Consider the following 71,314-nt stretch of genomic DNA (forward strand, 5'->3'; position numbering starts at 1 on the left):
TTTTATAAAAGATAGAAGTAAAAAATATTAAATAAATAATTAGAATGTGAGAGTGAAAAATATATTAAATAAAAAAATTTATTTAAATTGGTATTTAACAGGCTTATTGAATTAATTTTATTGAGATCTTTAGTTAATTTTCCTTAATTGTATATCAAATCTAACAAGTTAAATATTGAGTAAACATTTCTAAATATTATTTTATCATTCGTAGTTGTCAAATTTAATTTTATTATTTTAGGCAATTTAATTAAGAATAAATTTTTTTATTTGAACAAATCTAAAAATACTTTCTATATTTATATTTTAAAATTATCCAAAAGATAAAATAAATTTTTTGGGATTTTACTTTTTGAATAATGCAAAACTGATCCTTTCCATACCCTACTCTTAGTCTTTTGTTTCCAAAGCAATTTCAAATCCCTGAGTATGAGTAAAAGAAAGTAGAAGTGAAAGAAATTTATAATTCTTTTTATAAAAAATATAATTTATTATAATTAATAATTATAATAAAAATATTATCTAAATATTAAATACTAATTATTAAATTTGTCACTATATATTTTTGTGTAATATATAAATTATTTAATTTATTTTAAGCGTATATTTTACCTTCTAATATATATTTTATATGAATAATTAATTTTTATGTACGGATAACACATTTGTATTATAATTTATATATTCTTAATCCTAATATTTTTAAATTTAATTTTTATTTTAAATTCTAAATTTTCGTCAAAGTCTTCGAGGTTATCATTATTTTGATTTAGAAAAAAAGATTTTAAAGGCTAATGGCTCGTTCTAAAAATTTTAAAAGTAATTTTTTTTAAAATTTTAACTTATTTTTTTATCACATTTTTTAAAAATAAGCATTTAGAACTAAAAATTTAAATATAAAATAATTTATTTATAAACTATTTTTAATATAATTATTTATTATTTAAATTATTTTAAAAAAATTTAATTAAATTGTTTACTAAACTTAACTTGAATTTTACCAGTAGCACATATTTCTAGAAAACTTTTTTTTTTCAAATTTAATTATAAAATTTTATTTTCTTATTATTTGTGAGTAATTATGAACTTTACTCTAATTCCAAAACTTCTTATTCTTTTGTTTACTTTGTAACTGTAACAAGATATTTTCAGTCATGTATAATGTAAAAAGAATATGGTATTTTTGTAAAATTATGAATATAGTTTAAAAGCTTTTCAAAAATTAAAATGATATAAACTGTAATTTTCAACCTATCGTTTTTGTAATTAAATTTATAAAGCATTTTCTTTTCTCCAACTAAATAAAACTAAATATTTTTAATATTTAAGAATTTTTTCTTGTAAAGTTTATTCATGAAATAACTTTTTTTTATTTATTTATTTAAAAAAAAAGATAAAATAATGAACTATTTTCCCTTTTTTTTTTTCCGAATCGCCAATCCAAAACTGACCCTTCCCTTCCAAAGTCTTCTGGTTTCAAGGAAATTTTCAAGTCCCGGGTTTCGTGAATTACTATTATGAATTGCGAAAAGCACAACCTTCCAAGCACGGATAATAAGATTATAAGAAGAAGTGGCAGAAGCACACACTGAACAAACCAAGAGAGCAATCCAGCATGGAGAAGAAGAAGAACATTCATGACATCCTCCCTCTTGAGTTGATTCGCAGAATCTTACTGAGAGTGCCGGCCAGCCATCTCTTTCGCCTCAAGTGCGTTTCGAAGTGCTGGTACTCTCTCATTTCCGATCCACACTTTGCTGAATTGCATTTTCACCACTCTCCCGCTTCCACCAATGCATTCTTCTGCATAAAAAATGGCACTGTGGCTTACTTCCTTTATTTAGACGCCCTAGTATTTAGTGATGACAATGATGCATCACACCTAAAAGAGGTGAGTATCCCTTTCAATACGAAACCACCTTCTTATTTTTGGGTCCTGGGATCCTGCTGAGGCTTTGTTCTCTTACATCGTCACCCTCAATGTTTAGTGGTATGGAACCCACTGACTGGATCCAGCAGAAGAATATCTTACTCTGGTATTGATTCTCCTATCTACAATGGCTTTAGGCTTCCCGACAGTGCCCGTCTGTATGGATTTGGATATGATGCATCCCGGGATGATTACTTAGTTGTTGTAGCTTGGAGCGAGCGGCAAAGACAAGATCACTTGGATTGCTTGTCCTTGAGAACCAATTCCTGGATTCATCTTGATGCTGCACTCCCCAAACCCTTGCATGTTTTTCAGCGCACGTCCGCTGGGTTGTTCTTGAATGGTGCTATTCATTGGGTGCCTTTGCCTATTAAAGATCACAGGGATGCTATTCTTATCTTTGATCTGAAGGAAAGGTCTTTTTCAACCATGTCTGAGCCTGAACTGGCATGCTCCTATGACTATGAGTCCTATCCAGGTCTCGCCCTACTAGGGGGATGCCTAGCCTTGTATTATCACAGTCGTGATAGCTGTAGCACTGACATATGGGTGATGAAAGAATATAAAGTGCACTCATCTTGGAATCTCTATCAGATTCCTTTTCTTTTCTTTCAGCCTCTGTGCTTATTCAATAATGGTGGTATTATTGGAGAAATAATTCTTTCGGATAAAATAAAAAAGATAAAGTTTCTCATGTATAATGTGGGAGAAGAGCTGCTCCCACGTGTTAAATATCTTTGTTGTGGGCTTAACATCGGTGCAACCGAAGTTATGTATACAGAGAGTCTCCTGCCACTCCCTAGTGATATTAAGGATAAGGATAATAAGAACATGATGAAAAACAGGAAGAGGAAGGAAAACGGTATGTATATTCTCCTATCAGTCCTATGCTTTGCACCAAGCTATTCATTTTAGTTTTGATTGCATTGTGTTTAATGAAAAACTAACGAGTAATATACATTATGCATCAGGTTCTAATCAACTGTGACTTTTGTCTATGGATGGTGAGATTTGAATTTATCACTGTTTAGTGAATCACTAATCACTGTCTTGCTTCCTATAGTCCGATCTTGTGGAGCTGTTTTCTGCAGGCCATGAAGTTCACCGTGAATGTTTTGAACAACTTGATGTTGCCAAAGATTAGAATCACAAAGGGGTCAAGTAGAGAAAGGGAATCGGGAGCCAACATACAAGTGAACAACTTAGACATGTGATTTTGTTGTAAATGAAGAGCAGGGTTCTCAAAGTTGAGCGGGAAGAAGCTTCAAGAAACTTTAGTTTTATTTTCTTTGGATTAGAATTTTCTTTCTAAATATGAACAGGATAAAACTCGTATGTCTGAAAAGTGAAAAGGGAGCTTAACATGTTGTTAATCCAATATATCTTTTGGTTTAGTCTGATAGTAACATTCTTAGATGATCTGTTTTGTTCTTCATCTCCTATTCCTATATATGTTGAAAAATTTCTTTTTGCTTTTTGTGTGTTTTATCTAATGTACATTTCTTTTCCTTTTGCTGCATTATCTTTGAGTGATCTATCATTAAGTTGTTGGTTTTTGTTTTCTCAGCATTAACCCCGCTGTTTAGATGATTATAAAGGGAAACATAATTAATTGCCTTTTGTTCTATGCTGTGGTTGGTAGAAATAATGTAATACTTGGTGTATTGTCTAAACAGAAAATCACATTTCAATGAGATTTGACATGTGAACACTTCGAAAATTTATCAATTTGTATGTATTCTCGACAAACTACAGTATTCTTTCATTGATATTCACTCCGTTTTCTTATTGATTTACAAGATTCTTTAGCTAATCTTTAGCTATTAAACAACCAATATTTTACTATTGTTAAACCAATATTAAAAATAAAAAGTGTAGTAAATTACTATAGATAAATAATCATTTTATAAATAATTTTTAGCGGATGGCTTATCCTTACAAGATTAGGTACATCCAATGAAATTAGAGTTAGAGGCTTTAACTTAATGTCATACTAGTAATTAGTAGTAACCAAGAATATCAGTAAATTATCGGGTTTCACAACCCTTAATTCCCTGACACTGTTCATCAATTCCATAAGAACCAAGCAGAACAAAACAGAGCTTGCTTCATGCATGGATAACAACCATAAGAGCATCAGTATTCACCATCTCTTCATACTTCTTCACCAAGAAATTTGAACTGGTTGGCTCCGTTGACCTACGCGCACTTGGCGCCTCAATAGAAGAATTCTCTCTCCCTTTCCCAAGGAAGAAGAAGAATGAGCATTCCCGTTTTCTTGTTCTTGGATCATGCAGAGGGTTTGTATTGCTACACCACTATGAACCATATTATATTATTCTATGGAATCCATTGACCCAATGCCACAAAAAAAATCTTACTATAATGTTGTTAAAGAAAAGAATTATTGGTATAATCAAAATGCGGTTCTTCAAGGCATCGGTCATGATGCATCAAATGATGATTACTTAATAGTTATAGCCGTTAAGAAAAATCAGCTTCATTGTTTTTCGTTGAGGACTAATTCATGGACCAAGCTTGATGTTGCACTGCCCATACCCTTGATAACCCACGAGTTTAATTAAACCTGAGGGGTTGTTCTTTAACGGAGCCTTTAAGAAAGAGTTTCTCATATATAATGTGGGAGGAGAGCTGCTCCCACGTGTTAAATATCTTTTTTCTAAGCATGACATCAGTGCAGCCGATGCTATGTATACAGAGAGTCTCTTGCCACTCCCTAGTGACATTAAGGATAAGGATAACAAGAAGTTGAAGAGGAAGGAACACGGTATGTAACTATGCCTTTGTCCCAAGCTGTTCCTGTTAGTTATTGCATTCTGATTAATGAATAAGTAATGAGTAATATGCATTATGCATCAAGTTCTAATCAACTGTGACTTTTGTCTATGGATGGTGAAATTTGAATTTATCAATGCTTAGGGAGTCATTAATCACTATCTTGCTTCCTATAGACCGGTCTTGCGGAGAGGTTTTAAGTTTAGATCGTTTCCATGTCTAAAGCTGTGACTCTTACCAGTTGAGCTTTTTTTCAGGTCACCAATTAAGTTCACCATGAATGTTTTGAACAACTTGATGTTGCTAAAAGTTAGCTTCACAAAGGATTCAAACAAAGAAAGAGAATTAGGAGCCAACATACAAGTGAACAGCTAGACCCATGGGGAGAAGAACATTTGAAAAGTGTAAATGTTTTGTCTCCTTTTAAAATCCAATATATCTTTTGAATCAAATCTAGTAGTAATATTTCTTATTTGATTATGCATAACTTCACATTTTTATTTTGCTGTACATAATATACTTTTCTATTAATCTTACCTTTAGCCTGGTTGTTAACCCAGAAAAAAAAAGTTACAGTATATGAGAATTGTTTTATTTAGAGTATACAACTTGATGCAACTTGTATGTCAAACCAGTAATCAACGGCAATGGTGGCAGAGGGGCTTACTTGAACACTCCTATAATAGTTTCGCTTGCAATGTCTGTTTTGCTACAAAGATGAAGTACTTTTTTCTTCATATATTCTTTTTGTTGTCTTGTGTTAATTCAACTTAATTTTTATCATGTCAAAATCTTGTGAACCCAACCCAAAAATTTTTAAATGCAGATTCTTTTTGGGATATTACTTTTATTCTGCAGACTTAAGAAGCAAGGTTTGTGGAGTTCAATGAATTTGTCTTTGTTTTATTGAGCAATGTATGCTTATTTTATTAATCTTGTATCTAATTTTAATACATAGAGAATAGCGTTTGGGGAGAGCAACATGCACTTAGATTACTATTATATAAATATACTTTTCTCATTGATGACTACTTTCAGTTAATGATTAGGTTTAGCAGCATGCACAAGTGCCCCCTGAATAGGTTTTACCTTTTAGCTGATGTGTATCCTTATAATATTAGGTACATCCCAATGAAATTAGAGACATAAGCTTTAACTTAATGTTATGCGGTTTCACAACAGTTTAAACGAACGCTGATTTTTCACAGCCTCGTGATTTCTTTATTTTTTTTTTCTTTTGGTACATAAAGGGGTATTAATCTGGAGTTCTGGACAGAAGCCTCGTGATTTCTATCGTATCCTTTTCATTATGTAGTAAGAATACAAATCAGTCCTGCATGCTGTGAACTACAAAGAAAGATCACATTGTTCTTGAACTCATGAGAAGCCACCTTTACCCACCCAAACAACATAATCGAGTTACTTGTGCCAAGCCTTGCATAACTCTCATGACATTTCAAACTTCTTAGTTCTAGCATTATGTTAATGGTGTCACTCATATAAATACGTTTAAAACGTCTTTTTTTAAAGATGTTTTTTAATAATTAAAATTTAATCTATATAATTAATCAAACTGTGTTATTTTTGTCAAAATTAGACTAAACAAACTGATTTGACTGAAAAATCGATAAATCAAATCTTGAATCGATCTAAATTAATATTATTTTTTATAAAAAATGGCTATAATACTCTTATTATAAAAAATAACTAAAATATTCTTATTATATATATTAATTTTAAATATCCTAAATTCTAATTTAATGATGACACAAAGAGAAGAGAAAGATTAGGATTTAGAGTTTTTAAAATATATAATAGAAATATTTTAAATTATTTTTCATAATAGGGACATTATAGCTATTTTCTATAAAAAAAAATTAAAATAGATCGATTTAAGAGTTGATTTATCGATTTTCGGTCAAATTAGTTTGTTTAGTCTAGTTTTGATAAAAATAACACAGTTTGATCGATTATATAAATTAAATTTTAATTATTAAAAAAACATCTTAAAAAAATATTTTAAGTGTATTTATGTGAGTGTTCCTCGAATGATAAATGGGGATGCTTATATTGTGTTTCAGTAAAAAATGAAGTTAACAAAACCGATTAATAAACATGTTAATGTTCGGGTTATCTTCTTGACCCAGAATGAAACCCGACCCAACCCAAAGCCCAATTTGAGTTGAAGATATGGAAGCCGTACTATTAAATCCCTAACCCTAATCTCTCAATCTTTCTCCCTTTTATGGTTAACAATTTACAGCCTCACCTCCATCTCCATTCACCTCTCCCAATCTCTCATTTACTGCTGTTTCTGCATCACGGAGTAATTGGTGTCACTGCTGCTCTCTAGTCTCTTCCAAGCATGGATAAGAAGAAGAAGGAGCAGACAGAGCAATCGAGTATGAAGAAGAAGAAGAATCAGAATGACAAGAGCAAGAGCATTCACGACATCCTCCCTCTTGACCTGATTCACATAATCCTACTGCGGGTACCGATCAGACATCTCGCTCGCCTCAGGTGCGTTTCCAAGCTCTGGTGCTCTCTCATTTCTGATCCTGACTTTGCGGAATCGCATTTTCACCACTCTCCCGTGTCAACCAACTCATGCATCTCCATAGGAAAAAGTGGGATGGCTTACTCTGTTGACTTAGACGCACTATTTAGTGACGGCAATGATGCATTAAGAGAGGTGTCTCCCCCTTTCTACAAGACACAACCTTACGTTGTTAAGGTCCTTGGATCCTGCAGAGGCTTCATTTTCTTTATTCGAGACCCAAATTTTGTGGTATGGAACCCACTGACCGGATCCAGCAAATTAATATCCTACTCTCATATTGATTCTCGATGTAAGCGCCAATTCTTTAGCCGTTACTGCAACTTTCTTCTCTATGGATTTGGTTATGATGCATCCCAGGATGATTACTTAGTAGTTGTAGCTTGGCAGGATATGAATAACCATGATCACTTTGACTGCTTTTCCATGAGAACCAATTCATGGATTGATTTTGATGCTGCACTCCCCAAACCCTTGTTTAGTTTTGGCAGCGATCCTACTGGGTTCTTCTTGAATGACGCTATTCATTGGGTGCAGTTATCTCCTGCTTACAGGGATGTTATTCTTATCTTTGATCTGAAGGAGAGGACTTTCTCAATGATATCTAAACCGGAACAACTTGTAATGAGTGCATGCTCCTATCCAAGACTCGCCCTACTAGGAGGCTGCCTAGCCTTGTATGGTTGCAATTATGATAGCTGTAATACTGACATATGGGTGATGAAAGAATATAAAGTACACTCATCTTGGACTCTCTATCAGATTCCTTGCAAATTCTTTCAGCCATTGTGCTTATCCAGTAATGGTGATATTATTGGAAGAGCTAATGATTCTCCCGAAACGGGGTTCTACATGTATAATCTCAGAGAAGAGAGACTCCAATGTATTAAAAATCCTTATTTTTCGGTCAACTACTTTGCATCCGAACCTGTGTATACAGAGAGCCTCTTGCCACTCCAGTGACATTAAGGATAAGGATAATAACAATAATAAAAGAAGGAAAACGGTATGTAACTATTCTCCTATGCTTTGCACCAAGCCATTCATGTTGGTCTTCTTGCATTGTAATTAACGAAAAAGTAATGAGTAATATGCATTATGCATCAAGTTCCAATCAAATGTCACTTTTGTCTATGGATGAAGTCGAATTTATCCATGCCTAGGGAATCATTAATCACTGTCTTACTTCCTATAGTCCGGTCTTGGGTCAGTTTCAAAGTTTAGATCTTTTTCATGTCTAAAGCTTTGACTTTTATCAGTTGAGCTTTTTGTTTATATTATTTTGCAGTCCATCAAGTTCACCATGATTGTTTTGAACAACTTGATGTTGCTAAATGTTAGCATCACGAAGGATTAAAACAAAGAAAGAGAATTAGGAGCCAAATACAAGTAAACAGCTTGACACATCGGGAAGAACATTTGAAAAGTGCAAATGAAGTTTAGTCTCTTTTTGGTTAAATCTAATATATCTTTTGAACAAAATCTAATAGTAATATTTTTTAGTTGGTTATGCAAAACTTCAGATGTTTTATTTTGCAGATTACATTATGTACTTTTTTTTTATCATGTCAAAACCTTATGAACACAATCCTAGAAGTTTTAATTGTAGATTCTTTTGGGGATAATAAGTTTCTTCTGCAGACTTCAAATGCAAGGTGTGGAATCCAGTGAATTTGTCAAATGAGTCTTGTAAAATTCCTGTTTGTCTGTGTTATCCAGCAACGTGTGCTTATTTTATTAATCTTGTATCTAATTTAGTTTTAAATTATCGGGAGTAAAATACAAAGTGAATAGCTTTTAAAGAGGAGCAGAATTAGTATCAGTAATTTACCACGAAATTCTTTCGCACGCTACTTTATTGTGCTGAACTGCCAATTACTATAGATAAATATATATTTTATAAATAATTTTTAGATGGCCTATCCTTATAAGTTATAAGATTAGGTACATTCAATGAAATTAGAATCATAAGCTTTAACTTAATGTCATCTTAGGCTCAAAGCGTTAATTCTCAGACACCCTTCATCAATTGCATACGAACCAAGCAGAATAAAATCTCTTTCCTCTCAGGTTCGTTTCTAAGCTATGGCTCTCTATCATTTCCGATCCAACCTTTGTGGAATTTCATATTCACCACACTTCAGCATTCACCACCCCTTCATACTTATTCACCAGAAGGATCAACTGGTTGGCTCCGTTGACCTACACGAACTCTTTCAGGGTGGTGCCACCCTTGGCGCCTCATTAGAAAAATTCTCCCTCCCTTTCCCATGAAAGAAGAAGAACATACTTTCCCGTTTACTTGTTCTTGGATCATGCAGAGCAGGGCGGAGCTTTGTTAAGACAATTTGGCCTGAACTGAGTGTATTTTCGCATTTCGCAGCTCTCTATTCAATAAGCAACACTTTCTCTCCCTTTGAGTTCAAATATAAAAAATTAGGTATTTTTTATTAAGTAATTTAATATTATTTTATATTTTACTGTTTATTTAATTTAATTTTTTATATGATAAAAAATATTAGAATATTCAATAAGTATTGATATTATTGTATTTATATAAATTAATAAAAAATTTAATAAATATTATAAATTTTAATATTTGTCCTTCTAACTTCTTTTTTATATATTTTACAGGATATATATATATATATATATATATATATATATATATATATATATATATATATATATTCAAATTTTTATATAAAATAATCATGAAAAATCAAAGAATTGAAGTATTTTTAAGAGGAAGGCTAATATTCAAGAAGGAGAACATATAACTTTTACAATATCAACATCTGTAAATAATTCTTCTACTTTAATGAATCACGAAAAAAGTGAGATACAACCTTAAAAGTTTAAAGAATTGCATCTGATGAGATTGACCTTAATTCTTTGGAACGAAACCTTGGAAAACGATTTTAAATTTGACAATATCACCCAAATAAGAGATATGAAGTTAGACAAGTTTATCTTAAATGAGGTTCATATCAAAAATATTTTGACAATTATTTTCTATCTGGCCTCCTAAAATTTTGTTTCAAGCTCCGTCACTGATGCAGAGGGTTTGTATTGTTACACCACTATTAACCATATTATATTATTCTATGGAATCCAGTGACCCAATCCCACAAAAAAATATCTTACTATAATGTTGTTAAAGAAAAGAATTATTGGTATAATCAAAATGCGGTTCTTCAAGGCATCGGTCATGATGCATCGAATGATGATTACTTAATAGTTATAGCCTTTAAGAAAAATCAGCTTCATTGTTTTTCGTTGAGGACTAATTCATGGACCAAGATTGATGTTGCACCCCCCATACCCTTGATAACCCACGGGTTTAAACCTGAGGGGTTGTTCTTTAAGGTAGCGTTTGTTTTGCAGTATTGGGACAGAGACCGAGAGATTGAGATACAGTATTATGTTTGTTGGCTCAAAGACAGGTACTAAAATTTCTGTCTCTGTCTCCAAAATTTCAGTATTTCGGTGCCTCCAAAATATAGGGACACAGGGGACTGATATTTTTAGAAACAGAGACTGAAACTTTAATAACATTTTATACCTAAAATACTCTCATTTTAATTAATTAATTCCAATTTTATCCTTTGTGCAAATTAAATTAGTGTTTTATTCTTGTTTCAATTTTTGTCTCCCATTTGGCACCAAACAGAATACTAAAACTTATTTCAATCTCTGTCTTAGTCTCTGTCTCTCTGTCTCAGTCTTTCAGTATCTGTCTCTCCACCAAACGCTACCTAACGAACCTATACATTGGTTGTCTTATCGTTTTAACAATCAAGATATTCTAATCTTTGATGTGATCGAGGAAAAGGAGATTCTCAAAGATACCTTTACCTGAACAAAAACTAATGTGGTGGTCCTCCAAACTCGTGATATTAGGAGGGTGCCTAGCTTTGAATTTCTTCGACTACGGTGATTCCTTGATAACCCATGGGTGTTGAAGGAATATAAAGTGCCATCATCTTGGATTCTTCTCTACGAGATTCCTCACCACTGCGTTCTTTCTTTATTCTTATCTAATGGCAGTGATTTTATTTTGGTAGATAGTGCCAATATGAATTTTGCCAAGTATAAACTTGAAGGAGAGAGGGTTCAGTGTTTTAAATACTTTAATTATGGTTTCTTTCATCTACCTTCAGAGTACACTAGGGTAAACACGAGTCGGTTTGGTTTGGATTTATAGTAAAATTATAACCGAATCGATCAAAATATAATTGGTTCAATTTGGTTCGAATTTATAATTTTTTGTATATGTATCTGAACCAAACTAAACCTCGAATAATTAGATACCCGATAACTTTAAAATTCATAAAAAAAACCAAATTTTTATCTTAAAAATTCAACGAGTACAATAAACATGTAATATCAATAGAAAATTATACACAAAATACATTAAAAAACTAAACTCATAAAAATTCAAACATATTAATAGTGAATAATCATTGTCTAATAGACAAGCCATATATATTTTTTATTTTTTTATTTAATTAATATATGATCGGATTTGCGGGTTGGTTCAGATTTCGCATTTCCAGAACCGATACCCGAACCAATTACTAACAAAGGCCATCGGTTTGATTTGGATTAGACCCGATTACCCATTAATTTCAGAACCAATTTAATTAGTTCGGTTCAGTTTCGAATGGGAAATCGGAGTACCCACTACCGTGCTCACCCCTAGAGGCTCTAGGGGTGGAAATAGGTCAGGCGGCCTGTCAGGGCCTGCAGCCTGGCCTGTGTTTGGCCTGGCCTAGCCTGGCCTGATAGGAAATAGGCCCAGGCTCAGGCTATTAAAAAAGCCTATATTCTTTAAAAGGCCAGGCCTAGGCTTTTGAAATAGCCTGTTGGGCCTGTCAGGCCGGCCTGAGCCTGCATATATATATATATATTTTATTATACTAGTAAAAATGTTATTAGAAGGATTTGAACTTGGGTCTTTTATCTTATAATAATACCTTTATCCACTCAACTATTTGTCTCTTTAATTATATATGTGTATTTTGTATCAATATTATTCATAAATTTATTATTTTATATTTTATAATTTTAAAAATTAAATTATATCTTAAATTTAATTATTATTTAAAAAAAAAACAAGCCTATTGACAGGTTTCAGGCCAAGCCAGATTTAACAACAGGCCAGGCTCAGTACTCATTAAAAAGCCTATACTAGGCTACAGGCCAGGCTAAGGCCAATATACTCTATTACAGGCCTGGCCTGTTAAGAGTAAAGCCTAGCCTGACCTGGCCTGTTTCCACCCCTACCTAGAACACACTAGTCCTGTACTGTGTATACACGGAGTCTCGCCACACTCCCCAGCTGTGACAAGAAGAAATGGAAGAATGGTATGTAATAAATAATTAATGAGCTTTATTTGCACCTTGTTATATATTCATGTTAATTTAATTGCTTAATAATTATTAATGTATGTGAGTTTTGAATATTATTTATGAATAATTATTGAATTGCTTACTACAGTTAGGTATTGGGGTGAGTTTTGCCGGCGGATCTTTTCGCAGAAGACATCAAGTTTGTGAAGGATGATTGGAATCACAAAGAGGTCAAACAAGGAACGTGAATAAGGGAGCAATCCAACTTTAGGCATGCATGCACGTTGTTCTATTTTAAATAGATTGTAAGGTTGGCAATTGAGTTGAGAGCTTCAAGAAACTTTAGTTTTATTCTATTTTGCTTTAGAGTTTGAATTTTGTGTGTTGTTATTGTCATTGTAATAATCATTCATGATTCATTGTTTGATGAAGATAATATTTCATATACATGAGATATATATGATGGATGTTTAAATTAAATTAAATTAAATTCAGTCTTAAATCAATTCAAGTGACCAAATTCGCATAATTTTAAAGTGGATTCAAACCTAATTTTTAACAAAAAAAGAAAAGTATTAATTGAATTGAATTAATTCTGAATTTGATTTTTAAATTCATATAATTCAATCCAAACAACCTTCGTTATACTGTTATTAATTATTAAAGTTGAAAGTTTCAATTTTTATTTTGTAAGTATCACTTGTCAACAAAATTCCTCATAAACAGAGGAGGAAGAAGATAGTGTGCATGTTCAGTGTTCTGACTTTTTATCTTTCTAATCATATTGAACAATATTTCCAATTTAAAAGTATTCCAGTCATGAGAAAGATGAGGTTTCAACAGCGCCAAAAACATAGATGAATTTGTTACGCATCATGACTTTAGAATGTTAAAAATAAACTTAAAAATTCAAATTAAAGTAATACATTTATTTTTTTAAGGATCCAATTAAAAGTGTTCTTATTAAATATTATATTTCAAATTTTGAGAAACTAAATTTTAGGTTCAAATGGGATCTCAAAAAAATTTGGTACGTGAGAAACTCTAAGGCTTAAAAATAGAACTAACTTACTAACAAGAATTTAAGTCTGATAGAATCTTCCACCAACAACCCTTCACAAATACTACGAAGCATTTACATAAGAATCATAGAGAGCAAGAAAACACTTAGCATGAATGGATAATAACCAGAAGACACAGTGGCGGATTCACGGGGGACCTAAGGTGGCCATGGTCCCCCCAAATTTTTTTAAAAAAAATAGTAAATAGTAATAATTAATAATATTAAATTTTTTTATATATAATATTAAAAAAAATATAAGTTACAAAATTTTATAAATTAAAATAACTAAAAACTGCACTATGTATTGGATATTTGAATTATTGTTGTTCTTGTTAACAAATAGCTCATTCTAATAATTAATAAAAATGGTTCTATTATACTAGCCCAAGCCCATACTATTAATTAAAGTAACCCTAGTACATTTTTCAAATATTTATTTCAAACTATCATAGGCATAGCGTCACTTTTCTCTCTCTTTTAGTGATTCCCAAACTTTTGGTCTTCTACTCTTCTCATTTTAATTTTCTTTCCATACCAAAACAAGACATATGAAGAAAAACCATTGAAAAGAAGTGAACAACAAAATATTAACCATTGAATGCACAACAAAGATTCAAAGAGGTATATTTCAATTTTTTTTAAGTTAATGACAATGTCAAGTATTATTTACATTATTTATTTAAAATAATTAATTTATTTTTTTTTATAATGGACAGTGTTCAAAGATTGAAGTGAGGACAAAACTCAATAGAATTATTTTTTTGTGAGACTTGGAACAAAAAATAATCAAGTAAATCAATAACTTTATTTTTGGTTATTATATATTTGTGTTTCTAAAATTATTTGTTATTGCTCAATAGGTTTAATATTTTTTTTAAGAAAATAATATATATGCAATTATTTTTGTTTTTTTTGTTAGATAGTTCAAGTTAAGTTAAAAATGTCAAAGATGAAAACAATTCACTCATTTTTCAAGAGAAAAGAGAGAATATATGATGAACAAAATTCAGCTTCAGATTCTTTGAGTAATGTTCAAAATATTATTGAACAACCTGTGACACAACTTGTTGAGCAAGATATTCAACCCCCTGCTTCCAAAATAGCAAGGACTGAAATAGATTAAGTTAATATTGATACATTGATGCGTGATCCCGGAAAGCGTCCGCAAATTTGGAATTATCCTATCAATTGATGAAATTCGTAGAGCATACATAAAGTTTGGACCATAAAGTTTTAGTATGTAGTTGAACATTGACTTTTATATAATATAATTACTTTTTTGATATATATGCTACAAATCATATTTTGTTAATTTTTTGTTATATTTTATATTTAATTGGCCCCCCTCTTATAAAATTTCTGGTTCCGCCACTTGCAGAAGAGCATCAACGATCTTCCTCTGGAGTTGTTCCAAGCAATCTTATTGAGGGTGCAAGCCAAAGATCTATTCCGTCTCAAGTTTGTTTCTAAGCTATGGTTTTCTCTCATCTCCGATTCAAACTTCGTGGAATTACATCTTCACCACTCTTCCGGATTCGCCCCTTCACTCTTCTTCAACAAGAACAATGAGGAGGCTCGCTTGGTTGACCTACATGCACTATACAACGAAGACGAAGAAATTCTTCATGCTGCAATAAAAGATGTCCCTCTCCCTTTTGGGAATAATAAGAAGGAACGAGACTCCTACTATTTTGTTGTTCCTGGATCCTACAGAGGATTTGTATTCTTGCACCGTGAACCGGGTTTTATTATCATATGGAACCCAGTGACTGGATCCTGCAAAAAAGTATCTCACGGTTATAGTATTAAAAAGGATGCGATTCTGTATGGTGTTGCTTATGATGCATCAAATGATGATTACTTGATAGTAATAGCTGCTAAGAGATACCGCGTTGATTGCTTTTCATTGCGGACCAATTCATGGATCAAAATTGATGCTGTATTCCCCTTCCCCATATCTATACTCAGGCAGTGTTTGTTTTACTCTCCGGGGTTGTTCTTTAATGGAGCTATACATTGGATGATTATTCAAGATAGCTGTTACAAAGATATGCTAATCTTCGATGTGAAAGAAAGGAGTTTCTCAACGATGGCTCTGCCTGAAAAGGATCATGTGGGGACGTTGTCTGATCTGGTGATATTAGGAGAGTGTCTAGCTTTGTATCTCTTAAGCTACGATAATGGCAAGAAAACTAAGATATGGGTGATGAAGGAATATAAAGTGCAGTCATCTTGGACTCTCTATCAGATTCATAACATATGTATGATTCCTCTGGTCTTATCATCCAATGGCAGTGATTTTATTATGCAAGATACCAAAGGTGATAAGATCTACAAGTGTAATCTTGAAGGAGAGTTGCTTCAATGTTTTCAACTCTTTTCTGATGTGATTCACGGTGCCTTCTTTCGAAGGTGCACTGTGTATACACAGAGTCTCGCCACACTCCCCAACAACAACTGAAGACCACTTGGGCGAAGAGTATGTCATGCAAGATGCAACTATTTTTCTTGTGATTTTCATCATCTTGATAATTTTGCTTGCTAATGTGTGTTTTGATTTGAATATTGGAGATGATGAATTTGGACTTAACAATGTTTTAGGAATCTAAGTTTTAATACTTGTCTTGCTTTCTACAGTCAGGTTTTGGTGGTGTGAGTTTTTGCGGCGGATCTTTTCTCGCAAGAGGTCGAACAACCAAAGAGAATAAGGAGCAATCCAACTTATTATTAGGCATGTTATTATTCTATTTTCAATAAATTGTAGGGTTAGCAAGTTGGAAGAAGCTTCAGGGCACTTTTAGTTTTTTTTTTTTTTTTGGCTTTAAAGTTTGATTTTCTGGTGATCTTATTGTTATTGTTTCGCACCTCCTGTTGTCTACCCAGCAAAATTGGTAATTATTATTGTACCTCAAAAGTAAGAATTTAAGTTTATGACATTGACATTAAGCGTTCATAAAAAAATTGGAGAGTGACATATTATATTAAATAATTATTTAATGATTAATACTAATGTGCACTATCAATTTCTTGAGTTATTATTATTTGTATATTCCGTAATATTAGAAAAATAAAAAATAATTTAAATTTATTTTATTTAATATTTATTAATTATTATTAATATTAATAAATATTAAATAAAATAAATTTTAATTATTTTTAATTAATTTGTTTTGATTACTAAATATTTTGATCGTATATTCCATGTTTCCTTCAATTCATTCTTATAAAAAAAATAAATACAAGTTTTTAAGTTTTTGTAAAACTTGTGGTATACTCTAACTAAAAGAACACAACTATGAGAGCCAAAAAAAAAAAAAAAGAGATAATCTTATATTGGAATTTTTTGTAAGTACCACTCTATCTCTTTACAAAATATTTAGACGATGACACCTTAGTATCAATATAAATTGAACGCAAAAATAACTTAACTTCAGGTAACCTTGTAAGAACACTAAAATTCTTTTTTCTAAAATTAAATAATTATATTCCTAATAACATTCTATTAAATGATTAGAATGAGATAGGATAAGAGTTTCTACGCTTCTCTACTACTGGAACTGCAAGTGTTGAGGAGGGAAGTAACATTACGGAAACCAAAATCAAGAATATTGCAAAGAAAATTGGCTTCATCTTATGATATGATATGATTATTATGAAATACTTATTTGTGAGTGAAGATAGATGAGACTACACTTCACTTTTCCTTATGCATGGCGATATTATTATCATGTATTTATAGTCTTAGAAGATTGAAGGGCATTCAAATAGATATGTCTTGCAATGTTATCTTGCATATTAGTAGCCACATGCGTCCTACTCATTTAGCTAGACTAATTAGTACACTAATCACAATTTTTGATAACCCTACATACACTCAATTGATCAATCTGTGGTGGGTTGCATGTACCAACTTAATTTTATGGTCAAGTCGTCACAAACAACATTATGTATTTTATGTCAGCCCTTCATTATTAACTCAAATTCTTCGGAAAGTTGAATTGGTCATTCACAATTTTTTATTTGAATAAATTTGTTTCTTGTTTTTTTTTGCATTAATAATAATGTATTATCTAAATTAGTCTTTTATTATTTAAAATGTCAAACAATTTAATCTATTAACCATATTATATATTTTTTAACAAAAATTAAAGATTTTATTACTTTCTAAAAATATTAGAGATTAATTTTTTTAATATTCTAAAAAATAAAACCCTAATTTATCCAGAATAAAAATTAATGAGCACCCATTTGATATTTCAATCAAATAACAAATATAACACACATACATACATATCTTAATAAATTTATCATGATTTTTCTGCATTCTTTCGTCAGCATATATTTTTGATAGTAGCAACATGATGCTTATTGCTCAGTGTAGTGTAGTAGTATTTTTTTTTCCCAAAAGATAGGAGGAGACTCGAATCCGCAACCTCTTAATTGAGTATAGGGAGACTATGCCATTTGAAGCTAAATAGCAATCCATATTTTTCAGGACCATATGGTATTCATCTTTCATCTCAAATCTTCAAATAGAGGGTGGGGGGAATGATTGAGTTAGTGTTTACAAATTTTTTTTCCATGTATTCTGGCAGGCGAAGATGTAGTCTTTATGCCAATGATTGGCACACTGCTCTTCTTCCTTGCTACTTGAAATCAATGTACAAGTCAGGGAAATTTACATGAATGCAAAGGTGAGCATTGGAATCATTGTTTTGCATGTCTGCTTTCATCATTCTCGGGAAGCTGATTTTTATTGAAGTGGCGAAAATTCGGGATGCAACTAGAAATGGAAAAAGTTATTGTGGCAGGCTTTTAAACTACATGAAAAATGGAACTCCATTCTGGAATCTTCTCACTATTACCCCCATTAAAGATGACAATGGCGACACTACAAATTCATCCTACCTGGTTTTCTTACTTTAGAAGCTTTAATTATAATGATCTCTTGGCATTTTTGGTAAAAACTTAATGGAAACTTCCATTGACTAGTTGCAAATGTGGTTTAATTTTATATTTACCTAACCAAAGGTTTGAAGCAACATGATGCTAGAGAAATATAATCATCCTTGGAAATTTATTCAATAGCTTAAGGCTTCAAGAGGGTTGGTGTTATACAACTGTTACTACATAATGCAGGTTGAGGTGAGCAAGTACACAGAAGGATTACCTACATCGTTGATGTGTGATTTTGAGTTTATGTGTAATCATCTAATTTCATTTATCAGCTCGTCAGAAGGAGAGAGCTTTAGGTTCCATCACCGAGGTTGTCCAAACTGTGACGGATCCAAAATCCTCTAGTAAGCCTATGATTGAAGAAAATGCTACCAAGCATGAAGAGAAAGAGAAATTTGATTTTGAATTTGTTTTGCCAAAGTCTGTTGAAGCTGAAAATACAAGTAAATTTAGCAAACAAACTCCTCTCAAGAATCCTAAAACTGATGTATCACGCTTGAGTTCTTATGAGGAGAGGAGCAAGGCTTCAAGAAAATCTGCACGAGTTGTTTTAAAGGGATACTTATTTTCTTTAAATTTCTCTCGAAATTCAGCTCTTTTCTCAGTAGTATTTATCTGACTAACAAAAAGAAAGTGAACTTTGTCATTCAATTAGCACTCTCAATGGTAGATCAACTTTCTAATCTTACTGCATTTATCAGTATCTTTTCCTTTCAAATTTTTTTAGTGATGGCTCAGTCAATATGCTTAATAAGGTATGTTGTTTTCTTCATTGGATTTGGAGCTTGATGTCTAACTACCTATGTATTTAATAGACTATTCTGGCAGTTCTTTGAGATGCAACGTAGTAATGCTGTGAAAGCACTTGATATATATCAGAAGGTTGGGCAGCATGCATCTCATAGACTTACGGATATCTTTTTTTCTTTCTTTTTTCCCCTTAAAATTGTATATCATGACAGTCATATTCATATTTTAACATTCTTTATATGAATTCAAGCCGAGAGACTGTCAGAGTTTTATGAAATATGTCGTAATCTTGATATACATGTCTTTGTGTGTATATATGTATAAGAAAATATAATTATCTTTGTGATAGAATATAGATGTATGCTATTTATGTTTCACCTGATGTCATGTATTTTTCTAATAAGACTTTTGTTTTCATTGTTAAAGGTATAATTATAGCTCTATTGAGTCACAGATTAGAGTTTTGGGTTATTACACTTTCATGCTGCGTGATTATGAACTTGATTTGTCAAAATAAACTGGCAAGTGAGCCGAAACAATGCACATCAGGGTAGAACAAGTTGAAAGGTAACTCACTTTATTTTCAATTATTGTTCTAATTAATAATGACGATAGATATCTATCATTGCTTCTATAAGTTATATATCAAGATTGCAGCAGTGAATTATTATTGTAAGGTTCTTGGAGCATGCTTTTCTTTTTTTGTTCTTCTTAACTAATGGATTTTTAGCATGGTTTAATTTCATCTTCATTAGCTTTTGTCCTCAATTTTCAAGCAATTGAGAAAGTACAACTTAACTATGCTGAAATCACCCAGTAAGAAAGCAACTCCAATTCTCTGTCAAAAGTTGAAGAACTACTGGACAAAAAGGTGAGATTTCTAATACATGTTTGCTTCAAACCATTGAATTATTCTAGTTCTCTTTTCTTTCCCAAGTTTTCAATTATTGAAGTTACAATTTTTGCCGCTGCATAAGTATAATTTTTTAGATCCTGAAAGGTAAAAAATGTCTCAGTATACAAGTCTATTGACATTTGTTTACAGGTTATACATATCATGCAATTTGAGTCCATTAATTTGTACAACCTTTGCTGTTATTTTCTAAAGATTTTTTGAACAGGGATGGGTTATTCTTTGTTGTCGGAGCTCTATTAACTTTAACAAAGGAATTTTGATTCTATTTAATGTCATTTAGGAAAGATTTGCAAAAGCATATGGGTGAGAATGATTTAGCATATGTAAAGAGTATCGAGACTATGTTCAAGGAATGGGTTTTGGTGTTCGTGCTTCTCAAGTGATTGGATCTGTCTTGCACAAGAGAGTTTATATAATCTATTACTATAAGTGGACCATCAAGTGCCGAATATCATATATTTGTTTAGCACTTAGATATGGGTCAATACTTTTATTGTGTATGGTATTATTTACTCTTTTTAGATACATGAATTAAGAATCAAATAAACAATAAATTAGATCTACCATTGTATAAATATTTTGATGTAGAAAAGTTTTATTGAGAAGAAATTTTTTTATGTTGGAGTGTTTATATACATATAGATTATTATTTATAATAGAAATAATTTTTGTAATAATTAATAAAAAAATTTTGATATCGGAGAGATTATGCCAGTTTAAAATAGTCACTAAATACAGAAAAAAATTGAGGAATTAGTAATTTAGTCACGGTTTTAAATTAAGAAAATATCACTAAAATATTATAACAATTTAAATAGTCACTAAATATACCTAAAAGTGTTTATAGGAATCAATAACTTAATTAGTGATGGTGTTAAATTATCGCTAAAAATTTCATGACGATTTGAAATAGTCACAAAATATAAGAGAAAACTGTGATAAAATTTAATAATTTAATGTTAGTTTCAAAACGTCGTGAAATACAACACAAAAATCACCTCGACAAGTGTTACAAATTAGTGACGGTTTTATACTTCAAATACCGTTACAAACAGTTTAGTGACATTCTTTACCAACGGTACTCTAAAATTGTCACTATGTCAACTGGTGACGCTCAAATCCGTGACACTTTTTTTAACCGTCACAAAAATAGTTAATGACAGTTAAAACTATCGCCAAGCATTAAAAATAAACGTCACAAAATTGTTATTTTGTTGTAGTATTAGTATTAGACAAAATCAATATTCACGCTAAAAATAAAATATATCAATTTCTATCATTATTTAATAATAATTTAATCATTTTAAAAAATTTTAAAATTGTAAATTCAGTTCATTCAATTAAAATTTTTGAGATTAAAGTATTTGATTAAAAAAATTTATGAAACTCTTAGAGATATCATCCTCTTCTAATTTAATTCGAATGGCACTTGACATGTTATCATGTGTTAAAAACGTATTATGGTCTTGACACGTGACACTTAAACAGATTCCTCAATCACAATGAGATTAAAATAACTAACACAGTACAATACAATTCAAAATCCACAAACCATTTTTAAAAGAAAATGCTATGTCTCCTTTAGAATTCAACCTTTAATCAACTTTTTAATTTAAATAATATTATTTAATTAATTTTTATTTAAATCACATTTTTAATTTGTAGTTAAACATATTAGTAATTAAAATTAATTTAAATTTAAATATTAGAATTTCTTTAATTTTCTACTCACTTTATAAAGTAGTTACTTTATCATTTTTTTTATTCTCTCTATGTTCCTCTCTCTCGTATGCTATTTTCTTCTTCTTTCTCACATTTTTCACAAAAGTTTTTACAGAATAATGCTACTTCTCTGCAGGTAAATTTATTACTTCATACTTAATATTTTTATTATTATTATTATTATTATTATTATTATTATTATTAGATGAATCGTGCTATTTTGTTTCTATTTGACTCGAGTGACTATACATGCTAACTCAAAACTTATTTATCATCATTGTCGAGTGAAATTTTAATAAGATTATATCAACATGTGAATTAAACAATAAATAAATTATCAGTCTATGCATCAATATTCTTTTCTTCTTCTTCCCTTCCTTTTTTTTTATTTTTTTAATCTTTATCTCTAGAATAATGATTAGAAAAGACCACCAACATAAAATAATTAGGCCAAATTAAAGATAAATAAAGGAGCAATTACAAGTATTCGAGAAAAAAAAGATAACAAATAAAAATTTAATAAAGGTCTATAGTATCTTTTTTTAATTATTAGTTGGATTTTTTCATTACTTATTTGAACATTAACGTTTTTAAAATTATTAAAATGTATGTTTATAAAAATTCATTTTTGTTTTCAATTGTAACACATCTAAAATTATTAAGTTATCCAGAAAATATTTTTGAAACATATTCAAAATCATAAATCTAAAATTTAAATTTAAACATTAAAAATAAAATTAATTTTTTATATCTTATTCGATAAAAGCTCATCTAATATTTTTTTAATAGTTAGATTTTTTCGTTACTTATTTGAATATTAACGCTCTAAAAATTATTAAAATGTATGTTCGTAAAAATTCGTTTTTGTTTTCAATTGTAACACATCTAAAATTATTAAGTGATACACAAAATATTTCTGAAACACATCCAAAATCATAAATAAAAAATTTAAATTTAAATACTAAATATAAAATTAATTTTTTATATCTTATTCGATAAAAACTCATCTAATATTTCTTATTTTTTATTATTAGTTGAATTCTATCGTTACTTAATTGAACATTAACGCTTTTATAATTATTAAAATGTATGCTTGTAAAAATTGGTTATTATTTTTAATTATTCACTACACCAAATTAGTTATATAGCTACACTAAATTTGTGACCCTAATTCTAAGGGTCTCCATTAATTAACATTGTGACACTTATAATATAATTTTTTTGACCGTCAGTAATGAAATTTATCTCTCTTCACTCTTCCTTTTACTCTGCTGTTTGAGATGAAATGAGAAGAGACGAGAAACAGGAAAAATAACACCATTACCTTCACCGTCGCAGATCGCATTCACCGTTCACCGTCACAGTGTGTTCGCCGTTCATCGTCGCTGCGTCGCAGTCGCGTTCGCTGTTCACCGTTGCGCTTCGCGCTCGCCTTTCACTGTTCGTCGTCCCCCGCGTCGTCCTTTCTCTTCTCCTATTTTATGTGTGCGAACCGTACCCTAATTCTCCATTTGGCGATTTTTTTCTTCTTTTCCAACCCCACTGAACACTGATAGTGAGTATTTACTTGTTCTTTTACTATATTTTTCCCTGCAATTTCTTTGTTGTTGCTGCAATTTACTGTTATGATTATATCCTCATGTTCATACTTGCGATTGTTTCTTTGAATTCTCTTATATCATTTTAATTTTACCTGCACTCAACATGTTCGATGAAATGCTTCAACCAGATTTCTTTAATTTGAATGCTCTATCTATTATTTCTTTGAATGCACTCAACATGTTCGATGAAATGCTTCAACCTATTTTCTTTTGTGTTAGGTCTATAGAATGATATTGTTAGTGGATCTTGGTTTAATTTGTGTTCCGTTTTAACCGAATTTCTGAGTACTATTAATGAACAATTTTGAGAATTCTTTTTTGTTTGTCATTATCCTTTCAATACTTACTACTACTAGTTACTACTTTCAAGTTTCAGTTATAGTGAAATATCGTGCTGTGCGATTTTTGGGCTAAACAGTCTCATTCATCCCGTGGCAAGGATTCTGCCAAAAAGGATCTTAATAGCCAGATGAACTTGTTCCGAGATGTTTTAGAAAATTTTCAGGTATTTAAATTTCATTTTATTTATTAGTTAATATTACTATGATAACCGAAGTCATTCATCATCTTGTAAATCTAGTATTTAAGTGTTGATCTTATTTTGTTAGAGGTATTTTTCAGAGAGGAAGAACCACTGAGGCTGAAACAAAATTTGAGAAGCTCTTGAGAAGAATAAATGTAAAATCTGAAAAGGTTGACCTGTCAAAAAGGTATTATTATTTGGTCTTCATTGATTATTACTATTTAGTTGGGTGGAACCTTACTAGCATGAACAGATTTCTTCTAATATTAAGAAGTATTAATTAATTATTCTAAAAGAAATTTGTCATAGTAAGAATAAATGCTAATCAATTTTACTAGAGATTCACAACACAAGGTTCTAAGAATTGGTAATAAAATATAATGAATAAGAAGATTATTCACATATTTTCCTTATTAATGCCACAATATCGATGAACAAGAAGATGAAACAATTAATGGTTAAGATAGATAAAATTATTTGCTTTAAAGTTTGGAAACGATCTTTTGTGATAATGCTGCTGATGGAAATGCGGGTTAGAGAAAGATTTGATCCATTTAGGCATTTTGTTTTAATTTAATTATCTACTCCATGCTGCATGTGATTTAATTAAAACACCTTTATAGACATAAAACACAATTTTTTCCCTCTATCAAACTTTAGGCTTTCTACAATTGGGCTATAGCAATCTCTGATCGGACAAAAATGCATGGTCGCACAAGGGATTAAATTGCCTTTATCTTGTAAGGAAGAGAAAGAGCTTTCAAAGTGCTCCTTGTTCTTCTCTGTTTAGTTTATAATATAGTGGGCAACTGGGCCTGCACTTTTACAGAATTTATTCTAGATTGCAGGTGATTCCGAGAAGTTGATAAAGGTGTTATTTGAGCTTACAAGACACCATGCCCCCTCAACCATTATTTCTTTTATTTGAGCTTTCCAAGTGACTGACCTTTGTAGCTATTCTCTGTAAATAATGCCACTTTTAATTAATATGCAGGCCTATGTAGACTCGAGTGTAATTATTCCACTTTTATTTGTAGCTTTCCAAGTGACTGCTTTTTACATTTGATGAATACTGTTGATTTCTGTTGGATATCTGTGTGTATGACTGAGTGGTTATGGCAAATTGCAGGTTTCCCTTGAGGTTTCGTTATTTAGCAAGTATGCCAGGTTCACTGGAGTTTGACTGGGTTGGACTGTGATTCCGAAGCAGTTGTTGTTTTCTGATGGATTTCCTGTTGCCAAGGACTTCAATCGAATTGTATGTACTTGCTTCAGTGGTGCATCAAATATTTCCCAGGCTGGTGGTCTGGCTTGCTTTTCACCAGATGGCCTTAAGGTCAGTTATTTAGTTTATTAGTTGTTTAACTAATCCATTCAATACACCATGGAAGGTATCCTCTCTTGCTCTGCCCTTTCTCCTTCCACACCCTAGAAAAAGGGTCCAAGAATTTATGATCCGAGAGTTTGTCGTCGCTCATGCACGATTACATGCTTTCTTAATCATTTAAAAAAAGCTACAGAAGTGACTTGCTGCGTTTGAATGCAGGCTATGCAAGACGTTATTGGATTCTACAAAGAGAACACTAACATAATATTTAACCATGCAGGCTATGCAGAATCAGAGTCAGAGGAAGAATGACATGGTTTAATTGCATTCTGTTCCTGTTTCATTGCTTATGTCATTGATTTCAAATAAAGGGTCTTGTTGCAGTGTTTTCTATTGTGTTGTGGTTTATGTGTGCTTGTCTTTGTGGATTTGATAATTTAAATAGTCATTGTTAGGAACTCCCTTGTCAAGCAGAATAGTGTCCTTGTTTCGTTTGGTTAACGGTGAAACGACACTGTTTCTTTGATTGAATCCATCTTCGCACGTCGTAGAGGCATCAATAACAGAGCTTAGCTTCACATTAGAATCAGCATAACGCTTAGCCTTGTAATCTTCAATGGCTTCTTTAATAATTGCGATGGCATCAGAATAAACTTGAAGACAATCATCTAAGCTTCTTTAAAACCATAGAGCAGGTTGGTTTCTTCAAGAGATCTCGAACCATAAAGGGCAAACACACTCCACCAGTAGGTAAAGAGGTACAATTGTTTAAGGCTTTCAGAGTTCAGACTAAACTATGCAATTTGCTGCTTCTTTTTTAAATTTCTTGCTGACAGCACTGGCTAGAAATTCAAAATACTTGGTTAATAATTAAGACTATTAGAAATTTCTATTAGTCAACGCTTTAATTTTGAGCACTATCTTTGATTCTAATTTCATTAGTCAACACTTGTATATGAGTTTTATGTAGGAGTGATTCTAATTTCTACGGTATATTAGTCAACGCTTGTATATGCCTTATATGCTTCCAATACTAGAGAATATACCTGGTTGCATTACTTACATACAAGCATATATGATTGTGATATTTGGTTCCCCAACTTCTTTCCTATGCGGCACTGAGTAAATGGGTTCCTTCATTGTGCACTTTGCACTGCATGATGATTGATGATTCACTTGAAGCTTTCATAAAAGAGTTTTTGGTTTGACTAATCTATATTCCTGTTCATCCTGCATGTTGAAGAAAACTACGTGCTTTTACTATTCCTAGGCTAGGATGTTTTCATCTCTGATGATATTTTCATTTACACTTTTGCATTTGTCATATTATTTTTTAATCTATAATGCTAGTCAATTATTAAGTTGAGACTTCCTCATTTGTTATCTTCTTTGCTCTGAGCAGAACATGAGTACAGGGGAGCTCAGCTTCTTAACTTGTTTGATGAATTCTGCAGGTTCAATGGGTAAGCCAGTATATCATTTTGGAAATTTTTTTTATAGTTTTTTGTGTTTCAGTTATTATAATATTATTTTGTTCATCTAGAATATTATTCATTGATGCATGATTTGTCTTATTTGGGTCTTCAGGAGGATCACAAGAAATTGTTGAAGAGGACAAGAGAGAGTTTCTTGTGTTAAAGAGTTGCTTGTGAAGCAATTGCTAAAGTTGATACTATTGAGGTTGAAGGTGAAGCGAAGTTGCGGAGAAAAGTTGAGGATTAAGTTACAAGTACAATTGATAACTTTAGCTTTACATGTTTGGATTAATTTAGAATTTTTTAAATTTACATTTTATGGATTATGACTATGTAAAACTTGTCAAATTCAACTTTTGAAATACATTGTTGCTATTTTTGTAAAACTTGTGGGATTTAGTTTAAATTTGTTGAAATATAATGTCATTTATTATTTTGTTGGTAGACAAATAATATTATTATTTAAAATAGAAATATTTTTTGCAATATTTAATAAAAAAAGCTTTAATGTTGGAGAGATTATGACATTTTAAAATAGTTACTAAATACAGGAAAAAATTGTCATAGAAATAAGTAACTTAGTGACAGTTTTAAATCGAAAAACTGTCACTAAAAATATTATGACAGTTTAAATAGTCACTAAATATGTCTAAAAACAGTCATAAGAACTAGTATCTTAGTGATGGTTTCAAATTGTCATAAAATTTAGTAATATAACGACAGTTTCAAAACGTCGCGAAATACAGCATAAAAAATATCTTTACATGTGTTACAAATTAGTGACGGTTTTATACTTTAAAAACCGTCACAAACAATTTAGCGACACTCCTTACCAACGGTGGTCCAAAACCGTCACTATGTCAGCTGGCGATGCTCAAATCTGCGACGCTTTTTTTAACTGTCGCAAAACTATTTAGTGACAGTTAAAACCGTCACCAAGCATTAAAAAAAAACGTCGCCAAAATGCTATTTTGTTGTAGTGATTACACATCTAAAATTATTGACTTATATACAAAATATGTTTGAAACACATCCAAAATGATAAATCTAAAATTTAAATTTAAACGTTAAAAATAAAATTAATTTTTTTATATCTTATTCGATAAAAATGTATCTACTATTTCTTTTTTTATTAATATTTTAAAATTATTAAAATAAATAATTAAGATAAATTTTTTAGATCTTATTCAATAAAAGTATATCTAACATATTAATTTAAAATATGATCTCTTTTAAGGGTTTCTGATGTGTGAGTTAATAATTAAAACTTTTAAGATTTATTTTTTGGATTTTAAAATTAAAATCTTAAATTTTACTGAATTTAGTTTTTGAATATGTATTTAAATGATAATCTGTTAATAATTAAAAATACTAAAACTGAAACAAAAATTGGAAATTAGAAATTAGAAATTAAAAATTTTAAATTTTAAATTTTATTTTTATTTAGTTTGTATTTTGGATATGTATTTAATTTAAAAAAAACACTAAATCTATTTAGATGTATTTGTTTCAATTTTTTTAAATTATTTTAATAAAAAACTGAATAAAAAATTACTTTTAAACATGGTTCTGAAAACCGAACCGGACTGTCCAGTTCAACCCGATTAACCGAGAACCCGTGAAAAACTGCTTGGCAAAAAATCGGTGAAAAAACCAGTTGAACCGGCAGTTAACCGATGAACCGACAGAACTGTTCGATTTTTTAGTGAATTTTTGGTTTGAAAGTAAAACCCCTAAACGGCGTCGTTTTGTCTCTAAAAAAAAGAAAGGCTAAAGGAAACGAAGCTGAATTGCTGAACCCTAATCACCCAGAAGAGGAATCAGTACCCACAGCAACTCATCTCTTCTCTCTTCGCAGTTGCATAGCCACCACCACCAATCGAGCAGCCCACCGACATCGCCATCGCCACCGCATCCCACAGCCACAGCAACGACGAGGATCAAGCAGTCGCATAGCCACCACCCCCGCAGCCACCACCGCGTCCTCTTTCATCGCCGAGCTCGCCTCTTCCTTCGTCGCCGTTACTCGCTGCCGGTAAGTAATACTCTGTTATTCACTTATTCTTCCTCGCTGTCTTCTGATTTTCTGTTCATGATTTATTTGTTTGCTGCTTCATGATTTTGATTTTGGATTTTCTGAAGTTATTTGTTCATGATTTATTTGTTTGCTGCTTCATGATTTTGGTTGTTGAGTTATTTATTTGTTCATGGTTTTCTGAGGTTATTTTTTCACTATAGATATTGCATCCAATTAAGCTAAGGCACTTTGTTAGCATAATGATAACACTCAAGAGTCTGATACCAAGACAGTTACTAGAGTAGAATTTGATTTGAGAAATAACTTCTTATCTGAACTAGAAAGGACAAAAACAATGAGATGGTAATCTCTCACATTGTTTATTTTCAAGTTCAGTAATTGCTTAAAACCCACATTATGTATCTGCTGAAACACTCTACTTTATAAGTATTGCCATTACTTTAAAAATTACCCAAAGGATCAGTTTTAAGTGCTTAAAAGCACCATTTAATTTTGTTGTTTTTGATTTTCTGATTGTTACAGATGGAACAATCACAAAGTAACTCACAGTCATAAGATAATGCTAAAATTTTTAAATTGGTTCATCTAAAGGTAAATCTGATTCAGCTTGGCAATATTTTACAGTGAAATATGACAAAAATAACAAGGCTCAATATACATGTATTTTCTGCTTGTCATTATGTGCTTTTTTTTTGTTTTTAGTTACAAATTTTGATGTTTAAAGTTATTTGTGAACTCTAATATTAAGTTATGGATAATTTATTATGTAAAATTTTAAATTTTAGTAGGTTAGAAATTATTGAATTTATATATTTAAAATTATTTTAAATTTTTTAATAATTTTATTTAATATTTAATTAAACCGGTTAAATTCCAGTTGAACCATAATCAAACCAATAAACTATTGAACTAGTGATCTCACCGATTTATTAACCGGTCCAATTCTCGCAACCTTGTTTTTAAAGAATACCTAATCGTACTGAATTAGCTAGCCTTAATTTTCTACAACAACTATTTCTTTTCAAGTTATATCAACATTTAGGAAATCAAGTTAGTAACCAGTGGCGGATCCACGGGAGGACCTAAGGTGGCCATGGTCCCCCCAAATTTTTTTAAAAAAAATAGTAAATAGTAATAATTAATAATATTAAATTTTTTTATATATAATATTAAAAAAAATATAAATTACAAAATTTTATAAATTAAAAAAACTAAAAACTGCATTATGTATTAGATATTTGAATTATTGTTGCTCTTGTTAACAAATAGCCCATTCTAATAATTAATAAAAATGGTTCTATTATACTAGCCCAAGCCCATACTATTAATTAAAGTAACCCTAGTACATTTTTCAAATATTTGTTTCAAACTATCATAGCCATAGCGCCACTTTTCTCTCTCTTTTAGTGATTCCCAAACTTTTGGTCTTCTACTCTTCTCATTCTAATTTTCTTTCCATACCAAAACAAGACATATGAAGAAAAACCATTGAAGAGAAGTGAACAACAAAATATTAACCATTGAATGCACAACAAAGATTCAAAGAGGTATATTTCAATTTTTTTTAAGTTAACGACAATGTCAAGTATTATTTACATTATTTATTTAAAATAATTAATTTATTTTTTTTATAATGGACAGTGTTCAAAGATTGAAGTGAGGACAAAACTCAATAGAATTATTTTTTTGTGAGACTTGGAACAAAAAATAATCAGGTAAATCAATAACTTTATTTTTGGTTATTATATATTTGTGTTTCTAAAATTATTTGTTATTGCTCAATAGGTTTAATATTTTTTTTTAAGAAAATAATATATATGCAATTATTTTTGTTTTTTTTTTGTTATAGATAGTTCAAGTTAAGTTAAAAATGTCAAAGATGAAAACAATTCACTCATTTAGTGAGCAAGCAACCGAGCTCCTCATACTGAGTACATCTCTAGATCCTAAAGATGCTTTCAAGTTATTCAGTGTTTGCAACATATGCAATCTTGTAAAGAATTTCTATTCTTTAGATTTTTCTGAGCAAGAAAAGATTCAATTGGATTATGAGTTACAACATTATGAACTTGATGTGGTTAAAGCTCCAGATTTTCAGAATTTGTCTACTCTTGCTGAATTGTGTCAAAAATTGACAGAGACAGGAAAATCAAATATATATCCTTTAATTGATAGATTAATTCGTCTTGTTTTGACTCTTCCTGTGACAACAGCAACAACTGAACGGGCCTTTTCAGCTATGAAGATTATTAAAACAAGGCTTCGAAACAAGATGGAAGATGAATTTTTAGCAGATTGTATGATTGTGTATATTGAAAAGGAAATTGCTTCAAAATTCACTTCAGAGATGATAATTGATGATTTTAGTTCCATGAAGTATCGTCGAGCAAGTTTAAAAATATCAAAATCTTAAAGTATGTAGTTGAACATTGACTTTTATATAATATAATATAATTACTTTTTTGATATATATGCTACAAATCATATTTTATTAATTTTTTGTTATATTTTATATTTAATTGCCCCCCTCTTATGAAATTTCTGGTTCCGCCACTGTTAGTAACAGAGAGTAATGCTCTTAGTTTTAGGCACCAATTTAAAAGTAAAATCTTGCAACAAATGTAATTTAATTTTTCGAAAAATGCTAACGAGTTATTAAAATTTATTATTTTTTATAGTTAATTATTAGTCATTAATATTTAAAATATAAATTAAAATATATTATTAAATTATTAGATAAAAAATAAATTAATAATTAAAAATAATAAATTTTAATAAATTTTTAATATTTTTCAAGTATTTTTGTGAAATAACAACTTAATATTAAGATTTTTTTATTTTAATAAATAAATAAATTATAATAATTATCGAAATAAATAATTTAAAAATATTTACTGAAATAAATATTCATCTCTTATCTCGTTTACACTGTAAACTAAATAATTTTGCATGTATCTCGTTTATAGTGTAAACGAGATATACACATATCTCGTTTTCATTTACACTGTATATGGTATACATGTATTTTAAAAAAAATTAAAATAAAAAATCTTAATATTATTAATAATATAAACTTTTAGCATGTACTTAGTACATAAAAAAATTAGTAGAAGAGATTAAAATGGATATGTTTAAATAATTGGTACTCAAAAGGTTGATGGGATAATAGGAAGACGTTATCTCACCTTAACTCCCACCATTCACACGAGAGATAGTGGGAAGAAAATTGAAATGGTTATCTCACGTGGATATTGGGAGATAACGTGATAAATAATCGTTTCCATTCTATTACAGTATCCTATCAACCTTTTGGAGCGATCAAACATATTCATTTTAATCTTTTTTACCAACTTTTTTATGTATTAATTGTATGCTAAAAATTTGAATTATTGATAATATTAACATTTTTTATTATTTAATTTTTTATAAAAATACATGTATCTCGTTTACAATAAACGAGATATGTGTATATCTCGTTTAAATTGTAAACGAGATATACACGTTTCACGTCCACCTGACTTATCTCATTTACAGATACATACAAAATTATTTATTTCGATAATTATTATTTAAATTATTTATTTCGATAATTATTATAATAAATTTATTTATTAAAATAAAAAATCCCTTAATATTATAAATAATTCTTCTTCTATATATGAAATCATAAAAAATAGCATATATTTCGTTGTCAATATACTTTTCAATATAAATGTCATTTTACTTTGTCAAGTCTTTTAATATATATATATATATATATATATATATATATATATATATATATATATAGCTTTCATAGTGCTGCCATATTTTGCCATCAAATTTGACCAATTTTTCGTAACATATTTGTATCATACCTTCAAATTCCACAAGGTATATATAAATATAAAATAATATAATATTAAAAAATCTTTCATTGAATTTCTATGTATGTGTTAATGTGTGTTATATTTGTTATTTGAGTAAAATATCGAAGGGGTGCTTATTAATTTTTATTCTGGATAAATCAGGGTTTTATTTTTTGGAATATTAAATAAATTAATCTCTAATATTTTTTAAAAGGTAATGAAGCCTTTAATTTTTCTTAAAAAATATATAATATGGTAGGATACACCATAAAATACATAATATTTCTTGTGACAACTTGACCATGAAATTATTAAGTTGGTACATGCAACCCACCACAGATTGATCTATCGAGTGTATGTAGGGTTATTAAAAATTGTTACTAGTGTATTTTGTCTAAATGAGTAAGACGCATGTGGCTACTAGTATCTTTGTATTTCTTATTATAGAATTTTATATTTTTATTAGTTTGATTTTTTTAGTATCTATATATATTGTATATTGTACTTTTGGATATTGACTCAATAGTATATTATATTTTTTTTTCAATTTAATCTCTTGTTTCTAACGATAAATAATTATAAAAAATCATAAATGTTAGGAACAACAAATATATTTTATCCTATAATAAATAACATAAACAATTTCTAACTGTTATTTGCATTACTATCCTTATCTATATCCTTATATTATGAGTTTGGAACCTTTACACTAGGGTGGTAATATGCGCCCTACCCGTAGGTACCTAAGAGTTACCAACCCAATTCGCAACGGGTAGGATAGGATATAGGTAGGGTTCTCATGTGTATATATATATATTTCAAGTGGATGTTGATCCAAAAATTTTTCACTAAATGCAAAAAATCCTTAACTACTAAAAGAATATCATTAATTGATAATTTAATATTTTTTTACATAAAAATCAGATCTATTTTAAATTATCATCAAATTATATAATAATATTGTATTTTTTTGTAATTCAAATGTATAATTAGGTATCCACAAATTAAGAATGAATAGAATTAGAATTGAAATATTCTTCACTCACGAATAAAATAGAATTAAATTTATATAAAAATCTTAACCCACAAGTATTTTAATTTAGCTCCAAACCCTATCCTTCCCTTTTCATTGCCACTCCTACTTTACACAATACATATGCACACAATGTTAATTAAGTTCATTCAAGTGATGGCAAAAGCTAAGAAAAGATACAGTAAATAAAGTTTTCGTTGGTCTATACATGTTAATTAAAGTATACAACTAATCCTTATTAGAGATTGACGATCCTCATTTTCTTTTTAATATTGATTATTATACAACTAAATTTTCAACAAATAACAATAAATATAATCTTGTAAAAAAATTGAAAATATAAAGCATTATCCTTTTGAATTTTATTTTTTAGTAAGAACTGGAATATCGATTTCATCGATCTAAAGTAAAAAGAATTCATAATATATATAATAGCTAAAGTAAATAAGTAGTGTTCTTCTTTGTCATTTTATAAGTCAATGGCAGATCAAATGAGAAGACAATAATGTTATCGTATTCCCTTGTTTTTCTTTTGGACTTTTTGTCGTATTCCTTTTGTAATATTCATTTTTCCATTTCATACAGGGCCACCAACTACTTGGCAGAAAAAAAAGAGCCAGCTAAATGAGTAGGACGCATGTGGCTACTAATATGCAAGATAAGATTGCAAGACATAACTAGTTGAATACCCTTCAATTTTGTAATACTATAAATACATGATGATCATGATACTCCATGCATAAGAAAATTGAAGTGTAGCCTCATCGAATTTCAAAATAATCATATAAGATGAAGCCAATTTTGTTTGCAATCTTGTTGCTTTTGGTTTACGTGATGTTCCCTCCCTCCTCAACACTTGCAGCTCGAGTAGCAGGGAAGCGTAAGAACTCTCTCTCATCATAATCATTTATAGAATGTACATACGTAATGCATCTTAATTAATTATTCTTCAAATTTGTGTTATGTAGGAGGAGGAGGTGATTTTGGATTAAATCCAAGGGAAAGAGATCCATATGGAAGAGGTATTGGAAATGCTCCACGTGGAAGAACACCAATACATCCACCACCTATTCCTGCTTCTCCCAATCTTGCTGATGCTTTTATTCCAAGATTTCCTCGACCTAAAATTCCAAGATTAGGTCGACCTCGTATCCCACACCCACACCAATGCGATCCTGATTATCCACTCATTGGTGGTTTTTGCCCCCCACCTAGTAATTAAGCATTTAACACTTAATTAATTAATAAATTGAGGTCGAGGTCTTCTAAGAAGAAGCAATATTTATTAACTAGTGTTTCGTTTTAATTTGTGTGGCTTATATATACCCAAATATGCATGTGTTTGTTTTACTAGCCAGTACGTAGAATAATCCACCTCAATAATGTATGTTTCAGTTTGTTGTAATACTTGCTTTTTTGTCAAATAAAACCATATATTATTGGCCTTCAATTTTCAAGGGTTGCCTTTTTCTTTTTTTCTTTTTAATTCATGGAACGCTATTTTTGTATAAAAATGACTCATCATTTTTCGTTTTCTATATGGTGATTCATGAAAATAAGAAATGATCACCATTGTACAGTATAAAAATATGGAGAAGAATCACATATAATCATCACTAGGAGAATAAATTCAATTATTAAGACAAAATATTTGATTAGTATATAATAATTTGAGCGTTGTCCCGGTTGAAAAAGAAAAAGCATAGGGAACAACACTCGTATTAAATTAAACAACGTAAACAACAAATAAAAAAATTAATTAATTTTAAATCAAATTTTTAAATAATTAAAAATAATTAGATTTATGAATTTGCATAATTTGAATTAGATAATCTAACCTCCTCTAAATATATCCGCCATTCAGACGTCGTCGCTCTGCCTCCACATTGTGTCGTCGTTGCCGGAGGGCGCGAGGTGTGATTGCAAAATACAAGTTAAGAAAAAAAAGTAAATAAAAGTTTTTGCAAAATTTGTGACAATGTGACAGTTAAATAATGTATAGTAAATGTTATTCATCAAAATTTCAAATTATTAGATAAAAATATATAAATAATTATATTTTTAATATTTTTTTTTACATAATAACTTTATTCGACTTTAAAACATAATTTTTTTGCATATATATATACTAAATTTCTTTTTTCTAAAATTATATCCCTAATAAGTAGTAATAACATTCTATAAATTATTAGAATGAGATAAGAGTAGAGTTTGTACGCTGCAAGTGTTGAGGAGGGAAGTAACATTACGGAAACCAAAAACAAGAATATTGCAAAGAAAATTGGCTTCATCTTATGATATGATATGATTATTATGAAATACTTATTTGTGAGTGAATTAGTCTTTTATTACTTAAAATGTCAAACAATTTAATCTATTAACCATATTATATATTTTTAAAAAAAAATTAAAGACTTTGTTACATTTTAAAAAATATATTAGAAATTAATTTTTTTAATATTCTAAAAAATAAAACCCTAATTTATCCAGAATAAAAATTAATGAGCACCCATTTGATATTTCAATCAAATAACAAATATAACACACATACATACATATCTTAATAAATTTATCATGATTTTTCTGCATTCTTTCGTCAGCATATATTTTTGATAGTAGCAACATGATGCTTATTGCTCAGTATAGTGTAGTAGTATCTTCTTGACTGAGTACTACCTGAAAGAATAATGAAATAATCATCAAAATTGGTGGTGTTAGTTTAAAGGATTATTTTGTTTAATTATGGTGCAGTAATTTTCAAGTTGATTTGACTATATATATGGACAAAAATTCGTTTAGGCAAATTATTCTCCTCTAAATTTAAACAGTACACAAATTGAGACAAAAATTATAATTTATTAGAGACGCCATAAATTTAAAAAATAGGAGTGGGAAGGAAAAAAATACATTAAAAAGAAGTATACTCTTTTTGTTTTAAAACATATGTATTGAGAAAAATAATAAAATATTTTTTGTAATGTTTGAGATTATATAGTAGAAAAAGTTATTAATTGATAGAGAGAGACAAAGAGAAGAGAAGGAGGAGAGGGAAAGGAGATGAAAAAAATTAATATGTGTATTATTTAATTACTATACTTGATAAATTATTAAATACAAGTATTTAAAGTATTTACAAGATAAAAGTATAAACTTAAAATTCAATTTAAGTTCAGAGAAATTATTTGGTGCTTATAAAATTTTTGTTTAATTTATACAAAAGTAGAGATAAAACAAGGTAAAATTCACTTTTTTTTTTAATTCTATAGGTAAAATTTAAATATCATAGAAGAGATTTAAGATTTTAACAAGAAAATTTTAAATATATAAAAATATTATATAGTTAATAAAATTTATTATTTTTTGTTAAATTAATATTTTAAATAACAAAAATAAAATATTTAAAGTGTTAGTTAATGTTATAAAAAATATTAAATAATAACATTTTTCATAAATATATATTATATAAAAGTAAACTAAATTTAAAGTTCAATTTAATAAATGGTTAGTCATATCATTGGGGTATGATTTACTCCTATATATTGTCTAGTAGATATTTTTCCATTGACTAATAAAATGACAAAGCCGAAGACTTGCAAAGAAGACTCACAAACGGGTGAACTTTAACATCGACGTCAATTAACCAATTTTCTTCTATAAAAAAAATAAAAAATTTTGGAACAAATCTTAACCTATTATTGTAGATTTATTAAACATCCCCTGAAAAATAAAGCTCAAAACATATATATGTGAATTTAATTTTGATGCATATCAGTTAAAAATTATTTTTCATTACATCTAATTATATAATACTACATTAATAAAAATAATTATCTTTTATATTGACACCTGAATAATAATTAAGAGAATAGTTATGATCATAGTTGTCAGAATTGGACCGGACCGACCAGTTCGACTGGAAAACCGATAAATCGGATTTTATGTCGGTCCGGTCCGGTATTTAGACCGTGTAAGATATAGAATCGGTACAAACCGGTCAAATTCGGTATGAACCGGTAAAAACCGGTCAAATCCAGCAAAAACCGAATCGGTCCGGGCTACTCTGTCAACTTTGAAGGAGAATTTACAATGGACCAACGATCTGTAACTCTACCATGCTCTAAATCCCCCTTCTCCAGCATAATACAAGCATACTTCTACCACCAAGATGAAATTTTTCTCATCAATTATAATACTAATTATAATACATATAGCATATTTTCTTTTCACTTATATTCAATTTATTTTAATTTCAAAGTCACTCATTTTTAAATCAATTACATTTTATTTAACTATAAATTTTATTAAATATATACAAATTAAAAAGATAAACAAAAAATTTAATTAATCACAATTTATTTATTTTTAATGATTATATGATATCTATTAATATTATTTTTTTAATATATTTTTTATTTTTTGTCTTCATATAAGGTTGATAGTTGAAAATTGTTAGATTATATTTAGTTAAACTAGTCAAATAATTAAATTTTATATAATTATTTAATTATACCGAGTTAACCGGTTTGACCAATGACTTACCGGTTGAATCAGTAACTCAATGACCCAATAACCTCATCGGTTCGATCACCGGTTCGATTCTGACTAGGATGATGCAAAACGCGTTAGCTTTCAGCACATCAAATGAAAAATAGAAAAACTAACACATAGCACCATGACAAACTGAAAACTATCACATAGTTTTATCTAACAAATTGGGATTAAAGTATCATTTAACGGGACATATTTAAAATGTCATTATTGACCAGTCATTTATGTCAATTGTCACTGACCAAGTCTTCTAAGTTCTAATTTATTTATTATGTTTATTTAATTAGACTTAACATCTACATGCATTAGTGGATCTCTTCCCTCCCCTCCATACCTGGTTTTTGGGCAATATAAATACACAACAGCATAGCATGTATAGCCATGCAATAAGAGAATATAAGTGTACAATAATAGTTTCCATTAATCAGCATGAAGGCCATTTTCATTGCATTCTTACTTTTGGCTTCCATGGCCTTCCTACCCTCTTCAACTCTAGCAGCTCGTGAAATCAAAGGTTTCTTTTGTTTTGCCATAAATTATAAGAGTTAATTAATCCAAAATTCATATGCATGAGTAGTCCTATAAATAGTGTCACGTATTACATGATTTATATATTCTGATATGTATAAGCACTTAAGAATTTCTCTTCTAATATAACATGGTATGTGCTAATGATTAATGAATGCAGGAGAGAAAGCAGCAAGATATACAGTAGTAACAGCTCCTACTAATAACCCTAATAAACCTGCTGTTAACTGTCCCCCTAATAGGGGTTACAGAGAGTGCCTCAAACCACGGCCGCCGCCAGCGCCAAAATGTTCAGACTACACTCGTCGCTGCCCACCATGATGATGCATATATTGGAGTGAATGAAGAAGAAGCTTTCCTTGTTAATTAGTCTATAAATAGTAATAGTAATATGTGAATAATAAAACTCTCTTCATCATGAGTTTTATGTGTGTCTTAATATTGTTAATCATCTCTCTCTATATATGTATTTTGCTGTCAATGTATGTCACATTTCACAATGTGGTAGAAAATTAAATAAGAAGAAGAAAATTCTTCACACAATGAATCAATCCCATTTATTAGGGGCATATGTGTATCTAACAGAAAGAATGATTCTGAATATGTGTATTTTTATAAGAAGAGAAGAGACTCTGTTTTACATAACAGAAGAAGTTAAAAGAATTCTTCAAATAATATCATCCAAATATTCAATCTCAAGCCAATACAGGATGGATCGGATATCCTTACAGTAATATTAGGGGCACTATATTTTATAATTTGTAGTCAATAATTAATTATTATTAATATTTTAATAATATAAAATTATACTTTTTTTTATGGTTAAATGTTAGTTATATTTTAATGAAAGTATTAGTTATTGAACCTTTTTCAATAACCTTAACTAATGATTTTATCTAACAATTTGGGATTAAAATTTCATTTGGACGGAAGTGACTAATAACTTACTCTATTCATTTTTAAATAACTACGGATAAGAGTTAAACTAAGAATTTTTTTTCACTTTTTTAAAATTATTTTTTATCTTACATTTTAAATTCTAAAAACTGAGTTAAAAATAATTTTATAATAAAAAAATAATTAATATTAATTAATTAAGAAATAGTTTTTTTATACTTATATATTTTATTTGTTATTATATAGCTCTATTAATATCCCAATTCGACAGTCTAGTTTTGTTAAAAAAATTAAATTTCTTTTTTTATTTCTAATATTATCTCTTTATTTTTTATATCATTTATAGTATAAGAATAAAATTATCTTTTTATAACATTTTTTTTATTTTCCTTTTATCCAAACACATCTAAAAAAAATAAAAATTTATTCAACTTTTTTCCTTTCCTTTTCTTTTTTTTATTTCTATTTTCTATTTTTCTTCCTCTCTATTTTTTTTCTTCCAACCAAACATTACCTTAATCAAGCAAACTTGCCACTTAATTATAAATGATCAAAGATAGGAAAAATTTTATGTATGTTAACAATAATTATACTATGTAAATATTAAAATTAACCATTAAAATTAACTATTAATATAAAATATATATTAAAAATAAGTTAAATAACACATAAATTTATATATATAAAATATATATTTTGTGTCGTATTTAATTTCAAATCCTTCTTGACACTATAAAAATGCATGATATCGCAGTTATATTTCCATGGGCTAAAGCTTTACATACAATGTAAACAAATATTTAATAAAGTCTAACCAATTGTTATAATCCTTTTTTAAATTACACACATTTTTTATTTTTTTCCCTTCTCATTTTTATCTTCTTTTGTTTCATTTCTCACGTCATCTTTTTTTTCTATTCTTTTATAATTCTTGTTGTTTCACTCTTTTAAGAGGAATAAAAAAAAATTAATGCTGCAAAATTATTAAAAAAGAAAAAGAGAAAAAAATATAACAATAATAGCAGCAATAAAAGGACAACGATAAAGAAAAAACACGTAAAGAAGAATAAGGAACACAACAAAAAAGAATGAGGAATGCAAAAAAGAAGAAAGAGAAATGCGAAGAAGAAAAAGGAAGAATACGAAGTAAAAAAGAAACGCAAAAATGAAGGAGAATATTTTTTTTTTTGGTTTCCAAAAGTACTTTTCAAACTAACAAGTTAAGGACTAATCCGTCGCAGTACTAAACTCCATTTAAGGGTTTGCCGCTACACTACAAGAAAAACACCCATTCAGGTACACTTGAAAAGTGTAGCTAAAAGTGAAAAAAAATGATGCCTTTGGCGTTTGAGAATAGGCTACGCTTTTCAAGTGATGCTGTTCAGGACCAAAGGCTACGCTTTTCAACTTTCATTCTTCCAGAATAGGCTACGCTTTTCAACGCTACTGCATCACTTGTAAAGCGTAGCCCCATTGTATACCATAGCTACTTTTTATAAGTGTAGCCTTAGGTCCCTCTTTTTTTTTTTTGTATACTATAGCTACTGTATATTAGTGTAGCCTTAGGTCTCTTTTTTTTCCTCTATACTATAGCTACTGTCACTACAAGAAAAATACCCATTCAGCCACACTTTTTTTAGGCTACATTTGAAAAGCGTAGCCTATTCATAGAATAGGCTACGCTTTTCCCCGTGTTGCCTTTTTATAAGAGAAAAGGATACACAAATGCGGCATCATTTAAAAAGCGTAGCCTTAGGTATTATAGAAATCACTTATAAAGCGTAGCCGTAGGTTGATATCTATAGGTTCACTTTTCGTATCAAAGGAGACGCTTTTAAAGGGTAGCCTATTTTTTAAGTTTTGGGTGCACTTAAAAAGTGATGCCTAATGTCTCTAGAGCCAAAAACTTTAACACTTAGTAATTTTTTTCCTTGTTTTTCCTGAAAGACCTTAACATTTAGTAAATTAAAACTAAGCAAATTAAACTTCTGAGTCTGAGTCACCTTCATCCTCGAGCAACAAACCCTCCATAGCACCCTCTCACTCTCGGTCTCGATAGCTAACCATCGTCGCCCCCCACTCTCAGTCTCGATAGCTCGCCATTGACCCTCTCACTCTCGGTCTCGCCATTCACCCTCTCAGTCTCGCCATTGACCGCCTCACTACTAGCGGAAACCCTCTCACTGTCGCCGTTGAGAGTCATCGCCTCCTACTCACGACTCACCTGCTCTACTCTCCACAGTGACCGTCGTCATCTCCTCTTCGCCATCGCTTGCACTGATCGTCGCTGTGCGGCCCTCACCATCGTCGGTGTGCGACCGTCACCATCGTCGCTGCGCCGCTCTCACCATCATCATCTCCGTGCTTCTCATCATCGTCTTCGCTGTGCTCACATCATTGAATAGGTATGTATTGGTTTCTATTTGCTTCTGAAATTGATCAGTGGCTTAGGGTTCCTATTTTAGGGGTTTTAATTTGGGGCTTTTAATCTCTGAAATATGGGTCTGTGAACTGTAATTTGATAACATGCATGCTGTTATTGATGAAGATGTGTGGTATTTTAGGGTTTGTGAACTGTGATTCAAATGTCAGCTTCTCATCGGATGCAAAATTAATCATAACTGCTGGAGAAAAGCACTTGAAATTTTGGGTACTTGGATCATCTAGAAGTACACAAATAAATGGAACAAAGGGCAGGTCAGCATCAATAGTGATACATGAAAAGCCAACAAATCTTGCTATTCATAAAGGAAGCTCTTGTATATATATTGCTTCTTCTGTGTGGATAAATAGCAGCTATGATAATTGTAAACAAGCTGGTGATTGCCTTCCAATTTATGCATTGACCAATTCAGGTTTGATTTGGTTCAGAATGAGTCTAAGATTGGCATTTTTGTCGAGATTTTGAGGCATTTGCATTTCTTGAACCAAAATGATTAATTCATTAATATCTCCATTTCTTTCTGTTTTCAGGAATTTTGTACCTTGTTCATTCCAGTTTGTCGCTTAAGAAGTCAGTTACTTTGAAGGTATATCAGTCTGTATCATCTCATAATATGTCAAACCATGTTGAACTTATCTTTTAATAGAGGAAATGGCAGAGGATAAAAGTTTGTTTCATGAGTAACATGCATATAGATTTAAAATACATTTTCTCTGCAGTAATGTTCTAAGTGTAGGCTTGAAATTCCTTATGATGATTCTAGTTTCTAAGATGGCAAACTTCTATTTTGGCCATAACTTAGGCTATCCTAATAATTTATGCCTTGGAATGGAATAAATGTTATTTCTGGGTCTGATTGTGAATTATCTGAAGTGCACAGTTTATATGGTCTTTGTCACTTATTATTTTTACATTATGTACTCTAAATGCATTCAGCAATTCACTTAACAATAGAGTAGAACTGATGAAACCGTTGTGAACCGTACTATATTGAATACGATTATGAAATACTAATACTTATGTTGTTAGTTCCTTGTAAGTTTTCACAATTTTGTAATGATCATTTTCAGGTCCAAAAAGCTTTTGCATTATCAACATCCGGAAAGCTAGTTGCTTGTGCCTGCAACAATGGAGCAGTCCAATTATTTACCCCCATGTCTCTAGAATACCTAGGCAACATATTATATTCAGAGGAAACAGCTATTGAACAGGATTTTCAAAAGCTGCTTGCTCTGCCTGATGCTGTTGCATGTCAGTTTTCAGGCTTAGAAAAGCTTGGTGAGTGCTATATATTCAATTTAATAAATTTAATATATTCCTGTATTTCACATTTACATATTCTCTACTTCATACCCTACAGCGGTCATTTATGGAGATCATAGTCTCTACATCTGGGACATCCATGATGTGAATCAGGTAAATAAAATGTTTGTCAATATAATCATGATGAATTTGGTTACCTATTCATGGATCACGATATATTAACTTCTTGCTATCAAGGTTTGTATAAGTTAGTTGCTGACGAAGAAAAAACTTTTCCGAGTATCCTCTAGGCCATAAGGTGCCGTGTAAATTAATATTGGTTAATGCTGAAAAGCGAAAATCCTTTCCTTAATTTCCAGCCTGCCAGATGTTTTGTGCTAGTTTCACATTCCTCATGCATATGGGATATCAAGAATCTATGCTGTGAAAACATCCATGATCCGTCCCTAGCATGCACTGCTCGAGGTTGCTTTGGGGGAGTTTCTTTTGCAACATGCTCTGCTGATGGTACAATTAGGCTGTGGGATCTCTCTTTGCAATCTTACATTCCTTTCTATTGCTGCAGTAAGTGCAGGAACTTTTGAACGGGATGCAGTTAAGGCAAATCTTTCAAAATCAGGATTTCGGTCACTCGCTGTTAGTTCAGATGGAAAGCATCTAGCTGCTGGTGATTGCAGAGGAAATCTCCATATATATAACCTCCAAACTTCAGATTACACATGTTTTCAGGTTGAGTTCCACATGAGTTCATTTTGAAACTGTCTTGCAGTAAACTATATCTGAAGGTATTCTGCACATTACTTTTTATGGTCACTTATGTTGTCCACATCATTTCAGGGTGCTGATGATGCAGAGATTCTTACATTAAGCTTTAGCCAGGACATGTATGATGACATTGCAAAAAACAGCTACTCTAAGAGTAAATATTTATAATTTACTTTTTTAATTTATCAATTTCTCCACTTTAATTAACAATCAAATCCTTGTATACACACCCGTATACACACTTCTGATATGTCAAGGTAAACTATATAATTATTTTAAACATGTTTTGAGACTTCACTCAATAATTAATTTTAAGTATTGGTTGTTGAATAGCTTAGTTGTTATTAGATTAAGAAGCAGTTACGTTCACACGGTCATAGCCTCCATTTTTCTTTGTTTGACTTCATGACTTTTATGTTAGTCCAAGTCTTACACACGGTCCATTTCTTTCAGATTAATATAAAATAATATGAAATATGAACATGAAACGTTTTTTCTTTTCATGATGTCACCGTTTTTTATAAGATTATATTCATTCATGCAATCATCTATCTATATTATTTAATTAATTAATGAATTTGTGTGGTTTCTTTGTAGGAAAGGGAGATTTAATAACATGTTCTAAGCAAAAGAATTCAGAGTTATTTCACACGGTTCTTGGAGGCTTAGGACAATTTGGAGTTATAACAAGAGCAAGAATTTCTCTTCACCCAGCACCCACAAAGGTACGTTTTCATTTTAAAAAATATAAAAAAATCATTTATTTTTAATTTTATCTTTTTTAAATTAAGATTTAAAGCTTAAATTTAAAAATTTAAAATTTAAAGTTAAAAATAATTTCAAGAAAATAATTTATAATTAATTGACAGAAAAAATTTAACTATCTAATTGACAGAAATCTGATTGTTTGACATCTCCATTGTAGAAATCTAGGTAGTCATCTATAAAAATGGGGACATTGTAGTTACTTATACCCCTTTTGAGTAAAACTACAATTTTTCCCTCAGTTGCTGATTCTTATGGTAATATTCTTCTGAGACTGGAGTTGATTTCTTGAATAGGTGAATGATTTAATGTGTTATGTGTTTAATATTGAAACACTTTTTGTTTTGAAAGTTTTTGTAGATAAATTTAACTTTGATGAATTTTTGAGTTTGTGCTATTAATGCTGCTGCATTCTTGTACCAGTTACATCAATTTCTGAATGTGATATATGCTCAATGTGTGAGTTTAAACTGTGATTGCTGCTGAAGCTTTATTCCTATTTGCACTTCATGGTTGGAGTCAGTTATGAGTAATTCATTGAATTAATGCTACTGCAAGCATAATAGTTGTTGTTTAGAAATGATCATTGCAGGTTGAATTCAATAAAGAAATATTGATCTGAGTCCATTATTTTTATCCCTTTCTGCTATCGTAGTGCTGTATTTTTGCTCTTGCTAAATTTTAGCTCAGTTTTTGAATTCCTATGAAGCTATGTATATGGTTTTTGTGAGTTTAAGTGTATATGGGTTCATAGGAAAGTTAATTTGTTTGACTGCGCTTGCTGCCCCTATTTGAATATGCATATCAGCTCATATGAAATTATGGTTGCTGCTTTGTCTGAAGTGTTTTGAACTCATATGAGCTGTATATTGCTGCTCTGCTACTCTAGCTTAATGTTATCTGAATCATATGAATTTACTGTTCGCTGTATCTGTTTGAATTTCTCTAAATTCATATGAATTGTTGTTTGCTGCTGTTTTAATTTGGGAACGCTCAATTTACTACCGGAATGCTGTCAAATTTTTCTAAAATCTTTATGGTATCAATTTCCAATTGCTGCTCTTCTGCCGTGATCATGTTATTTTTTTAGTATATATGCTTTCTTGGCTTACTATGACTACGTGTTCCATTTAATTTTTATAATTACGAATGTCATTATGAATATTTTTTTAACTACTTATCTATATAATTATGCAGGATAACAATGAAGATTAAGCAATGAAGAGTAAGCTGACTATTATTGTGGTTTTTTGGCTAAGATAGAGTGCTATTTAGGATCTTTACATGTATGGTTGACTAATGATTTTTATTAGAAGATACCTTTATTGGCCAAGTGATATTATGGTTTTGATATGGCTATGCTTACTTTAATTTGAGTTGTATGAATTTTTACATTTAATTTCATTCTAGTACTTTTGGATCAATGTTATAAATATATTTTGGTTTGAGACAATTTTTATTATATAAAGAAATTATTTAGTATCATTATGTTTTTATTTTTATTTTGTAATATTCAATTCATTTATACATGTAATCATATTAACTATTATGTTGTATTAATAATTATTAGATAATTATATATATATACAGAAGAAAAAAAAGACCAAAGGCTACACTTATATATACAGTAGCTATAGTATAGAAAAAAAAATGAGACCTAAGGCTACGCTTATATACAGTAGCTATAGTATACAGAAAAAAAAAACGAGACCTAAGGTTAGTATATCAAAAAAAAAAAAGAGGGACCTAAGGCTACGCTTATAAAAAGTAGCTATGGTATACAATGGGGCTACGCTTTACAAGTGATGCAGTAGCATTGAAAAGCGTAGCCTATTCTGGAAGAATGAAAGCTGAAAAGCGTAGCCTTTGGTCCTGAACAGCATCACTTGAAAAGCGTAGCCTATTCCCAAACGCCAAAAGCGTAGCCCTTGGTGTAGAAAAGCGTAGCCTTTGAGAATAGGCAACGGCCGAATAGGAATCACTCTAAAAAGCGTAGCCGTAGCCCAAAAAACGTAGCCGTAGCCTAAGGCATCATTTTTTTTCATTTTTGGCTACACTTTTCAAGTGTACTTGAATGGGTGTTTTTCTTGTAGTGTGTATAGTGTAGCCTTAGATCTCATTTTTTTTTTCTGTTTGTATATATATATAATTTTCTAATAATTATTAATACAACATAATAATTAATAATATGATTACATGTATAATAATTTTTTTTATTTAAATAAATTGAATATTATAAAATAAAAATAAATACATAATTATACTAAATAATTTCTTTAAATAATAAAAATCTCAGTGCAGGACTTATGTAGCAAAAGGCATCCAAGCTTTTCAAATATGACAAAGGTTGCACTCCCTGAGGAATCAATAACTTTCACCTTAATTCTATACCTGTTTTTATAATATATACAAATGATAATCAACATAAATAAACCTCATACCAACACTATAACTTCAAGGAAAACAAATCAACATGCTTTGAAGACTTTTCACAATAGTATGACCCAAGCTTCAGAACAACTTCAATGCCACATCTACATTGAGCAACAAACCAATCAGATCCACCAATCACTCCCATAATTGTACCATACACAGCATAATCACCATCCTAAAAGAAAAGTAACAATAAAAAGGGCATTAGTATTTTAATTTGGACTTGAACAATGAACATAAAAAGAAAGTGAAAAATAATAAAAAATGACTAACCTCTTTACATTCCTTCAATTCTCCAATTGTCTTCCGAGGTGTAATCTCGAGAAAATCTTCCGCAAGTGAGTAATCGTGATCACGTTTTTTAGCACTATTTGATTTCAAAGATCATATAAAGAAAGCAAAATTTTAGATATTATGTAAAGGAATATAGCAATACTTAAAATAGAGTTGTTGTACAACAACAAAAAATATTCACTAATCCTTCGGCAAGCTTTAACTATATCTGACTCTGGGAATTGAGCACCACCTCGAATGTCCTATCACCATAAATAAAAGCAAATAACTCAGCCTCACTAAATGGAAGTAGAAAGAGGGAATTTGGATGCACAAAGTATACCTTGCTATAGTACCGCTTCAGCAACATTTCCTTTGCCACCCTGCACATGCCACAAAAATAGAGTAAATTTGACATGACCTGTTACCAAAATCATAAGAAAGAAGTAACATTTATTTTTACAAGACAACATAGTGTTTTAGGTATAGAAAAAGAATCTTGTTACACAACCACTCAGTCCAAGATGGTTCTTTGCATAGAGGTGAAACAAGTATCAAACCAAGTACACGTTGTCTATACTTCATCTATTGTAAACATAAAAACATTAGAAAAATTGAACGATCCATCATTGAAACTCTAATGTAATTTAAAAAGGGGAGAGGCTGCATAGCACCAACATAATAACTTACAGCAAATAAGGTAAGAATGTAAGCCCCGGCAGCTACTCCCATCGCCAAGGATAGACTTGTATTACAATTCAGCTTCACCTTACCAATAGGAGGCTTTACCCAACGAGTCACACTAATCTGCGCAAATACAAAAGGGGAGACGTCAGAGATTGAAGATCACTTTCGGATACTCGAATGAATGTGAGATTTTCTACCATGTCATCTATATCTGGAGTTACAATGACACGCTTGCTGATCTCCCCAATTGCGCAACAATGTTTCTCACCAGTATTCATAACAGCAACATCTTGAGCAAATGTACAATCTGAACCGGGGGAAACCTGCAACCATTTTGGAATCAATTCAGTAACATTGTGTCACTGAGCATCTATATCACATGACTTTGGAATTTGACCATGCTTCGACCTTGTTTTCTTTACAAATTAGTTTTTCCGACGCCTTATCAAAGTACATTCAATACTTGAAAATTAAGAAAAGGAATTGAAAAACCAACACCAAGATTATATCATGCAATTTATATAGGGAATGCAATACTTACATCATAAAGTGTACTGCCAAGCTTCAGTTTGATAGCACCACTCTTGTATACAAGCATTTTGCCCATGAGGCCAGGTGGTAGTTCATTCAACTTACAGGGCTTCACTTTTTTCATGGATCCTTGAGGTTTAGAAGAGCTCTCACTGCCATCTTGGCTTCCAGAAGAAGCTGATCCTATAATCGCTGGCAAAGCTGCTGGTAACTGGATCAAGAACACACTTGTCTCCAGGTTTTCCTCCTACCATCAAATTGCTCGTCAGAAAACTACTATAATCATTAATAAATTCAATTTCATAAGTTTCAGTTCACTTACCAAAAGGCCAAGCTCCTTTGCTGGATTTGTTGAATTTTCATCGAAGGTTCTGGATTCTGCAGCAATTGCATGGCCTGCAGCAGTGATACAAACAAAATTAGAAATCGCTCAGAGTTTCAATCTTCAAAGGTAAACAATATTAACATACTATTCATATGTGAAAATCAAAGAAAGAAAGGCACAGTTACGGCAACAATATTGAAGAGTGTGATAGGATTAATGTTAATAACTCAGTGTAGTACTATGCCTATAACATCAAGAAATCATCATTAATTCATTGGGGTGATACCGAATTGTTTTCTTTGTGCTATTAACCTTAACCCAGTTTGAAGGAACCTTAACATCAGTCTCCAACTGTAGCCAAAACAAATTTAGGGGTAATTAAAATTTATTCTTAACCAACCATTTATTCTTTCAAAACAAACTTTCTTTGAATCACTCCAAATTCATTAATTTGAGACACAGATTCGAAACACTACATATATTATTTTCTTCCCTTTTTTCTTTTGGTGATAAAACAATAGGTGAAACAATTACAAATTTGCAAACCATGGATGCTTACAAGGCAACAAACAAAAAATAATTCAAATGTTTCAAACTGTAACCTCTATCAAATGAGTAATTCCAGAAACACTCATGAATTCCAAATTCCGCATTCCAAGGCGCTTGCGATACAAGCCGATCAATGAATTTAATTGTTCCTCTTCCATTTGAAAAGCTTTCCGAGCTCTAGTAACCTATTCATACTAATAATATCAACAATTTCATATTGAAGTGCAAAGTATAAAACGAAGCCCAAAAGGAAGTAAATTAAAAGGACAAAGGCAAACCTCTGGAAATTGTGCCTCAGATGCAATGATCAAATTTTTTAGATCGCCTTGATCAGCAGATTCTTTGTTTAAAGAAGACAACATTTTTGTAGCATTGGCAATAACACTATCAGAGGAGGCAGTTAGAATCAGTCTACTCAACAGATTAGAACGCAAATTATTGTTTTCCTCCTCGCGTATGTTAAGTTGCTGAAGCTGTTTTTCAGCTGACAAAATAGCTTGAATAACTGCAACAGACTTTGGAAAGACAAAATGATTCAAGCAATCAATACCAACTATCTAGCAGATTAAGAAACCTTTTGGGGTCATTTATACCCATAAAATAGGATATACAAATAATCCAAATGCCTATAGCTTTTAGAGTGCTTATTGTTCTTAAATTGAACATGGACCAAATAATCAGATCAAAAGATAGGAGCCTAGTTGTGTGCCCAAGCAAATAACATTATTACATGATCTACAGAATATGCTCAGCTCTTTTTACTTTTCCCTCTCTGTTGTAAACTGAGAATGTCAAAGAAATTATATAGGGGATATAGACAAATGATTAAATGATGAACATGATAAATAAATCAATGGTCCAACAAGAAGTCATTTATCACCTCAACTGGCTTAGCATTGCACTATTCTTGTAACCCCGCGTTGTAAATCAGGTGCTCGGCTTAGATTTGTCAAAACCAAAGAAACTATGTCCTCTAACATATAATTTTCAGTACATGTCCTCTAATTATTGCTTTTCTCTTAATCAATACTATTCAGATTTAGAATCAATATGTCATCATTCTCTGTTATTCAGATTCACAACACCAACAAGAACAATTAAAAGTTACACAGCAACAACACCAATAATTAAATCACAATAACATAATAAAAACAAGAAAAAAACAATAACAGATGGAATTCGTACTCAGATGCAGGACAGAACTCAAACCAAGATGAGGGAGAGGGAGCAGTGGAGCACAGGCGACGGAACTGGAACAAACAACGGCAGTGGAACAGAGGCGACGCAACGCAATGATAAAGACAAGTTGCGACGGCGCTGGAGCAGTAGGAGCGGGGACGGCGGCTGGCCCAGATTCGACGGCGGCGACACAGCTTGAAAAAGAGAACAGTGGCTAGGATTTTTCTTTGAGAGAGAGAAGAAATTCAATGTCTCGGTGAGTGGTGAGCGACGAAGATGAGGAGCGGAGATGGTGAGTGGTGAGCGAAGGTGAAGAAGATGAGGATCGGCACGGTGAGTGGTGAGCGATGGTGAGAAGACGAAGGAGAAGGGCGACGGTGAATGGGGGTGAGCAAATGTGAAGACGAAGGAGAAGGGCGACGGCGAGTGGTGATGGCGTGAAAACGGCGTGAAGCAGAGAAGGAGCGTGTTTTTGGAGGAGAAGAACGAGGGTTTCCAAAAAAAAAAACCACATTCATTTAAGTATAGGTGAATATCTTAGGCATCACTTCTGAAGCGCACCCAAAACTTAGTAAATAGACTATCCTTAAAAAACGTTCTCTTTGGTACAAAAAGTGTATCCATAAATATCAACATACGGCTACGCTTTATGAGTGATTTCTATAGTATTTAAGGCTACACTTTTTAAATGATGCCAGAATTGTGTTTCCTATTCTCTAAAAAAAAGACAACACCGAGAAAAGCGTAGCCTATTCATAGAATAGGCTACGCTTTTCAAATGTAGCTTAAAAAAAGTGTGGCTGAATGGGTATTTTTCTTGTAGTGCTAGCCAATGGGTTGCTGCATGTACAAGGCGGGATTCGAATCCCCGACACTTGCTTAAGCGGACTAGTGAGTTAACCACTAAACCAATCCAACTTAGTTTAATGAAGGAGAATATATTTGCATTAGTGAAACACGTGTGTAATGAAAATAATTTTTATTGAGTTTGAGTTAGCTTGATTAGATTTAGTTGCCAACAAAATTTAAATGTGTAACAAGATTGATGTCTATGCATTCAAATCAAAAGAAAAACGAGGAAGCTATATAATATTTTTATATATTTAAAATTTTTTAATTAAAAACCTAAATCTCTTTTATGGTATCTAAAATTTACTCATAAAATTTAAAAATAAAAGGTAAATTTATTATATATCTCTAATTTTACAATAAAAATGTGCCATATATTAATTTTTTTATTGTAATTGGAATTAAATTTTTTTCTCTAAAATTAAGGAATTCTTCTCTCCTCCTTACTAAATTTACAACTAAAATATGTCACGTGTCACTCTCTTATTGTAATTGATATTAAATTTTTCCTTCCAAAATTAAAGAATTCTTCTCTGCCTCTTACTAATTTTACAACCAAAATGTGCTACATGTTACTCCTCATTGCAATTGAAATAAAATCTTTTCCTCAAAAATCAAAGAGTTCTCCCCTCCTCCCTCTTTCTTTCTCTATTTCTCTCATTCCTTCAACCATTCTATCTATTTTATATATCATTATCAATATCAATGACTAATTACTAATTTGACAATCAAAATGTGCAACATTACATTCTTTAATTGCATTAAAATTAAAATTGAAATATTCAAATTGAAATTAAAATATATCTATATTATGTATCATATATATTACTATCTAATTTAATAATCAAATGTGTCACATGACACTCTCTTATTAAAATTGAGAGAAAATATTTTTTTTCAAAATTAATAAATTCCCTTCCTAAATTCTCTCATCTACCTCTCTCCATTTTTTTATTTCTCTTTACTATTTTTACTCTATATATAATTTATATTTTATATTAGTAATTTGACAAATCAAAATATGTCATCCGATATTTTTTTACAATTAAAATAAAATTTTTTCTTCCAAAATTAACAAACTCTCACTCTCACTCTCATTCTCATTCTTCATCTTTATCTTTCTCTCTTTTCTTTCATTTTCTATTTTTTCTATCTTTCTGTTCTACAGAAAATAAAATTAACAAAATAATATCATTTAAATAAAAACTATTATTATTATTATTATTATTATTATTATTATTATTATTATTATTATATCATAATTTTTTAGTTTTTTATTTAGTTTTAAATTTTTACCATTTTTTAATCTATATTTTCATTTTTCTTCTTTCAAATATTTATTACATATAATTTGAAGAAAATACTAATGTTATAATTAAAAGTTAGAATCAAGATTCAATTGTTTTAAAAAATTAATTTTTAGTTAATTTTATAACTATCAGTATAATTTTTTCATGCTAATATCTAATTATATTTTTATATACATAAAAAAATATTATTTTTAAATAGTAAGTATAAAAATTAATTATTTCTATTTGTGCAACAGACTTAATATCTAATTAAATATAAAAGTATATACGTTAAATTATTTTAAATTTTAGACAACAAATATTAAAATTAATTATTAATAAAAAATTAGACTTTTTCGTATAAAAATAATAATTAAAAATCTTATTATTTGATCTTTTATCTATAGATACCTTAGTTTTCTTAATCAAAGACTTTTGTCAACCTACGATTTTTTTTTTTTATAAAATTAGTTTGATTTTATAAATCTTTTGTGCTATATATAATCTATACTGTCAGAACAAATTTGGATCGTAATTTTAAAAAAATTATATTTCCATAATGTTATTACGAATAAAAATACTAATTTTACTTTAATTACTGCAACAATTAATTAATACTAAATAAAATAAAATCTGACTTTTTTTTATGTTTTTAGCATTACCAATACTTTAAATACTTATATTTAATCATTTATCAAGTATAGTAAATAACACACATTAATTTGTTCATCTCCTCCCCTACTCCTCCCTCCACCTCCCGCTCCCCATTCTTTTCTTTCTTTCTCTCTCCATTACTATCAATTAATATTAACTTTTTCTACTATATAATCTCAAACATTACAAAAAAATATTTTATTATTTTTCTTAATACAATATATTCTTTAGTAATTTGGAAAATTATTTTAAAACGAAAAGAGTATATCAATCACCATCGTTATGTCCTTTTTAATGTATTTTCTTTCCTTTCCGCACTCCCATTTTTCAAATTATGGCGTCTCCAATAAATTATAAATTTTGTCTCAATTTGTATACTGTTTAAATTTAAAGGAAAATAATTTGTCTAAAAATCCACCCGTTAAAATCCGTCCCGGTACGGGAGCGGGTAATTACCCGCCCCGAACGGATAGGGGCGTGGTAGGTACCCGCGGGTTCGGGTAGTGTTACCACCCCTAATTTGAGTTAATGAAGGGCGGCTAATATAAAATACATAACTTTGCTTGTGACGACTTGACCATGAAATTAAGTTGGTACATGCAGCCCACTACAGATTGATCTATCGAGTGTAGGTAGGGTTATCAAAAATTGTCATTGGTGTACTTAGTCTAAATGAGTAGGACGCATGTGGCTGCTAATAATATGCAAAATAAGATTACAAGACATATCTACTTGAATACCCTTCAACCTTGTAAGACTATAAATACATGATGATGATGATGATATCGCCATGCATAAGGAAAATTGTAGTCTCATATCACTCACAAAAAAAGATTTCCTAATAATCATATCATATCATAAGATGAAGCCAATTTTGTTTGCAATAATATTCTTGATTTTGGTTTCGGTAATGTTCCTTCCCCCCTCAACACTTGCAGCTCCAGTAGTAGGAAAGCGTAAGAACTCTTATCTTATCTCCTTAATCATTTATAGAATGTTAAAGGATATAATCATTATTTAATTTTAGAAAATACAAAATTTTATTAAAAACCAATTTAGGATCTATTTAGGAAGTTTTAAAAATTAATTTTCTAAATTTTTAGTTATAAAAAATAGTAATATTAATATCTAGTGTAATTTTTAAAATTAAGTTGTAGTTTTCTAAAAAAATTTTTAAATTTTTATAAAGAAATTTAAAAAAATAACTTCTCTCGTAATAAAAAGTTCACATTTCTTTTAAAATAAATATTTTTAGAACTAAAATATTAAATACAAAATAATTTTTTAATATAAATATTTATTATTTAAACTATTTTTTTAAAAAGAGTTTAATTAAAATGTTGACTTAAACTGGACCTTAAAATATGAATTTTATTAGAAAATAATATTAGAGAATCAACAGTTCTATTATAAAAAAAAAGAAAGAAAATTAATTAATATTAATTTAAATATAAGAAAAAAAATTGTGAATGGCCTGTAATTTTTCTTATATATATATATGCAGGTGGTGATAAGAAAGAAGCATATAGAAGAGGAGGAAGAAGAGCTCCTAATTCTTATATCGAAAATAATCGATATGAAAGAGGAAGAGTTGGAGGAGTACATGCACCTCCTAATCCTGTTCCCTTTGTTCCTAGACGTCCCTATAGACGAACAACTCCGAATCCACATGGAAGATGTAATCCATACAATCGTTTTTGCTCTCCACCACCTAATAATTAAGCATTTAACACTTCATTAATTAATTGAGGTCAAAGAAGAAGCAATAATAATTCATATATAAAGTGTTTCGTTTTAATTTGTGTGCCTTATATCCAAGGGAGTCACTCACATCGCCTAAAACGTCTTTTTTTTTAAGGTTTTTTTTAATAATTAAAATTTAATATATATAATTGATTAAATCGTATTATTTTTGTTAAAATTAGACTAGACAAATTGATTTGACCAAAAAAATAATGAATTAAATTTTGAACTGGTCTAAATTAATATTATTTTTTATAAAAAATAACTACAATGTCCTATTATAAAAAATGACTAAAATACTTCTATTATATATATATTTTGAGAATCCTAAATTCTAATTCTTTATTTTTCTGTTGTCATAGGGTTAGAATTTTGAATTTTCAAAACTATATATATATATATATATATATATATATATATATATATATATAATATGAGTATTTTAATCATTTTTTACAATAAGAATATTGTAATTATTTTTTATAAAAAATAATATTAATTTAGACTAATTTAATATTTGATTCATTTTTTTTGTTCAAATTAATTTGTCTAACCTAATTTTGACAAAAATAACGCAATTTAATCGATTATATGTGTTAAATTTTAATTATTAAAAAACATTTTAAAAAAGACGTTTTAGGCTCTTTTATATAGTGACTCCCTATATTCCAAATGCGTAAACTTGTAATATATTAACTAGCCAGGCCAGTAGAATAATCGACCTCATTGTACCTTTTTCTAATTACTGTGAAAGAGTGGTGTAGCGTCTTAGCTTTGATGAGCTTCTTGTAAACTTAATAAGTTAATAGCTAGTGCCTGTGAAATAAAACCATATATTGGCCTTCCATTTTCAGAGGTTAATTAGTTGGCTTTTTCTTTCTTGTTTAATTAATTAATCTAAAATATATTAGCTTGAGATCATTAAGATTTCTTCCAAAATTTCGTTTTTGTATAATTGTATTGGCAAATCAATACCCCTACTTTCTGCTACTTAGATTTCCTTTTCTCCTGTGGAGCATATAGATATATATAACTAAGTCATCATCAAATAAAATAAAATTACATCTGTTCCAAAATTTTACTTTTAAATATTGGTATGTAAAACCAAGAGCATTACTTTCTGCTACTACCTAGATTTCCTAACTGATGATCAATTAAAAAGAAATAGTTGTCGTAGAAAATTATTGCTAGCTAGTCGCCAATAATTCTTCATCTATACGTGAAGTCACTAAAAATAGCATATATTTCATTGTCAATATACTTTTTAATATAAATTTCGCTGTACTTTGTCAAGTCTTCTCTCTATATATATTTGATAGTCCTGCTATATTTGGCCATCACATTTGACCACTTTATTGTTGTAACACATGTGTATCATACCTTCAAATTCCACAACGTATAAATATAAAATAATTTAAGAATAAAAAAAAACTTTCATTGAATTTCAATTTATAGTGTCGTGTTGTATCATTTGAACTCGCGTATAGTTAACTTTTTATGTGAAATTAATAGTTAAAAAATTTTAGAGCATAATTTATTCAAATTTACTAATTATCTAATGATTTTCAGTTATTAACTTTACATAAAAATGACTGTACATGAGTATTTATCTATTTTACAATATAACTGTGTAGAAGAATCATAACCATTCAATCACTGAGTGGAAAGAAAAAGTTTGATTATTAGTATAAAAGTTTCAATGTTGTCGAGCAATATAGTAATGTCTCTATCTAAATTTATGTAGAAATTGACTTGTTCTTAGTAAGGTACTGAAATTCCACAAGTAGAAAATGACACAAAAGAGGAAAATTATTCAAATAATTAATATTAGTTTAAATTTCATCCAATCCCAAGCCTAGCTACACTATCCTTAATAAATGATTTTATCTAACAAATTGGGATTAAAGTATCATTTAAGGGGACATATTTAAAATGTCATTATTGACCAGTCATGTATGTGAATGTCACTGACCAAGTCTTCTTCTAAGCTCTAATTTATTTATTATGTTTATTTAATTAGACTTAACATCTACATGCATTATTGGATTTCTTCCCTCCCCTCCATACCCGGGTTTTGGGCAATATAAATACACAACAGCATAGCATGTATAGCCAAGCAAAAAGAGAATATAAGTGACAACATATATATACACTACAATAGTAGTTTCCATTAATCACCATGAAAGCCATTTTCATTGCATTCCTACTCTTGGCTTCCATGGCCTTCCTACCCTCTTCAACTCTAGCAGCCCGTGAACTGGTAGCGGTTAAAGGTAAAAACACACTCTTTAAGTACTTTTTAATTGTTTGAAATATAAATATTTATATGTTTTTTCTTATCGATTTAAGTTTTTTTAAAAAAATAATATTATACATTTTTAAAAGGTATGAGTCCTATACATGATGTAAGGTGTTATGATTTATTTTGATCTCGAAGTACTTAAGAATTTCTTGTCTAATACATGTATCAGCACCAAAATTTCGTTCTATTATTTTTGTCTAACCGTTTTCCCCTCACTATTGCTTAATTGGTATGATGCTCCCATAAAGACGAGTAAAAAGTCTTTTTATAAAGACGCTTACGTTTATTATTGAACGTATTAATGAATTGATTATTTTTAAATTTCTTAACAAATTAGAATAAAATCGATTTTTTTATAACAATAACAATAAATCCAATTTTTTTTAGAAATTTAATTGTATTTTTAAATTTTTAGGGATTTAAATGTCCGCAAAATAAAAAATTAGGGATATATTTGTCTTTTTATTAAAAAATTTAAAGATATTGGATTTATTATTGTTGTTATAATAAACCGATTTTATTCTGATTTATTAAAAAAATAAATTATTAACCAGTTTAATAAAAATGTCCAATAATAACATGACATATATAAACGTTTTAAAAAAAAAACATTTTTACTATCTTTATTAAAGTAGTCTCCATATCTTTTTGTTGAATTAGTTAACATAATTGTGCTGTGACATATAATTTGAAGATATGGTTGTCATTTGATATAAAATGATTATTCTAAGTATAAATTATGGAGAGTGTAGTAATGAATGCAGGAGAGAAAGCAGCAGTATACGTAGTTGACCCTAATAACCCAAAGGGGCCTGCTATTAAATGTCCACCAAATACGCCTTATGAAAGGTGCCTCAACCCGCCAGCTCCAAAATGTAACAAAGTGTACAGTCGTGGCTGCAAATGATGACCATCAATGAAAATTATCGATCCATATAACTCACATACAATTGTTTTAATGTGAAATTGATAATTGACATATTTAATTAAATTATTATTTAAGAATTATCAATTATCAATTTTATATGAAAACAATTGTACGCAAGTTTCTATTGTATACACATATCTATGAAGACCAATAAATTGGATTTTATCACTCATGGATCGGAGTGATGAAGCAGCTTTCATTATTAGTCTATATAGTAATATGTAAATAATAAAACTCTCTTGATGATGAGTTTAATGTCAGATTTCAAAATCTAGTAGAAAATGACATAAGAAGATCAGAAGAAAATTCTTCAAACAATGAGTCAATGAATCCCAAAGCATACATATAGTGATGGATATTCTTGATTAATGATTTTATGTTTTATCTAACAAACTTGGACGCTTTAAATTAGTAGGGACCTGATAAAAATATCTAACAAATCTCTACACATATATGCACACAATCTTAATTAAGTTCATTCAAGTGATGGCAAAAGAGATAATACAGTAAACTATTTTTCATTGCTCTATATATGTTAATTAAATTATGGAACTAAATTTCAACAAACAACAATAAATCTTGTATAAAGATTTGGAAATTGTTACTGTGGGTAACCGGAGATTAATAATACGGATAGCGTTTGGCGGCCCAAGTGTGTGAGGGAGGAGAACTCCGGAAAGGTCCGCAACTCGGGAGGCTCCGTCCGACTTGTGCTCGAGAGGGAATGGGGGGTGGTACCTGCAAGGACACTCCGATGCCTAAGTTAGCAAGAGTGTAAGCAGGTCTTAGAGAGTATTGGACTTAGAGATACCTGAAGGAGTGTCAGGGTATTTATAGAGGCGAGCCAATAACCACCGTTGGTGTAGTGCCATATCTTTAGGGTGGTAACCGTCCCTATTATCTTGGGGAGGTTAAGATATGGCTTTATGAGGCGGTTAGAGAGATTTTAGGGGCGGTTACTCATTTGAATGAGTGTTTATCTGCCAGCTAATCTCGCATCCGACCTCTTCTGACCAAGTCGTGGTTGATACCGACTTCTTACGTGAAGGCCGGTACTTAGCTAGGCTCTAATCCTTTGGATTAGGCCTTTTAGTTGGACCTGGGCCTTTGTATTGGGCCAGGGTATGAACAGTGCCCCTACTTGAGCCCAAATTTCCTTTAAAGTTTGGGTTCAAGTATTCAACTCGGGTGCGTAGTCGACTTGTTTGAAAGAACACGGATCTTGGGAACCGACGTGATTTTCGCGACTTTTGGTTTCTGACAGTTACGTCAATTCAAGCGTCGTGTCCGTTGAGGGATCATTTAGGGATTGAGGGCTTTGGTAACGGTGCAGTCTCATTAATGACTGCCTCGCTTTTTACCATTATGCCCCTTAGCCTTTTTTTTATAAATACTTTCCCTCTCTTTCCATTTTCCGTTTCTGCAATCTTTCAAACTTTCTCTTTATCTTGTTCGTATTGCATCCTTGTGTTCGAAGACTTATGCCTTTCACCAACCTCCATTTTTGGATAAAGGTTAGTTTTGCTTTTTCCATGTCATGCTTTATGTTTGCATGTTTTGTTTTGAGAGTAGATAGATTGACCTGTAGATTCTAGTTTCGAATCTCTCTTCTTTAGTGGCCGTATTTTTTGATTTTCTTTTTTCTTTTTCCTTTTTGTAGGTTTTCTGCCACTTTCTTCTTTATATAAAAAATGGCTTCTGTAGACATTCTTTCTCAGTGGGTTGACGATACGGTCCTTGGGGAGGAACCGTTGGTTGACGCTGAGTTCATCACCCATCTTCGTACTCATCATAGGCTCTGTACTTCGGATGAGGACGAGCCCAAATATGAACTGATAATCCCGGGTCCTGAAGACCGGGTCTGTTTTGGGAGAGTTGATGAGGCGGCCCCTCACTTTTTCTTTATGTATGAATGCATGATCACCCGTTTGGGTGTTTTTCTTCCTTTCTCAGATTTTGAGATATCCGTTTTGCACCACTGTAAGGTTGCCCCTACTCAACTCCATCCCAATTCTTGGGGTTTCTTGAAGATTTACCAGTTTATAAGCCACGCTCTGGACTTCCCGACTTCCTTGAGAATCTTCTTTTATCTTTTCCATATGACTAAGCCCTTTAGTGGGCTAAATAACAAACAACAATGGGTATCCTTCCGAGCCATTCAAGGTCGGAGGATTTTCACCCTTTTTGACGAATCCTTCCACGACTTCAAAAACTTCTTCTTCAAGGTTCAAGCTGTAGAGGGTCACCACCCCTTTTTTCTGGACGAGCATTCCTCCCCTCGTTTTCCCCTTTACTGGCTGCCAGCCACCCCTTGTGAAAAGATTGGTCTAGATGACCTAGACGAGGTGGAGGCGGCCATTGTGGGGTTTTTCCGAGAAGCATGGGGGAAGGCCCCATACTTAGATACGAGAAAAATCCTTCAGGGGACGTCGACTTTTGTTCAATCTTGCATAGGTAGCGCATGCATTTCCTATTTCCGAGTTGTATTTCACCGACTTGTTTTTTGCCGACTTGTTTTTACCGACTTGTGACTTAATTGTGTCTTTTGTAGATATGGCAAAAAAGAATGCTCAGGAGGCTTACCAAAGGGTCCAGGAAAATAAGGCCAAGTCCCGGACTAGGTCCGGGGGTGGCAAGGCGGTCGTCTCTCCTCCTCCTCCTCCTCCTCCTCCTAGAAATGTCGGTACTCCCTCTCAACCTATTATCATCTCTTCCTCCTCAAGTTTGGCTCGACCACTCCCTTCTGCCCAATTGCTCTCCGAGCCGGAGAAGAAGAAGCGCAAGACTTCAGAGTCTGGCCCTTCTTGGGAAGGTGGTGTTAAGGCGGATGCTCAAGCATTCGTCCGAAAGAACATCTATCCTCTTATAAGTATGGATGATGCTTCTGTTCGGAACCACCTTACCGCTCTGGCCGAGGAGAGCTTTAGGGCGGCGGGAGTTTGTGGCAAACTTTTGGATATCTTCGAGAAGACTCCCCTCAGCTCCTTGGGGACTACCTCAAAGGTTGCGGAGCTGGAGGAGAGGCTTCTTTTGTTTGAAAAGCATCAAGAGGAGTTGAAGGAGGAGAGGGATAAGTTGAGGAAGGAGAGAGACATCCTCCGGGAGAGGGAGAACCAGCTGCGAGCCCAATGTACCATGGAGGTAAATCTAAGGAAGGCAGCCCAGGAGAGTTACCAAAGCCTATTTAAAGATATGGTGGAGGTGAAGAAGGATCTGTTGAACTCTCGGAATGCTTATGCCGACTTGGAGGACTCTATCGCGGATGGCGCCGAGGAGTCTTGGAGAATTTTCCTTGAGCAGGTCAGGGTTATTGCCCCCGACTTGGATCTTTCTCCATTACATCCTGACAAAGTGGTGATTGACGGCGCCATTGTTGATCCTCCTCAACCTGAGGTCCTTTCCGAGTCAGACCTAAAGACTCGGGGGCAGAGGATTACAGAGTCTCCTCCTCACTCGAAAGACGCTCCGAGTTCTTCGACCCTTGCTCCGACTTCCTCTTTGGCTCCTCCTCCCGGTCCTGGTGGTGTTCCTCCTGGTGGTGGTGATTCCTCTACTCCGTCCAAGAAATGACTTCTTTTATTTTTGTGGCTATATGGGGGCCCGGCCTGTGGGTCCCCCCCTTTTTTTTTTTAAACTTCTATTTATTTGCTGGTGGTTGTGAACAATTTGCTTCTGGCCTTTTAAGGCCGTAAACAAAATATTCTGTTTGTTGCCCTTTTTTGGATAAGGGTTTTAAACAAAATAAATGCCCTTTTTTGGATAAGGGTTTTCTAATCGAAGTAGGTGCCCCCTTTTTTTGGATAAGGGTTTGAGTTACTTTGCGCGTGTACATGCTTTTCTGCTTTGAAATATGTTTGATCTTTTCGAAAAAACCTTTTGTTAGCTTGCATTGTTTTCTTGAGCCTTTTTCGTGCAAAGGCTTGTCTGCAAACTTTAATCTTTTTCAGGCTTTCATATCTCTTTTGTTATCCTTTATACTCAACTTTGCTATAGTGAGCTTTTATGACTTAGGTTATTTTTGTGATGCGCTTTTCATCTACTCGGAACTCGGTTTTCTTTTACTCGGAGTTCTTTCGAGTTTGCGTTACTCGGATTTCCCTTCGACTTAAGAGTCGGATAGTTTCCGAGTTTAATACGATCAACTTGTATAACCTCTTTACACCGACTTGTACCTCGTCGTTTCATCCTGACGACCATGTTAGGTCGGTTCATGGGATTTTCACGCTTTGTCGAGCTTAAGTCGGCGCGTTTCGTGGAAAGACTTATAAAAATAGAGGAGGATATTTAAGAGAAACATAGTAATGAAAAAAGATCTTTATTAATCGGGAAGGTACCTTTTGCTACTAAGGGTCTTGACAGCATATATTCCCTTAGCCTCTACTGTGATGCCTCGTTAAAAACCCCTCTCCAGAAAAAACTCTTTTTTGGGAAAAAATCATGAAGCTGGGAAAAGAGTACATCAGGGAGTAGAGTTTACTTTTAACTGTAGTACCTTTTCATATTACAAGCATGCCACGACCTTGGTAACTCAGTGCCATCCAGGTCGGTTACTTTATAATAACCTTTCCCTAACACTTCTTTGATCTTGTATGGCCCTTTCCAATTTGCGGCGAGCTTTCCATCTCCTGACTTGTTGACCCCAATGTCGTTTCTGATTAGGACCAAGTCGTCTACGGCGAATGTTCTTCGAATGACTTTCTTGTTGTATCTGGTAGTCATCCTTTGTTTTAATGCCGCTTCTCTTATTTGGGCGTTCTCTCGGACTTCGGGGAGCAAGTCGAGCTCCTCTTTGTGCCCCTGTACATTTCCGACTTCATCATGGAGAATTACCCTTGGGCTTTGCTCACTGATTTCTACAGGAATCATGGCTTCTACGCCGTATACTAGTCGGAAGGGTGTTTCTCCTGTGGCGGATTGGGGGGTTGTCCTATAAGCCCACAACACTTGAGGGAGCTCTTCAGCCCAAGCTCCCTTTGCTTCCTGTAATCTTTTCTTTAAACCTGCCAGTATGACCTTGTTAGCTGCCTCGGCTTGCCCATTAGCTTGTGGGTGTTCTACCGAGGTGAATTGATGTTTGATTTTCATACTGGCTACCAGGCTTCTGAAGGTGGCGTCGGTGAATTGGGTTCCATTATCTGTGGTGATGGAATAAGGTATCCCATACCTTGTGATGATGTTCTTGTAGAGGAACCTGCGACTTCTTTGAGCGGTGATAGTGGCTAATGGTTCTGCTTCTATCCACTTTGTGAAGTAATCTATTCCCACGATTAAGTATTTAACTTGCCCTGGTGCTTGGGGAAAAGGACCTAACAGATCCATTCCCCATTTTGCGAAAGGCCAGGGGGAAGTTATACTAATGAGCTCTTCTGGCGGAGCCACGTGGAAATTTGCATGCATCTGGCATGGCTGACATTTTTTCACAAAGTCTGTGGCATCTTTCTGCAAGGTCGGCCAATAGAATCCTGCTCGGATCACTTTTCTGGCCAGCGACCTTGCTCCGAGATGGTTTCCGCAGATCCCACTATGTACTTCCTCCAACACCTCGGGGGCTCTTGAGGTCGGTACGCACTTTAGCAATGGCGTTGATATCCCTCTTCTGTAAAGGACATTTCTCACCAATGTATAATGTTGTGCCTCCCTCCGGATCTTTTTAGCTTCCTTCTCCTCTTTGGGGAGGATGTCGAATTTGAGGTATTCGACTAAGGGATTCATCCATCCGAGGTTTAGGCCGACTACCTCAAGCACCTCTTGTTCCTCTTCTGCTTTTGATACCGAGGGCTCTTGGAGGGTTTCTTGAATCAGGCTTCTGTTGTTCCCTCCGGGTTTGGTACTTGCTAACTTGGATAGGGCGTCGGCTCTGCTATTTAGATCCCGAGTTATATGCTTGACCTCGGTTTCCGCAAAGTGCCCTAGGTGTTCCAAGGTTTTTTCCAAGTATTTCTTCATATTGGGGTCCTTTGCCTGATATTCCCCATTTATTTGGGAAGTCACCACTTGTGAGTCGCTGTAGATCGTCACCTTTGTGGCGCCAACTTCTTCTGCTAACTTTAGTCCTGCAATCAAGGCTTCATATTCTGCCTGATTGTTTGAAGCCGGAAAGTCGAATTTTAAGGAAACCTCTATCTGGGTTCCTTTTCCATCTACCAATATTATGCCTGCGCCGCTCCCTGTTTTGTTTGGAGGATCCGTCTACATAGAGTTCCCATGTAGTCAGTTTTTCCTCTTGTTCACCTGCGCATTCTGCAATGAAGTCGGCGAGGCACTGGGCTTTAATTGCAGTCCGAGTTTCGTATCTCAAATCGAACTCGGAGAGCTCTATCGCCCATTGAACCATTCTCCCTGCAACATCCGTCTTTTGGAGGATTTGCTTCATGGGCTTGTTCGTACGAACTCTTATTGTGTGAGCCTGGAAGTAAGGTCGTAGCCTTCGTGAGGCTATCACTAAGGAGTAGGCAAACTTCTCTAGTTTGTGGTACCTTAGCTCAGGACCTTGTAGAACCTTACTGGTGAAATAGACCGGGTGTTGCCCGACCTCGTCTTCTCTGACCAGGGCTGATGAGACAGCCCTGTTTGCGACGGATAGGTATAGGACGAGGTCTTTTCCCGGTTCTGGTCGGGTTAAGATAGGAGGTTGGCTTAAGAAGTTTTTGAACTCTTGGAACGCCTCCTCACATTCCGGAGTCCACTCAAACTGGCACCCCTTCCTTAATAGGGAGAATAATGGAAGGGATTTTAGTGCCGATCCTGCCAAAAATCTGGAGAGGGCTGCAAGTCGGCCATTGAGCTGTTGAACCTCTCTCAAACAAGTCGGGCTTTTCATTTCTAGGATGGCTCTGCATTTGTCGGGATTGGCTTCAATCCCTCTTTGTGTTAGCATGAACCCTAGAAATTTTCCTGCTTCTACTGCGAAGGCGCATTTTGCGGGATTTAGTCTCATCCCATGCAACCTTATAGTGTCGAAGACTTGTGAGAGGTCGGTTAAGAGGTCGACTTCTTGCTTGGTTTTTACTAACATGTCGTCGACGTATACCTCCATTAGGCTCCCTAGATGGGGGGAAAACACTTTGTTCATCAGCCTTTGATACGTGGCTCCTGCATTCTTCAACCCGAATGGCATGACCACGTAGCAGTAGTTGGCTTTCGGTGTGATGAACGATGTTTTCTCCCGGTCGGGTTCATGCATCGGGATTTGATTATACCCCGAGTAGGCATCCATGAACGATAGGTATTGGTACCCTGAGCTGGAGTTCACCAGGGTATCAATACTCGGTAGGGGATAAGGGTCCTTAGGACATGCCTTATTCAAGTCGGTATAGTCGACGCACATTCTCCATTTACCATTTTGTTTTTTGACTAGCACTACATTGGCTAGCCATGTTGGGTATTTGACCTCTCTGATAAAGCCGGCTTCCAGGAGCGCCTGTACTTGCTCTTCTACTATGGAGGCCCTTTCTGGGCCGAGCTTGCGTCTTCTTTGCTGTACAGGTCGGGATCCTGGGTAAACCGAGAGCCTGTGAGACATGAGCTCGGGATCAATCCCGGGCATGTCGGAGGCCTTCCAGGCGAAGAGGTCGGAATTAGCTCTTAGGAGTTCACCCAACCTTTGTTTCAGGGTTTCCCCTAGGTTGGCTCCTATGTAAGTGCTTTTTCCTTCCTCCTCACCGATTTGTATCTCCTCGGTTTTTCCTCCCGGTTGAGGTCATAGCTCTTCTCTGGTCCTTGCACCACCTAATTCTATGGTGTGGACTTCTTTGCCCTTTCCTCTCAGATTCAGGCTTTCGTTGTAGCACTTCCTTGCCAATTTTTGATCCCCCCTCACCGTTGCTATTCCTCCTGGAGTCGGGAATTTCATGCAAAGGTGAGGAGTTGATACCACTGCTCCGAGTCGATTAAGGGTAGTTCTGCCAATTAGGGCATTATAGGCTGACCCTTCATCGATGACTATGAAGTCTATGCTTAGAGTTCTCGATTTTTCCCCTTTTCCAAAGGTGGTGTGAAGGGGTAAAAATCCCAGTGGCTTTATTGGCGTATCCCCTAACCCATATAAGGTGTCGGGGTAAGCTCTCAACTCCTTTTCATCCAACCCTAGCTTGTCGAAGGCGGGCTTGAAAAGGATGTCCGCCGAGCTTCCTTGGTCTACTAGGGTTCTGTGGAGATGGGCGTTGGCTAGGATTATGGTTATCACCACGGGGTCGTCATGCCCGGGGATTATCCCTTGCCCATCCTCTTTTGTGAATGATATAGTGGGGAGGTCGGGTGTCTCATCCCCGACCTGATAGACTCTTTTGAGATGTCTTTTGCGAGAAGATTTGGTGACTCCACCTCCCGCAAACCCTCCTGAGATCATGTGGATGTGCCTCTCAGGGGTCTGTGGTGGCGGATCTCTCCTATCCATGTCATCTCGCTTTCTCTTTCCATGGGCGTCCGACCTCTCCATGAGATATCTATCAAGCCGACCTTCTCTAGCCAGCTTTTCTATCACATTTTTGAGGTCGTAGCAGTCGTTGGTGGAGTGACCATATATCTTATGGTACTCGCAATATTCGCCGCGACTTCCCCCTTTTTTATTTTTAATAGGTCTTGGGGGTGGCAGCCTTTCAGTGTTGCAAATCTCTCTGTATACATCCACTATAGAAGTCTTTAGAGGAGTATAAGAGTGATATTTTCTAGGCCTTTCGAGACCGGGTTCTTCCTTCTTCCTGACTTCCTTTTCCCTCTCCCTAGAGGAGGAAGTAGGCCCAGATCGTGAACTCGGGTCTCTTAGCTTTGCATTCTCTTCCATGTTGATGTACTTTTCAGCCCTTTCTTGTACATCACTTAGAGAAACGGGGTGTCTTTTAGATATGGACTGTGAGAAGGGGCCTTCTCTAAGTCCATTGACTAACCCCATTATTACTGCCTCTGTGGGCAGGTCTTGGATCTCTAAACATGCCTTATTGAATCTTTCCATATAGGCTCGTAAAGACTCTCCGACCTCCTGTTTTATTCCCAGGAGGCTCGGGGCATGTTTAACCTTGTCTTTTTGGATTGAGAACCTCATCAAGAATTTCCTTGAGAGGTCTTCAAAACTGGTGATGGATCTCGGGGGGAGGCTATCGAACCACTTCATCGCTGCTTTTGATAAAGTGGTCGGGAAAGCCTTGCATCTCGTAGCGTCGGAGGCATCGGCTAGATACATCCGACTTTTAAAGTTGCTGAGATGGTGCTTGGGATCTGTGGTTCCATCATAGAGGTCCATATCAGGGCTTTTGAAGTTCCCTGGAACTTTTGCCCTCATTATGTCCTCGCTGAAGGGATCTTCTCCGCCCGGGAGTCGATCTTCCCCTTCATCGCGGGAGTTCTTGAGGGAGGATTCTAGCTGCAAGAGTTTTCTTTCCAACTCTTTTCGCCGTTCCATCTCCTCTTTGAGGTACCTTTCGGTTTCCCTTTGCCTCTCCCGCTCTTGTTCCAATTGTTCCAGGCGGCTATGAACCAATCCCATCAGTTCAGTTACGTGAGGTGGTGCGCCTTTTTCTGATTCACGCCCATCTGAGGAATTTACCTTCGGATTCTTTACTCCGGAGGTGCCCTCTCTGTGTTGATCATTGTCCTCATTGCCATTGCCCATGTCTAGATTCCCTTGTTCAGAATCTGTATCCACATGGCCTTCTTCGTGGGATCTATCCGCCATCGTTTGAGTGATCTCTCGGGTCCCCGGCAACGGCGCCAATGTTACGGTGGGTAACCGGAGATTAATAATACGGATAGCGTTTGGCGGCCCAAGTGTGTGAGGGAGGAGAACTCCGGAAAGGTCCGCAACTCGGGAGGCTCCGTCCGACTTGTGCTCGAGAGGGAATGGGGGGTGGTACCTGCAAGGACACTCCGATGCCTAAGTTAGCAAGAGTGTAAGCAGGTCTTAGAGAGTATTGGACTTAGAGATACCTGAAGGAGTGTCAGGGTATTTATAGAGGCGAGCCAATAACCACCGTTGGTGTAGTGCCATATCTTTAGGGTGGTAACCGTCCCTATTATCTTGGGGAGGTTAAGATATGGCTTTATGAGGCGGTTAGAGAGATTTTAGGGGCGGTTACTCATTTGAATGAGTGTTTATCTGCCAGCTAATCTCGCATCCGACCTCTTCTGACCAAGTCGTGGTTGATACCGACTTCTTACGTGAAGGCCGGTACTTAACTAGGCTCTAATCCTTTGGATTAGGCCTTTTAGTTGGACCTGGGCCTTTGTATTGGGCCAGGGTATGAACAGAAATATAATAAAGCATTATTATTATCCTTTTGGATTTTATTTCTTAGCACAAGAGCTGAAACATCAATTTCATTTAAATTAAAAAGAATTCATAATATAATATAGCTAAAGTAAATAATAATAAGTAGTGGTCTTCTTTGCAAGTCTTCGCCTTTGGCATTTTATATATATGAATAATTCTTCTCTCTTTTTATATATGAATCACTAAAAATAGCATATATTCCTTGTTATTTGTTGATATTCTTTTTAATATAAATGTCGCTGTACTTTGTCAAGTCTTCTATATATACATACGAGTCTATGTTTTGATAGTGGTCCTGCTATATTTTCCCATCAAATTTGACCACTTTGTCGTAACATATTTCTATCATACCTTCAAATTCCACAAGGTATAAATATAAAATAATATACGATTAAAAAAATATTTCATTCAATTTCTATTTATAGTGTCGTGTTGTGTTATACTCTGTCGCACCTTTAACATAATAAAATTCTGTGCGAGTAGTGTGACTTGTTTGTATTAAGGTGCTCAAATTCTACAAGTAGAAAAATGACGAGAGAAGAGGAAAAGTATTCAAATAATTAATATAGTTCAAGGCCTACACTATCCTCAATTAATGATTTTATCCAACAAATTGGGATTAAAGTTTCATTTAACGGTACATATTTAAAGTGCATGTCATCATTATTGGGCAGTCACCATGTCACTGACCAAGTCTTCTAATTTAGATATTACTTTTATGCAAAAGTTTAGGAGACCAGCACTTTTATTGAATTTTGGTTAGCATGTAATCAGTAAAAGAAGGTGAGCAATTGGATAAAATCTCACACCAATCTCACACCATCAAATCATCATTAATGGTTAGTTAATGACTAACAATCACAAAAATTACTGACCCTAGCATTGCTCTTTAGACTTCAACATCTACATGTATAACTGAATCTCCTCCCTACCCTCCATATAAATACACAACAGCGTTGGATATATAATCATGCAAAAAGAAAGAGAAATAAGATAAGCGACAACATATATATTAAAGTAGTTTCCATTAATATAATCAGCATGAAGGTCATTTTTATTGCATATTTAATTACTTTTGGCTTCCATGCCCTTCCTACCCTCTTCAACTCTAGCAGCTCGTGAACTACTAGAAGTCAAAGGTACATAAGACCAGGCTCTTTAACTACTCTCTACTCTTTAAGTAACCGCAAATTTTATTTCTCTTAATTTCTCTTCTACCCAAATTAAAGCATAATACATATAGTGATGGTCTGATGGATATTCTTGATTAATGATTTTAATATTTTATCTAACATACTAGGAAGTTTTAAGAATTATATGGACTTATTAACTTTAGATATAAAATTATGGAAAAGTCTAGAGAGTCAGCAATTTTATTAAAATCCGGCCAGCATGTAAACAGCAAAGAAAAGTGAGTCATTGGATGAAATTTCACACCAATCTCACACCATTAAATCATCATTGATGGCTACAAATCACAGAAGTTACTGGCCTATCATTCCTCTAAAATTATTCATATACAAATTCTACGGTTTTAAGTTTTAATATTATTAATAGTTAATCATCATCTATAAATATCCATGGTATGGTTAAAATGTTCATTTACTAGCTAGCTAGTTTAATTTGGAGCTGTGGTATTGTGAAAGAAAGGGATGCCTTAACAAGTTCAATAATCATTTAGTGTCAAATCCTGAAGAAAATGGATTTCACTGTTATGGTTAATCTCATCTTCTTCTTCATTGCCCAAAAACTTCTTTTACATTAGTTACAACTTACAAGCTTATATAGCTACTACTAAATTAAACATTACGTTTTAAGTACCACAATAATAATCACTATGGTTTAATAGTCCTGATATTTTTATAATCAAAATTGACCGTTTGCCCCCCTAAGATATGTTGATACCCATAATCATACCTTCAAATTCTACAAGGTATAAATATAAAATAAGATTTAAAAAAGTACGTAAAAAAAGTTATAGTTTCATTGAACATTACAGTCATTAGTATATAAGGAATAATCATTATTATAAAGTATGAAAATATGGAGAAGAATCACAACCATTCAATCATCATCACTAGGAAAAGAAACTTCAATTATGGAGTGGAAAAAAAATTTGTGATTAGTATATAAGAATTTGTTGTCGGCAACAGTAGCAATATCTTTAAAATTATTTAGAAATTGACATGTTTTTGGTAAGATGCTCAAA

General features: G+C 32.2%; 5 protein-coding genes and 6 long non-coding RNA genes across 34 annotated transcripts in view; 10 read left to right on the top strand and 1 right to left on the bottom strand.

Moving 5' to 3' along the window:
- The first annotated feature begins 2,833 nt into the window (after positions 1-2,833).
- LOC112795425 (uncharacterized) lies at positions 2,834-3,402 on the top strand. Its single transcript, XR_011880825.1, has 2 exons — positions 2,834-2,934; positions 3,022-3,402. It is a non-coding gene; the product is annotated as an uncharacterized lncRNA (long non-coding RNA).
- A 3,539-nt stretch (positions 3,403-6,941) lies between these two features.
- On the top strand, positions 6,942-8,964 carry LOC112798009 (F-box protein CPR1). The gene is made up of 2 exons (XM_025841153.3): positions 6,942-8,289; positions 8,572-8,964. Exon 1 carries the CDS (start codon positions 7,092-7,094, stop codon positions 8,244-8,246), a length of 1,155 nt encoding a protein of 384 aa, XP_025696938.1. The 5' UTR covers positions 6,942-7,091; the 3' UTR covers positions 8,247-8,289; positions 8,572-8,964.
- Positions 8,965-9,368: 404 nt separating this feature from the next.
- Positions 9,369-16,162, top strand: LOC112795426 (F-box protein CPR1-like). Its single transcript, XM_025837355.2, has 2 exons — positions 9,369-9,470; positions 15,080-16,162. The coding sequence occupies exons 1-2, from the start codon at positions 9,369-9,371 to the stop codon at positions 16,160-16,162; spliced, it is 1,185 nt and encodes a 394-aa protein (XP_025693140.1).
- A 7,101-nt stretch (positions 16,163-23,263) lies between these two features.
- Positions 23,264-27,357, top strand: LOC112798010 (uncharacterized). Of its 9 annotated transcripts, none has more exons than XR_003199900.3 (7): positions 23,264-23,600; positions 24,023-24,151; positions 24,255-24,356; positions 25,299-25,505; positions 25,716-26,254; positions 26,899-26,959; positions 27,084-27,357. It is a non-coding gene; the product is annotated as an uncharacterized lncRNA (long non-coding RNA). The 9 variants fall into 9 exon arrangements; XR_003199897.3 differs by having other exon boundaries at positions 25,777-26,254; XR_011881525.1 differs by having other exon boundaries at positions 24,268-24,356.
- Positions 27,358-34,490: 7,133 nt separating this feature from the next.
- On the top strand, positions 34,491-35,340 carry LOC112794505 (uncharacterized). Its single transcript, XR_011880605.1, has 2 exons — positions 34,491-34,770; positions 34,859-35,340. It is a non-coding gene; the product is annotated as an uncharacterized lncRNA (long non-coding RNA).
- Positions 35,341-38,746: 3,406 nt separating this feature from the next.
- On the top strand, positions 38,747-39,509 carry LOC140183995 (uncharacterized). The gene is made up of 2 exons (XR_011880606.1): positions 38,747-38,952; positions 39,127-39,509. It is a non-coding gene; the product is annotated as an uncharacterized lncRNA (long non-coding RNA).
- A 2,222-nt stretch (positions 39,510-41,731) lies between these two features.
- On the top strand, positions 41,732-46,584 carry LOC112795427 (uncharacterized). 2 transcript variants are annotated; one of them, XM_025837356.3, is made up of 10 exons: positions 41,732-42,268; positions 42,428-42,718; positions 42,837-42,892; positions 43,377-43,584; positions 43,667-43,722; positions 43,929-44,034; positions 44,135-44,298; positions 44,407-44,488; positions 44,932-45,059; positions 46,297-46,584. In XM_025837356.3, the coding sequence occupies exons 4-10, from the start codon at positions 43,461-43,463 to the stop codon at positions 46,312-46,314; spliced, it is 678 nt and encodes a 225-aa protein (XP_025693141.2). In that variant the 5' UTR covers positions 41,732-42,268; positions 42,428-42,718; positions 42,837-42,892; positions 43,377-43,460; the 3' UTR covers positions 46,315-46,584. The 2 variants fall into 2 exon arrangements, with proteins under 2 accessions (XP_025693141.2, XP_029153879.1); XM_029298046.2 differs by having other exon boundaries at positions 41,826-42,268; positions 42,428-42,560.
- A 773-nt stretch (positions 46,585-47,357) lies between these two features.
- Positions 47,358-51,625, bottom strand: LOC112795428 (uncharacterized). 12 transcript variants are annotated; one of them, XM_072233957.1, is made up of 11 exons: positions 51,107-51,623; positions 50,176-50,412; positions 49,951-50,082; positions 49,346-49,419; positions 49,034-49,270; positions 48,690-48,815; positions 48,496-48,612; positions 48,149-48,188; positions 48,008-48,068; positions 47,806-47,899; positions 47,358-47,707 (listed from the first exon to the last, which is right to left on the bottom strand). In XM_072233957.1, exons 5-8 carry the CDS (start codon positions 49,145-49,147, stop codon positions 48,153-48,155), a joined length of 393 nt encoding a protein of 130 aa, XP_072090058.1. In that variant the 5' UTR covers positions 49,148-49,270; positions 49,346-49,419; positions 49,951-50,082; positions 50,176-50,412; positions 51,107-51,623; the 3' UTR covers positions 47,358-47,707; positions 47,806-47,899; positions 48,008-48,068; positions 48,149-48,152. The 12 variants fall into 12 exon arrangements, with proteins under 12 accessions (XP_072090058.1, XP_072090059.1, XP_072090057.1 ...); XM_072233958.1 differs by having other exon boundaries at positions 50,176-50,381; positions 51,083-51,622; XM_072233956.1 differs by having other exon boundaries at positions 50,176-50,402; positions 51,083-51,622.
- Positions 51,626-54,658: 3,033 nt separating this feature from the next.
- On the top strand, positions 54,659-56,472 carry LOC112794506 (uncharacterized). Its single transcript, XR_003198889.3, has 2 exons — positions 54,659-54,824; positions 55,373-56,472. It is a non-coding gene; the product is annotated as an uncharacterized lncRNA (long non-coding RNA).
- A 1,096-nt stretch (positions 56,473-57,568) lies between these two features.
- Positions 57,569-59,156, top strand: LOC112798011 (uncharacterized). The gene is made up of 2 exons (XR_003199901.2): positions 57,569-57,884; positions 58,678-59,156. It is a non-coding gene; the product is annotated as an uncharacterized lncRNA (long non-coding RNA).
- Positions 59,157-70,044: 10,888 nt separating this feature from the next.
- LOC112798012 (putative disease resistance protein At4g10780) overlaps positions 70,045-71,314 on the top strand; it is a 14,187-nt gene continuing 12,917 nt past the window's right edge. For 2 of the 4 annotated variants that reach the window (XM_072233964.1, XM_072233963.1), the window contains exon 1: positions 70,076-70,244. The gene's annotated coding sequence lies outside the window, so the exon portion shown is untranslated. Of the gene's footprint in view, positions 70,245-71,314 lie in introns of all 4 variants that reach the window. The other 2 variants (XM_072233962.1, XM_072233961.1) reach the window with 2 other exon arrangements.

Source organism: Arachis hypogaea, chromosome 4, assembly GCF_003086295.3.
Source record: "Arachis hypogaea cultivar Tifrunner chromosome 4, arahy.Tifrunner.gnm2.J5K5, whole genome shotgun sequence".
NCBI classification, from domain to species: domain Eukaryota; kingdom Viridiplantae; phylum Streptophyta; class Magnoliopsida; order Fabales; family Fabaceae; genus Arachis; species Arachis hypogaea.

What these genes read in the sequence shown, in the direction of transcription:
- LOC112795428 (XM_072233949.1), bottom strand. Translation starts at nt 49,147, where the DNA reads ATGAAAAAAGTGAAGCCCTGTAAGTTGAATGAACTACCACCTGGCCTC. An exon ending in TTGGCAGTACACTTTATGAT is followed by an intron (nt 48,816 to 49,033) that starts GTAAGTATTGCA and finishes AAATGGTTGCAG; the next exon opens with GTTTCCCCCGGTTCAGATTG. An exon ending in CTCCAGATATAGATGACATG is followed by an intron (nt 48,613 to 48,689) that starts GTAGAAAATCTC and finishes GTATTTGCGCAG; the next exon opens with ATTAGTGTGACTCGTTGGGT.
- LOC112795427 (XM_029298046.2), top strand. An exon ending in TTCAGGCTTAGAAAAGCTTG is followed by an intron (nt 43,585 to 43,666) that starts GTGAGTGCTATA and finishes CATACCCTACAG; the next exon opens with CGGTCATTTATGGAGATCAT. An exon ending in CCTAGCATGCACTGCTCGAG is followed by an intron (nt 44,035 to 44,134) that starts GTTGCTTTGGGG and finishes CTATTGCTGCAG; the next exon opens with TAAGTGCAGGAACTTTTGAA.
- LOC112795426 (XM_025837355.2), top strand. Translation starts at nt 9,369, where the DNA reads ATGGCTCTCTATCATTTCCGATCCAACCTTTGTGGAATTTCATATTCA. An exon ending in TTCACCAGAAGGATCAACTG is followed by an intron (nt 9,471 to 15,079) that starts GTTGGCTCCGTT and finishes CGCCACTTGCAG; the next exon opens with AAGAGCATCAACGATCTTCC.
- LOC112798009 (XM_025841153.3), top strand. Translation starts at nt 7,092, where the DNA reads ATGGATAAGAAGAAGAAGGAGCAGACAGAGCAATCGAGTATGAAGAAG.